At 32.1% G+C, this 60,948-nt stretch overlaps 2 protein-coding genes across 4 annotated transcripts; both read right to left on the bottom strand.

The window, feature by feature from the left end:
• Positions 1-702: 702 nt before the first annotated feature.
• LOC127719799 (uncharacterized) lies at positions 703-13,545 on the bottom strand. Its single transcript, XM_052226075.1, has 8 exons — positions 13,329-13,545; positions 10,153-11,197; positions 7,698-7,990; positions 6,415-6,552; positions 5,109-5,207; positions 4,025-4,116; positions 2,997-3,144; positions 703-2,094 (listed from the first exon to the last, which is right to left on the bottom strand). Exons 1-8 carry the CDS (start codon positions 13,492-13,494, stop codon positions 2,069-2,071), a joined length of 2,007 nt encoding a protein of 668 aa, XP_052082035.1. The 5' UTR covers positions 13,495-13,545; the 3' UTR covers positions 703-2,068.
• Positions 13,546-27,433: 13,888 nt separating this feature from the next.
• LOC127719800 (uncharacterized) lies at positions 27,434-39,848 on the bottom strand. 3 transcript variants are annotated; one of them, XM_052226076.1, is made up of 10 exons: positions 39,520-39,848; positions 38,572-38,639; positions 34,419-34,579; positions 33,123-34,167; positions 31,784-32,076; positions 30,924-31,061; positions 30,610-30,708; positions 29,659-29,750; positions 29,042-29,157; positions 27,434-27,661 (listed from the first exon to the last, which is right to left on the bottom strand). In XM_052226076.1, the coding sequence occupies exons 3-10, from the start codon at positions 34,564-34,566 to the stop codon at positions 27,646-27,648; spliced, it is 1,947 nt and encodes a 648-aa protein (XP_052082036.1). In that variant the 5' UTR covers positions 34,567-34,579; positions 38,572-38,639; positions 39,520-39,848; the 3' UTR covers positions 27,434-27,645. The 3 variants fall into 3 exon arrangements, with proteins under 3 accessions (XP_052082036.1, XP_052082037.1, XP_052082038.1); XM_052226077.1 differs by lacking the exons at positions 38,572-38,639; positions 39,520-39,848 and having other exon boundaries at positions 34,419-34,651; XM_052226078.1 differs by lacking the exons at positions 27,434-27,661; positions 29,042-29,157 and having other exon boundaries at positions 29,522-29,750.
• Between the last annotated feature and the right edge of the window lie 21,100 nt (positions 39,849-60,948).

Below are 60,948 nucleotides of genomic sequence, written 5' to 3'. Positions count from 1 at the left end.
ATTGGCTGCTGGATCCAATTATTGTCACATTAACCTAGTATTTACTATATATTATGTTCCAATTGTCGTAACTATTTTTCCTCCAATGTGACTTACAAAATTAGACTTAGAACCGGTTTGTAATTACATTAGCATCACGACGGATACCATTTGTCGATCAGACGTTTTTGGTAAGGTTCGTGTTGCTCCGTCTTTAGTTTTCTATGTTGAGGTTTGTGAAATGTTGTTGTCTTTTGGTTAATTTTTCGTTTGTTTTTTGGCATGTCATTGTCAATTTTTTTTCGAATGCAAGTTGAATATCCCTTTGGTGTCTTTCTTCCCTCTTCATTAATTAAGTTTTAAGCAAGAGTAGAATTTCCGTTCGTTTTTCTGTATTGAAATTCTTCCATTCTGTTCTAGGCATAGTATATTGACAATAAAATAACAAAAATACCGAACTCCAAGGAAAATTCAAACCGGAAAGTCCCTTCACAAATGACAAAATCTCGAACACATCAAACGAATTGAAAACAACTGTCATATTCCTGACTTGGCACGGGCATTATCTCATGTAGAAAATTGTGGATTAAACCTGGTTTTATAGCTAGCTGAACCTCTCACTTGTATGACAGTCGCGTAAAATTCCATTATATTGACAACAATGTGCGAGCAAAACAAATAGACATAATAGGTAAAAATGTCAAAAATAAGGGTCCAGCAGTCAACATTGTGTTATCATTTTAATCACTATAAAACAAACAACTAAGTCAACAAAGAAAAAAAACCAACATAGACTTTCTTAATGTTATATTTGACTACCTTTTTAATGGTTTGTGAAGTCATCCGATGATTCATTATTTTCCGATTTGCTGCTGCTCATTATGTGATTCTTTACAATGAATATGTATTAGCTACTCATAGTAATAAGCGAAATATTATTTCAGTCACATTTTAAATTCTAATCATAACAATTTAACTTCTATTTGTTTCATAAAATGAAGAAAATCATGAACAAAAGCTTTCTAAAATGTTTCATGAATAATATTTTAATAGACATGCAAATTATTTACAACAATCGAAATGATTCAAAATAAACATCAATGAATTAATGTTTGCAATCATGATAAGTAAAGAGGTACTTAGTAGAAATTAGATTCAAACATTACCAAAATACTCATGATAATTATAAAAATAGCAATCATAACAATCATATCGGTTTATCTGAATTATTTTAATAAGTGGATATATGTGTCAGCACCAGGAGAAAGAGTTACATTAAACATTAAACAAAATTTCCGACGTTCCAATTTAGAAATATAAACACTGAATTAAAGAAATATGAACAACATACCACATCGGAAAAGTTTTAAACAAGATCGTTTTTTAAATCAAGTTTGACTCGACTTTTGTAGAATGTTAAATCGAAGAATTTGTTTTCGTAAATCGAGCAATTTCAACAAAAAATTTAACAATATATGTGGAGCATTTTTATAACGACGATATATGTGGCAGCATCAAAAGACGCTTTCAGTAAACCGGGGAATACTTCTGACGCTCTATTTGAGAAATATAAACTTAATAAGAACACTAAATTAAACAGTTAGAACAATAAAACACATTTGGGAAAGTTTGAAACAAGATTGTTTTCGAAAACCGAGTTTGACTCGACTTTTGTAGAATGTTAAATAAAAGTTGGGTTTTTTTCGTACATCATGCAATTTTAAAAATTGTGTTAACAAAAGTCAGAAAAGTCTTAAGTCTTAAGACTGTGTTAAAACTGTTGGCTAATATGTACTGTATTTGCTATTATATTAACAGCCTGCTAATTTAGAAACATTTGTACCTATTACTTAATAAAATATTTTGTATCATGAAAACATTCTTAAACGAGGATCCAATTCCCGTATGAAAAAGTCTATAAATCAGGTGGAAATAGAGATCATAAAAATAGATCGAAAAAAAACATTACATTATAACACATAAATGAATATCATTATCACATTTGTGAAATTGACAGAATTCAATAAAACTTTCTTTGTACAAGGTTGTTGTTTTCCTCAATTTGTTGATCATTCAAAAGATAGCATCATTAGTGAGGTAAATACGACTTCAAACCTGAAATAGAAATATCAAGATTTGAATAGTTATCAACTTAGTCTTAAGATTTTTGTGTTGTATTTTGTAGACAGTAACAGTTATTTGTGTTTTCGACATGTTTTGTTTTTGCCATGATTGCCGTCTTCCGTCCACTTATCAGATTTCCCTTTGGTAGCTCTCGCCTCATTTTGTCTTTAGGATGCACAGGGTAGAGGTGGCATGTTCGATAAAGATAGTGGACTAAAGTCTGCCGAAATTAACTATACATCATTTTTTATAATTTTTACACAACCTACGATTAAAACCGTATTAGGCAAAGTTTAAATTAGTTATACGATTAGTAGACACTTCCCTTCTCGACAGCTCTTATGTTTGGCTCTGACAGTTCTTGGTATAGTTTTCCGGTCATAATCGGAAAACGAAGTATACTTGGTATCGTTTAATTTTATTCAAATGTGATTTGTTTCAATATTTTTTTATCATTGATATGGTCAATAATATTAGCATTAATGGTTCTTTAAAATTATCATCTCATACATACTCTTTGGATTTTTTTTATAGGTCAAAAATGTATTGTCGAGCACATCTTCCAATTATTACCATCGTCTTTATTTAGCTTTAACACTGATGTTTCCAAATCCATCAGCAACCAAAATCACTCACAATATGAGAATGCAATATACACTAAACAAAATAACTAAATAAATTATTTCTGTGTTCCATCTACAACAGTCGTGACGAAAATCAAGACCAGGGCCTTTTAGTGGGAAGCTGAGTTTAACTACAGCTTAATCTCTTCAGTATGAATATCCTAACTGTTCTTGATATACGGATATCACCATATTAGACGGATATATATTCTCTTATTACAACTACAGTTATTTAGAGTTTTATTTATCTTAAAAAGTAAACAGTCTTACCTCCGGACTTTTCAGTGTTTTGCATAGGACATTCTGGTGAAGATGATCTAGAGGAATCATTATCGTCATCGGACAAGAAACCATCACGGTGAAGCAACCAGTATGTACGAACGTAACCATGAAAAGCATTCAAGACATCTCGATCATGCTGCAATGTAATATGAATCCTTGCTGATAACTGTCGACTTTCAACCATAAAGAATATAGATACGTACATGTAAAAATAGAACTTATCAAACCAAGGGTTCCAAATTGGTAGGTTGAAGTCATCTCTTCGAAAATATAACGGAACGTCTTCGATTCATCTATTGAAACTTAGTTTCGATTTTATACTTACCATGCACAGCATGACGGATGCAATTTGTAGAGCAGGATCTGTTTACCATTCTGAAGAACCTGATATCACCCCAGATTTTGTGGGTTTGTATTGCTCTTAAGTTTTTTTTTATGTAGCATTTCGTGAACTACACTTTGGCGTCTTTTGGTAGATTTATTTTGTCAGGGTGTTGTCACTTTCATTTCGATTGATGAGCAATGATATGTGTATCATACGTTGCTACCATTTAGTTGTTTCTGTTTGTGGAATGTCTAGAAATAATTGAGTTGCCACTGGCACTTTTTAAATTATAAATGTGTATTCAAGTTTTTCAGTTTCATGAATGTGTTTGCCAAAAACATTTTGTCTGGAGAGTAATTGAGTTTCAGTGAACAAGATCAGAATTATACCTTTATAGTAACCTTTTCACTGCCATACACCAAGAACCTCCGTGGTTTTCTTTCATTTTTTTCATTTTATGAGGGAAGTCGTCTCTTCAAAATAATTTAGATCTTTCGAAAGGCATCCCAATGAAAGGATTGTTTTGGTTAATAATCATGTCAATCGCAACTTTCATATAGCTATTAATGAAATTTCTTTATGTAAAGATTGCAATTTAGGCCATTTTTGGACCGCCCTTAACTTCTTCAATCATACAAAAGGTTAATATATGAATTATTACATTAATAAAGTCATTATATTTAATACACACTTTCATTTCATCATCCCGTCTTTCTTCCATTACAAATCCACCAAAAACGTTTAACAAATCTCTAGTAGTAAGGCTTATTTGTATCTTGTTGCCTGCAAAAAAAACATTATTTACATTTCATATAAGATAAAGTATAAATATGATCTTTTGCATGGAACAAAGCCAAAAATAACTTTTCTTCTCCTTTGTTTTTTTACAAAGATGATCGATTCAATTGTAGATGTTGACAAAAACAAGAAGACGATAAAATGGGTCAAAGCGGTTGTTTTAAAAAAGATTAAGTTGAAGAAAGACAGACAAATTAAGGCGATAGTAGCTTACCGATGTTCATATCTCGTAAATCAATAAGGAACAGACAAACGTAAGGGAAACACATGAACTCCAAAATGAGTCGGACCAAGTGCGGCGACAGGGTGAAAGACTACTGTTATGCATGCGTTATCCGTCATGCGAATTCATACTCAGTCAAAATGTCACAATCGGTTAAATTACTGATCAGACGAAGAAACTATTGTTTAAAGATCAAGACCGCGAAAAAATATCGCTAGTAAATTGAGACACCTATACATCGTATCGGTCATCCAATTTGTGATAGGGATTGTATGAATTATGTTTTGTCGATTTCAGTCAAGCATACCCTTGCTAATATAGTCCGTATAGTGTAAACATGCACGAACGTAACGTAATAACTGAAATATGTAAACGTCATACGATGGAGGAGATAGACTGAGAAATGAAAAGAAAAGACTTTTATGGAGCATTATGCAGACCTTGCACTCTAAAGTTGTTTGTAAGGTTACATATGTATATTTTGTATGGTAAAGGAAGCAATTTACCTTTTAGGCTTAATCTCCAACCCAATATAAAACTACGATCCTACATCAGGATTTCTTACTTAGTAAATGTCGTTTGAAATATATGTTGGGTGTCCATGTTAATTGACAACACCTAAATCCCTTCTTAATAAGTTTGTAGCCGAACGGAAGTCTTCCGCATTTCACTAACACCAAACCTGTTAATGTGAATTAATATAAATGTGCATAATAATTTCATAATCGTCAATAGAAAATTGTATATACAATACCTCTACCCTGGGATTCCATTTTGGATGCAATGCTGACAGTTTCTCCAAATAAACAATACCGGGGCATTTTCGTTCCGACAACTCCGGCAAGGACTGGCCCTAAATTGAAAAAAAACACTAATACAACATTGTTCAAACTGTAAATAAGCAAGTTCATCTAAGACAAAATATTACCTAGTTCAAAATGGAACATCTATCCTACACATTCATTGGATATGTAAGTGTCAAAGCATTATATTTGTTGATTTTTTTCTTTGTTATACTGAAATAATTTTTGATGTATTTCAATTCATTATTGACATGAAATAAACACGTCATAAATTTCTTTCGTTATTCGACCATGTCAAGTAATTGTATGAAGGTGATGAAATAGTAATTTAGAAACTGCTTTATAATCCGTTTCACTCTAGCTTAAATATATGATATATACTAATATGTAATATCTACGTTATCACTTAAGAGACATTAATGCGCAATAAATTTGGTAGTGTGAATGTTATTTTCATTAAGTATACTGAATTTGCCTTTCTTTTCTCGCGTTTTAATTGGAAATTTATTGTAAGCGAGATCGAGACTAATAATCAGGCAGTTGCTAAATGACTATATCGTCACCTTCATATAATTACTTTGTATTGTCAAATGAAATTTTATTCATTTAAAACTGACCAATCAAAGATGTTATGAAAAATATTCTTATTTCTCTCTTAACAGCAACAAAATAGGTTGTGTATCATATAAGTTAACTAATGGTTACTAAAGGTGAAATAACATGAAATTTGATAACACAAATCCAAATTAAATATGCACATTATGTCACTTAACATTGTATGTATGGTCTATCATTGAAATCGGATAAATTTTGAAAAAGCAGATATTTTTGTTTTAATAGTGTTAATACAAAAGAAATAAAAATGAATGAATTATTGACTATTTAACGTAACTCTGATAAAATAAATTATCATGCTATATTTATTTTTTCCCTTACTTTTAATATTTATCATTTGTTATTGTGTCTCCGTAACTGTCTCAGTGTTTATTGTCTTAAGTTGTATTTGTTCCTTTTGTAACACGAATGTTATGACTGGGTGTACAATAAAATGTTGAAATCTTGTGTTTTGTATTAAAAGTGTACATGTATGTCAGTGATAACATGCATATAGAGACTTTACAGCAAAGAATAAAGCCTAAATGTATGTAGATATTAAGAGATAAACAATACTAATTTATTATGAGTTTATTTGGCAATGTCATTGAATAAGGTTCCTATAAAGCTAACTCATGTGTGAGTGTAATATAATATGCATACCTGAGTGTAATCCGATTCTGAGCTTGAATTTACTTCCAGGTAGGTGTGGTATTTCCAGCTTCTTGATATTATCCAGAAGATCAAGAGCCATTGTTGCTATTTCCGATGCATGTCTCCTTCCATTCCTCCTAGGAACACCTATTTAATTAAACACTTCTTATAAAAAATCATAGATCATTTTTTTCACTTACAAGGCTAAAGTACAAAAATATCGAATACAAGCTTTCGTTAAGCGAATTATAAGTTTAAAATTTTTTTATGTAATTGTTGTCAATGCTTATTCATATGGGTGACAAATTAACATGATTTGATTTGATGCAATTATACCAGCATCATTTACGCACTTAAAACAATACAACTGCTATTGATATTTAAATCATTGTGCAAAATCCTAAGGATTTGTAGTTTGATCTGCAAAGTTCATTAGACATATCTAATCTTTTCCTACAGTTTATTTGAATGCTAGAATAAAGTTTCATATATCCATTTTAATTTTAAATTGACTTTATGACATTGTAAACCAACTCATTATTGCTGATACTATTTCGCGTTTATATAACTTTAACGCCGATTATGCGACTATAAATTTACGATTGTCTAAAGTTTATGTCTCCGTCTAAACAAAGATTCACCGTTGACATACATTGGACATTATTTTCTACTCGCAAGAGTCTTGTAAATACATCACTCACGGAAATAAGTTGGTTTAAAGTCTTACAAGTTTCTGTACTGTTTTTTTGTTTGTTCTATTATATACGTTTTAATAATCTGTTGATCAAGATTGACAAAGTGAAAGACTGCGAACTCAATCAACAAGTTAAACCCCAAAACACATTATGTGGATGTCCCCAATCAGGATCCTCTTCAGTGCGTGTATGTTATATGTTAATTGTTAGTTTGGAAAATGGAGAATTGGATGTTGGTGATTATAATAATCTCATCATAGATCACAAGCTTAAGATTTTGTATGCCAGACGCGCGTTTCGTCTACAAGAGACTCATCAGTGATGCTTGAATAACAAAACGTCAAAAAGGCCAATTAAAGTACGAAGATGAAGAACATTGAGGACCAAAAATTCCGAAATGTTTTTCCAAATACAGACATATCTTTGATTGATTCTATTTAATTATTCACAGCGTTTACAGACTTGGGACGATAATAAGTTGACATCTTCCATAGACATTGCCCTCTAGTTATTTTTGATACTTGGATTGATTTCTCATGCACATATTACCCTCATCTCTTTTTATTCATTTTTGTATTCCTAAAATGTAGATCTCACCTGATACCACCATGTAAGCATCACCAATGGTCTCAACTTTATATACATCGTAAACCTCAATTCTGGCATCAAAGCTTAAATACAGTCCATTCAACATATCAACAACTTGAAGAGGTGAACTCTGTGCAGATATACTCGTGAACCCCACAATATCACTAAAGAAAATTGTGGAATCTCCATACTGCTCAGCATCTACTTCTTCACTTCTTTTCAGGCTTTCTGCTACACTCTTTGGTAACATCTGATACAACAAAATGTCAGTTCGTTTCTTCTCTTTGTTTAAGGCTTTTGTCCTAAGTAATAACAATGTTGCTACCATTAAGTTTAAAAAGTGCTCATTTAACAGTTCTCACAAAACTATTTCTTTAAATTGTATTTATTTTTGTAATTTTTTTTAGGGAATAATTGTCTAAAACAAAACATGTTTGGTTTATCGTATTAAGTAATAAGTACATTATACATCATCAAAAGCCGTGACCGTAGATATTGTCTTATTGTATAACACATATTGTGTAAACTGTATGTTGACATCTAGATGTATTTTGGCTATGTTTTAATTGGTTAGCTGTCTCATTGACAAATTCCCCACACCTCCTTTTACCTACATTGACTTAACTGATCTGAACCAAAATCATCGTCTCAATATATACAAACGACCAAATACATGTCGTTTCACTGTGAAAGGTTAACCCTTTTCTGTGAAGTATGGTTATATTTGTTTAACAGAAAAACAATTATGACGATGGCCATATGTGTACCATAATATGAAGTAGACTTTTTTGTTGAAACAAATGTAGCATCTGTCGATATTTGGTTTTGGGTAGGTATTGAGAATTAGTGAAAAGGAATTGTCAAGTTTATATTAAGTCAGATATCCGTAAAAAATCAAAGGTAGTTATACTACGTATGGAAATAAAATCCTTAAAGAATGACGTCAATTAGCACTGTGGGAGAGGGTCTAGTTGACATATGAATACAGCCTTTAAGAAATTATGCAACAAGAGACATACGCTGTTTCTGGTAACATCTAGAATAAACCATTTTGAACCGGTTCTACTGTCAATGAAATATGTATTATTTTACAAAAATATAAGGGAAAATGAAGATTGAATAAATTTTAAAACATCCTTGTGAAGTTGTTTCCACAGCTCCCTGTACTCATGCATAATCAAAAAAATTTGATGTGAGATGCTTGTAATTCATAATGTTTTATTCTAATATTGTATTGGAATAAACCTTGCATAGAAGGAAGACAAGGCTTTTCATTATTATCAAACCATATATGCAGATAAAAGCATGCCACTCAACAAAACGCAGAATACGAAATATTGAGCAGTAAAAACCCCACTTAAACGGTTTGAAAAAGGTCTCTGCTCAACTAATGTCTCATGGCAATTTTACAAAAATGATGATAAGTTTTTATGGTACATTGTTAGAACTACCTTAATAAAATATATCATAAACAATCCCTCGAATTTTTACATTTACTGAAATTATATATATATTGTAAATTAATATCTATGAACATATCATGACACCGTGATAGTAACGGTTCTTCATATCAAGAACAAGATTATTATGATAGCCACACTTTTAAGGTTAAATATATAGCCGACTACTTATACATATTGTTTTCATCACATCAACAAATTGAGGGCGCGTATGCGATTGAATCATACGTATCATTTTTTTTCATCAAATATGTTTGGATCCCATACAATGTTAAATAAGTATATAAAGATTCGTAAAAAACTAATTAACGAACGGCGTAGGGCGATATATTCATATACTTAAAACGTTTAATTTCAGTGTGCATGACACATTTCTCAACATTATTTACTGATCCAAGCCAGTAGATGATTTTTTGTATTGTCGACTGTTCAATATGCAAGGAATTTTCTGTCTTTATATTGTTTTATAGTTACACTTCTTACTTGGTATGGTGAAATTTGTATTGTAAAATTGTTATTATTGTCTTCAGGTATGTAAGAAAATACCCACATAATAGTCATAGAAAAACATGATATCGCTTATTCATTGTGTAAAACAAATAAAAGATAAACAATACAAAACATAACGTATATTAAATGTAAATTTAAGAAGTTGCTGAATACATGTCAATACGACATTGCCCAAATTTTGATGGTAGTTTTGAAATGAATTGTCGATTAAACTGTTTAATAGTATAAATATTAGTTACTAATACGTAAACAGTCATGATCAAGTGGTATCGTCAATGTACTTTTGAAAGTTATTGAAAAAAGCGCGCAATTTGATCCTAAGATGTTCTTTTCGTTATTCAAAATTATGCACTTTTTAACGAAAAAAAATGTAAATAAATCTTAAAGAAACTAATTAATGCTTTATCAACTCGTGCCTTTAGTTGATATCATATTTAAGTTTCCACTTTTTTGTTATTTATATCAAAGTGTAAAGTAAAAAAAAACAATCCTACCTGTTTGCGATGGAAATTGAATACTTTTGGATTTCAGATGTTAATGAGTACACTGCAAATACAATCAATGGGCATACAATAAGAATGACGCCAAACACAATGCATATAGTTATAACACTTTGAAGTTCCTCTTCAGATGCTTTGGCGAGACTTTCGTCAATGGTCAGAGCGAGCGCATTCTGAGTTCGTGTCAAAACTCCCTGATATATTGTCATGTTATCAAACCATCTTTCAGCCTCATGGATAGATGCTTGAGTACTTGTATAATTATTTGACTTGATTCTGTTTCTATAGTCTTCTATTGGAACAATAACCTCTGTGTTTTTAGCCAGTTCTATGTTATAAATATCAAATGCTATTTTAGAGTAAAATCTGGCCGATTCGAAAGTGACGTTTGCTCGATCCTGATTTTCCATGAACAAAAGATATTTTTCTCTTGTTTCAAAACCGCCAGTAGCGTAGAATGACACTCCAAGCGCTCTTTCTCGTCCAAACAGTTCGCTGGACACAATAATTTCTTGATATGCCACCACGTCTTTCCAAACTGATCCAGTACTTGATTCGCTAATTGCGTCGTATAACCATTTCAATAAAACCATTATGCTGTTGGAATAGAAATCTAATTCAGTTTCCACCGACTGATTATAAACGTCAAGCTGATATCGGTGTTTATTCAAATATGAGAGAAAACGTTCCCGTGTTTCCATTTCCATTACAATGTCATCTCCTCTCGGCCATTTTGATAAATTTTGAATAGCAAGATCAGTATCAGGATACCTCTGCAGTAGAAAATCTTTTGTCTCTGGCTTGATATTACTGACATAAAGGGCACTCATATCTCGTTCAAATTGGATGGTACGAAGCAGCGCTCCTAATTCTATGCTGAAGAAGAGGAGTTCTCGGACATTTGCAGAACTGATGTAGTTGTCAATGGCTATGGCAAAGGTGTTTGCTGTCATACCAGTAATTACTAATACTGGAATCATTACAACTGACAACATTTTGATCATTTGCTTGCGTTTCCCTGCATCTGTAATAGGGTTACCTTGAATATAAAATGTATACAATAACTTTGATATCAATTATATACGTACTTACGTTTTGAATCCCTTTCAGAACTAAATGAAAATATTCCTTTATAAATTTTGTGCGTTCGAAGCACTTTTCTGGATTTATCTTTATCATGGAAAACTTAAACCTAAACATTTGTAATCCAGGGATTAATTAATATGTAGAAACGTTAGGGGCTACATGACTAAAATAAAATAGCAAATTTATACAGGGTCAGCTATGAATGACAGTATGAAAGCACTGAATACTGAGCTGATGAACCTCTCGAGTATTAACATGAAGTAATTGTTATGTTATTAGACGGGTGGATCGATGAAAGTGTCCAGCGTCTAAACTTTATTCAGGACAATAACATATTAATTCAAAATAAATATATTCCTAGTTGTGTACAAGAACATCAACTATCATAAACTCATAGCTGAATTTGTTTATTTGCCAGTCATTACGATGACATTTTGCAGGTAGATGTAATAGCCCATCAGATAGTTTTACATTTTGTGTTTAATTTTATCCGACTAATCTTTATTTGAACACCTAACAATTTAATGTGATTGATAGTAAAGTAGCAATTACTAAGTTTCAAGAATTTGATTACTGGAACTCGAACCGAATACGTTATTACAACATCACACATGTTAAGACTAAAAAGCTATTTAGCATTGCTTCGGTATAGACATGTTTATCTAAAGCAAACAATGATCAATATAATTACATGTATTGATTTTGATTTTTGATTTTTGGTGTTTTAAGGCCACTTCTAAGCACCGCTTTTGGGCTATTTCGTGGCGGCCAGTTTTTTGTTTGGTGGAGGAAGCCGGAGTGCCTGGAGAAAACCACCGACCTTCGATAGGAAAACTGACAATCCTAGTCAATTAAGATTGGAGTCAAGTGCACCCGCACGAGCGGGGTTCGAACTCACAACCTCAGTGTTGACTGGCTAGTGATTACAGTAGTAACTACTTAGACCACTCGGCCACCGAGGCCCTTTAATTACAAGTATAATTGTTACACATTTTGTATATTCAATAAAATTTAGACGAATCCTCAAATAGTATGGCTATAGTTTGATTATGAGGACTTCATGGTGGGTGATATATGTATAACAGGAGACGCTTACCCTGTCGACGCACCCGATCTCGTTCCATTTGGTGTTCATGCGATTCCTTCTGCTTTTCTTTTTTTGCTTTATTATTGTGATTTATTAAATGTGATGTTTAACTACTGTTACCTCAATCAATTTGATGATTCACAACAAAACAGGAACAAGTGTGATAATAAATGTTTGCAATTGGTGGCCATTGGAATACATTCACCTTGTGGATGACCGTTTTTGTCGAACTGTTTATCATAGCGTCTATCAGTATGTAGTTTCGGAAGTCAATACATATTAGGGACTTTCAAATATTCTGAAGACTTGAAACTCAAGCAGACATTTCCGAATCAACGACCTTCAATCTTACATTTTCAATTTAATATATAAGTCTTTAAGTCGCTTCTCCGGAAATTTTAATGATCGTCGTATATGACACTATGCAAATAAAGCGATTGTTGCACTTTGTAGCGAAAATTACAAACTATTCCGTATGATTAAATATTATGTACATTCTTCGGAATTTTGTATTGGTTTGATCGAAGTTCTCTTTTATTTAAAAGTTTGTATCTTTATTGTTTTGATAGTCTTTGCCTCGATTTCATGTCCTGTGAATTTGCAACTTTTAAGATTTGCCTAACATTCTAGGACACCTGGTAACACTGCCGGTTTGCACAAGAGTTGTGTGGCCCAATGCTTATGAACTTAATTGATGTAGTTATATCTCTTTTCAATGATTTTATTCCTTGTCTCGGTGCTTTTATCGTTTAAGTGTCCTTCGGATATTCAATATATGATTTATTTGGTTCAAAATCTTTTAAATTTAACTCCGAACTGTTTACTGCTACGATTACCAGTTTTTACTTGTAATGCAATCGCATATGCTTTCTTCGAGCCGCTTCCTACAAGGTAGCAGTAAATACAGCATGCAACTTTGCTATCTCGTCTGTATGATAATGCAGGAAAAGCATCACCAAAATTATGTTGATATTGGTTATATTTGAAAAGTATTTACCTCTACAAACTGCGTCACATCTGGTAGCTGCTTGTCTCATACTCAACATTTCCATAATGGCTGTATTAAGCTGTGATGGTGTAAGGGAGAGCATCGAACTGGAGCTTGATGATCTCTTTGCAATATTCGACACCTGGTCAGAGGGTTTCACTTTCTTTCCAGGCATTTTGTCGGTGGTTGTTATTTAACTCACTCCTTTTTTTTCACTCGTTAAACCTGAATTTATTGGAGATTATTAATTTAAAACTGTATAAGTTTGGCAGTTAAAGTAAATAAAAAATATTGTTTTTCTTTAAAACTGTATTAATCATACAGAATAAAAAAAAGGAAGGGCTTCAAAATGACAAATTTCTCTGAGTTACCGAAATGTTCGTTCGAAATGTGATAAATAATCAAAATTATATTTTAGAAATTACGTTGTTTATTTTTTATATCTTTATGTATTTAACATACGAGTTGTGGCAATTGATTTCCAAACTTAAGCAAAGCAATTCGAAATGTTATGCCATAAGGTCTGAAGCTTAAATGATTCAACAAGGGGCAGAAACGGTAATGGAGCAAATGAATTGGACCTGGCAGCAACTGGGCTGGTCTTTTGTTAACAAGTCTTTAGATTATGATAATAATACCAATGGCGATATCTTTGTGAAATTTCTAATGGCATTTTAAATGTGAATTTAATAACTGTGTTGATAAGTTATCAACATGAAATAGATTATAACTGATGACTTTATCATATACAATGCATTAAAAAAAACCTTGATAAGCAAAAAATGATGCATATTATCAAGAAATATGATTTTTGTAAATTTTATCATTTTTAAAAAATCCGAATTGAAGTATATCAAAGTAGAGAATCACTAAAGGCCGGGCCTAAGAACAAACATGAAACAAATTATTTGTTCATACAAAGTTATTCTTCTATTTGGTTTATATTTGAATGTGATAGATACGTAAGCAACTTTGGTATCAAATAAGATTTGGAAATGTGCAGTTCATTTTGAAATACATCTTTTTGTGTGTTTAGATTTTATATCTTCTTGGCTTTCTAAATTTTGTGTTTGAGCGTTCCTGATGTAGGTAAATCCAGAGAAGTCCTACGAACGCACGAAATTGATAGGGTTATTTTCATTTAGTGAGCAAGTGAATGTGTATGTATAAATGCTGTCTAATATACCTCACATATCCTTTTTTTTAAACAATAACATTTTTATTTCATTTTATTTGATTAGAATAAAGAGGTCGATATGCAATTTTTACTGCAGGCTCAACATATTATTTACATGTATTTTTTTACGCTTGTACATCAATTCTTTAATAGTGGAACTCAAACGTCTTAAAATCAACACACATCAAAGCTGAGAGCACAAGAATTGTGAAAGATTTAACTGTGAAAAGGATGTATTTACTTTTCACATGCTTTTGAAGATAAACAGTCAAATAAAATTCAAGGAAACACTTGTGTTGGTTATTGTATGTAGGACATGAAAACATGAATAAATAGCTTTTATATACAGATTACAACATACATTTTTTGTGAGTCACAATAAGTCCTCCTGATGATCCTCAAGTAAAGGTACATTTAAATAAAGTACATTAAACAAAGAAGTAGGTTCAAGAAGGTTATTCAATGGCCCCTATTTGTGGCTAAAGTTTCTAATGAGGATGTATTGACCAATATTACAAGGAATCATAGTTAGAACAATGATTAGGCAGGATATATACCTTTTTGTTGAACATTAACGTATTGTCGTTTTTGTTTTTATATTTCTACCAAATTCAACAAAACAGGTAAAATTTTCATTGATTTTTTGAACTGGAAACATAGAGCGCAGACATCGACAAAAAAGATCTTTTAACAAAATGCTCGTTAAAACATTTTTATCTGATTTGAATATTAAGTTTGTCGAAGCCTGCGATCTATTTTGCCTGGCCTAAATTTGGTTGAAATCCATAAAATTTGTTCAATTTCACAAACATCTCTACTTTAGGCCTGTTTGTATTATATGTAGCTTATAATTCGGTTTAGAAATATCATAATTCAAAACTGACTGGAAAGAAAATCAAAATACCTACCTTACGTCAGCTAGTCATAGATAACAATAGTAAAGGTTACGTATCTTTACGTTTAAGATTATCCATGGTAACCATAAATGTTTTTAAAATGTGTTAATATTTCCTATCATATTTGCTGAATGTTTCCTTTTTAAATCAATAACTCAGTTCATAGCTCTAAAATTCACGAATGAAAACTTAAAGATGTAAACTTGTGACAACTTAACACTTATAGCCTTTCGGAAGCAATTATCAGTACGGACTTTTCACCATTCTGTCAAAACGTAATTTCTGTCACATTTCAATTAGTAATAACAATAATGTTTCGACCATTGCAAACAGTTGTCAGATTATCAAACAATTTATGAAATCCTTATAACCTTCACCTTCTCTGGCAAAATAATATCTGCAAATTAAATTCATTATAAGATATCAAAGACAAATTTTAATAAAATGTTGACATTAAAAAAAAAACAATTCCATAAAAATGATTCGACAACTTATATTTGAGAAAAAGTTTTTAATATAACTATGTATTTTGATAAAAAAAAAAAACGCTTCATAAATTTTGCAACAAACACCTTTAGTTAAAATCACTTAATACCTCCAGAAAAGGAGGTGGTATGATTAGAACCCTTAGTTGGCCATTGAAATTACAAAAATAGTAAAATTATTCACACTTTCAAAATAATGTTATTTTTTTTGATAGATAAAACTGCTGATATAAACTGGACACTTTAGTACAGAAATAAGTTACTTGTGATACCATTATGACGTCATAAGATTGTCGTAACTGTTATATTTTACCTAAAAAAACTTACCGTAAAAGATATTTTCTACACATTATCATCTTTCTTAAAATACATATAGTCAAGGTTTTAGCCAAATATATTTTTGAGTAAAGCTTTGATTCATATCTTATTATTAATGACAAGGTCTCAAAATGATGCTATTTTAGTAGCTTTTGATAGATTTTCACCGAATACATGTACTGAATGCAGTTTGAAGCTATAATGCAAAACTCGGACCGAATTCAAAAACATCAATAATAATCCTCGACAGCAGTCACATATCTTATGAAGATCTGAAGAGTGTTATTTGGCAGATTTATAATATTTGTTAATTTTCAATTCAAGGAACTAGAACGTTAACCTTATATCCTTTCAATCTGGTTTAGAAAATAAATGCATTTGTTTAAATCATTGAGGATTTCTTATTTATAAAAAAAAGGAGATGTGGTATGATTGCCAATGAGACAACTATCCACCAAAGTTCAAATGAAGTGGATGTAAGCAATTATATGCCACCGTACGGCCTTCAACAATGAGAATAACCCATACCGTATAGTCGGCTATAACAGGCAACGACATGACAAATATGAAACAATTCAATAGAGAAAACTAAACTTTGTTTTTTTTATAAATAATTATTTTTGAATACACTTGAAAAATTTGTAAAATTTTGTTTTTGGCGATTGAGAAAACCAATATTTGTTTTTTTGTTTTTGTATTCAAGTAAATAAAAAAAAACCATTATAATATATCTCCTTTAGTGTACACAGCATTTTATACAAACGCTCCGTATCACATTTTTCTTCAACAAAGTATAGTATTGCGTTCCTTATATGTATATAAAAATATCAATATGATATTCAAGGCTTTATAGTGCTACATTTGATACATGGTTAGCTAACACATATATTGTGAAACCTGTTATACTGGGGTTTTTTTCAGATAGATAATTTAAGAGGAAGAAGATAATACCAATATTATACTTCTGACGGAGACATGAAAACTGTCAATTAAAATTGCAATTAAGTAAAAATTATTTCAATAACTTCAGGTTAAAGTAGTGCAAAAACATTTGCCATAACCTTCTAAAGACTGCTTTATATTGGTTTGACTATCTATTAATAGAACGCTCGGTTTCCAAGTACATTCAATAAGATAATGTTGAACACCGACTAATTGAAAAAAATTGCAATAAAAAAGATAATATATAGTTGACTTAACTAACTTTTCACAGAGACCTATGTAGTGAATATGTAAATAACAAAGTACAGTTTTAATGAAATTTCTATTTTCAAACTTTCAATTGTCCTTTTTGCTTAGTGCTTGGTATATTTAATTTTAAGGCAAAGGATCAGGTATTTCGTGATTTTGTACAATTTTCAATTTTTATCAAGGCATGGATTTTAATGAGAATATTTGAGAACTTCAGGTTAAAGTGGTGCAAAAACATTTACAACGTCCAATGAAAGACTGCTTTAATTTGATTTGACCATCTATTAATAGAAAGCTCAGATTTCAATGCATTCAATACAAGTAATGTTATGCACAGACTAAACATGAGCGGCAATGTGCTTTTTTGAAGCAATTGCAAACAATAAAATTTATAAATAAACTATGCAGCTGTAAAACTTTTTGACACGGTCAAATTCAGTTGGGCTGGAATACATCTTAATTAATCATAAATTGTTAATAATTTAACCTGTGGTATAAGCGTTTGTTCAGTTGTTTTCATGTAAGCCTTCTCGATTTATTAACATTTAAATCGTAATTTTACCTACTAATCTCAGTTTCAATAACAAAAGCACCTGTTTTCACAGTTTTAATTTTTGTCCTTCCGAAATGATGGAGTTTTGTTTGAATGACAGAAGCATTTCGTTCGACATCCTTAGTTTACGTCAACCGTTTATCGTGAAATTTATTTTCAATTCAAGGATGAGTGATTGTTAGGTCCCTTTTAATTTTGATGATTTTATTTTTGTTTTACGTTTCTGATCTTTTTTGTATATTTTTTCATACAATAACTCCACTGTTATATATATATATATATATATATATATATATATATATATATATATATATATAATTATGTGAATTAGTTAGTTCAGTTAAGAAAGGTTTGTTGTACAATTGGAGGGTACAAACCTCAATTGTTCATTTAGCTTCAGAACAATCAGAGCAAAGTCGTTATAGAATAATTCAAATCATAAGAAACACAAAAATATACAAAAAGCATTAAGTATAAAAAACAATTGCAAAACCATTTCAAACTTTAAGGTAATGACTTTTGTGGAAATTAAATACAGCTTAGTTTTGTTGACTGCAGGACTAAAAACTAATTCGATTATGTTGATTTGCCGAATGATCCATAATACTACTTTCAAATGTTTTATGAGGAATGACATAGTGCAATAAATTAAATGGTAAATGTATCTATTTTTTTAAACTCATTATATCATTATATCAGATGTTATAAAAAAATATCTAAACAACTGTCAACAAAGTACTTATAAATTTAACATTTAAAATAGAGGCGATCCCGGGTGCTCCGGAAGGGTATGTGTGGAAGTCGCTTTCACTCTTATAGTAGCCGACACATATCTGCTTCTTATTCGTTATTTACATGAAGTTGAGCACGTATTACTTTATAAAGAATATAAAATTAGTACCTGTTGGTTCTTTTTAATATTAGATACGATAAAAATTGGAACTGACATTTCTTGAAAGTCTATGACACATACGTTATTGTGCTAATCATTCAAATCGATATGCATAGGAATAAGTTTGCGAATATTTTCACACTAATATAAAACATGAATTATTGTTTATGATAAGATCTTGTCACTGATTATAAATATTATGGACAATATAAAAAATTGTATCGATTATGGTTTGAAAGTATTCCTTTGAATTGAATAAATACTAACGTAATTTTGTATTTACAAATACGCAGCACTCAATGTGTTTTAAATTTAAAAAGTTTGATAAAGCTCTCAAAAAAAAACTACAACAAAATACCGAACTCAAAAAGGGGGATAGCCATAATAACTGACAAAATCAAACGCTTTCAATCAACGGAACAAGTGAAAAACAATTGCCATATTCCTGACTTATTACATGCAATTTCCGAAGAAAATGGTGGGTTAAGCCTGGTTTTATAGCCAGCTTAATCTCCCACTTGTAGGACAAATGTTTATAGTTCCGTTATATTGACAAACTTGGGTTAGAAACCGAAACAGACATTATAGGTTAGTTAAACAATAATTGGGGTCCAAAACTGTGTAAACATACATTACAGACATACAAGACAACTGACTAAAAAATTTAAACAAACATACAAATTAATCTAACAAAGACGACAACAAGAAAGGTGTAGTAGAAAGTAAATTTGACAATGACGTCAACAACAAAAAAGTTTATAGTTAATAGTACAAACCGTATATAGTACACACTTTTTCAATAACATAAAAATTAAGTAAATATAAATAGGAGGGTAAACAAAATAGAAACAAAACTGTAAAAACCATTTGGGTTTGCATCGCACCTCAGGACCCATCTGCACCAAGAACAATAGGCACTTGTTTATATTCATATATTCTCTATGAATCAATTCATTGAATACTTTCCTTTAACACTAAACAAATTTTATATCCCCTTTAGTGTTCTTCTTCATGGTAATCTTACTATTATTCACTTAACCAAAGTGTAAACTTGAACTCCTAACTTATCACTGTATTCAATTCCGGTTGGCATCGCAGTAAATATAACTTTGTTTCCATTAACTGAATGTTTCTCCCCCCATTATTGCTAAGTGTTTAAGGAAAATATTCAATAAATCGATTCATATAAGGTAGGGATTTTTTGCATTTAGTTAAAGGTAACAAAAAGTGTACGAAGCGGAAATGGTCGTGACTTTCGTTAGCCACCTTCTTCCATTACATATGGATAGACGACCTTTCCATGGATAGAAACAAGTGCCTGTGCTAGGAACGTCCAAATTTAAAAAGTCTAAAACCCGATCCCGTATGCATAAATACCAAGTCACGTCAAAAGTCATACGACCAACCGAAACATAATAGCACGAAGACAAATAATGGGGAAACTAAAGTGAAATAAAAAGATATAATACTTTATAGTACCAATAATCTATAACTCAAGACCATCTTGTATTATTTGTAAAGTAGACACTGATATATTGCTGATAAGGTGAGGAAAATATTTATTATGTCATAATTGATAAGGTGAGGAAAATTTGTAATTTCAAAATTGAAGTCGTCTCGTTTGTCGTAGATTCTTGTATTGAAATGACCAATATGTCATATATATGAATACATAGTTTGTTAATAAGCTACACATAAGGATATTTCTGGGGCCTAGTGTTGAAGAAAATTATAGGAAACACTGAAAAAACTAGTCGTAGCGTGTCATTGCTTTACTAAGGTACATTAGAAAAGGATATTTTGCAAATATTGCTAAATACAACTTAAAAAGAGAGGTGAAAGAAACCAAAGGGACATTCAAACTCAGCAGTCGAAAATAAACTTACAACGCCATGGCTAAAAAAGAAAAAGACCAAAAGACAAACAACAGTATACAAAACACAACATAGAAAACTAAAGACTATGCAACACGAACCCCATTTATAACAGGGTGGATCTCAGGTGCTCTGGAAATGTAAGCAGATCCTGCTCCACATGTGGCATCCGTAGTGTTGCCCGTGTTAGTACAAACCCGGAGATAAGTCTAATTTGTTAGGTCACATTCGGGGAAAATGAGGGAAAAGGTTTCGATGATTGGAACATATTCGTCGTCATCTGTAAAACAAATATTCCACAACGGTCAATAAACTCGTGACTGCGTCTGTTAAATTTTCGAAGGGATGATTTCAACTTCACCACTTGGAACTCTTGGTTTAATAGCTACTTTGTGAGTAGCAACCCTATATCAAGGAAATCATGATAGAAAACGCAAGCCCTGGAATATCGCGTCAACTGGGAGAAATATAATCCATATGTAAGCTCTGCTGGAATGTTGCTACATAGAAATGAAAAGTTCACAATTGGGAAGGTCTCAAATAAATCTCTATGTACTATTCAACTACATATCAATATATATTATCAAAAGCAATAATATAAGTTTTGCCCGCATAAAAAAACAGACCCAACCGATGCGTATTTCTTTTCAAAAGGCAGAAACAATGCTTTCCTTTTGGCTATAGTTCGTGTTGTGTTCGAGAAATTTAAGTCATTATCAAACTGGAAAATAAGATAAACGATTGAGAGCAGGAATTAGATATAAAAATGTATTATAAAATATCAGCTGAATTCATATATATATCAAGCTTTTTATTAATTGAATGAGCATACAAAAAAGAAACGAACGAAAGTCAATTCAGAAAAATCACAGTTAACTCCCTTTGCATGTGAGTTTTTGTTATTACGAACGGTTACCGTTATTATGTTACAGCTACGATTTCTATGTATTATCCTATTTTTATTAAAATCTAGATTGCTGCTTTATATTGAGTCAATATCTTTGTATTATTTGTGTAGTAGATGAACTCGATTGGACAATTTTCATTCGTATATCCGACATTTATATTTCCGATAGATATGCCTAATTCATGTATATTTTATATCCAAAATGTCATCGTGATTGCTTACATCCACTTCATTTGAACTTTGGTGGATAGTTGTCTCATTTGCAATCATACCATATCTCCTTGTTTTAATATCATGTATTGTTGCAAATACTTTAAACATTAAATATATATACGTTCAACTTTGCCATATAAGTAGTTGTGATTTATGTACTAATTGTTGTATTTGTTTTTGATTTTCTAATTTTTAGAAGTTGTTTTTGGGATCATTCTTGTGTATACATTACGTGGACGAATCATATTCTCATTAGACTTCTTTCTTGAGGTCTAAGCAGTTAAGCTTTGTTTATTTCTTATATGCGCATAATGACTGATTTGTAAAGATTCTATATATATATAAAGTTTATGTAAAAATCCACAATTCTTCATAAAATGCATTGATATTGAAAATACTTACTTTATATCAGCTCATCATATATAACCATAAGAGCAGCCGCAATATAGCAGTACAAATTGGAATTTAGTAGGATCCAGAATCCTCTTTGTACAATTTGGAATTCCGTTAGTAGAAATTAAAATTATGATTAATACTAATTACAATCCAGTACAAATCAGAATTCCTATATCTACTAGTTGAAATTAAGATATCCAGATTTGTACTAGGAGTTTTTCTGGATTTCCTTAATTTCTAAAAGGATCCAGAATATTATTCAAAAACTATGGTTAGTATGATGTAAAGGTTGTATTTTTTTTTATTTATTGGTTTACTGATGCATGCGATAAGTAGGAAATCGAAAGAAGTTATAATACAATGTCTGTATCGATCCTTAATTACATACATAATTTGGACAAGTACATAAACGTTCGTGAAATTTTCTTGAAATAGTTTATTTACAATAACATTGGCTAATATTTTGTTTATGACATTTTGGCTTTACAATATGAAAAAAAAATTGTGTAAATTAACATGATCATATATTATGACGTTATTGATCCTACCAGTATTTTTTTTTTATTTTGCATTAAAAGAGACATAAATGGAAACGTTAAAATAAAAGTTAAAATTTCAGTGACAATTTAGGCTGAAAAGGGGCCTTATTGCACCTCGTTCTTTTCTCTGTGTTTGTTTGTTTCACTCATAGCGTCAAAATCAGAGCTTTTAAAACTTTATGGAATTCAAAAATGAATATTCTGAATATAAAAAAGATCAATCATTTTACATATTTCCTTAGAATCAAAATTTATCTATTGTTGTTATAGAGAAGATTGTAAATTCTACATGTTTTTGTAAAGTAGTGCATCGAAGGACATCATTAACGTAAAGAATTGAATTTTTTTGAATGATAATATAATGAAACACAATTTGACTTTTTTTAAAGTCCTTTTAATATACGTTTTTATATAATTACCCAAAAATTTCACAATCTGTCAAAATTCAAGTTTTGAACCATCTATAGGTATCTATAATTTGATCAACTGTTCGAAAATACACTACAGTGTTGTTAAAACCTTAGCATATTTTGATTCGGGCAAATTTGTACTATATGGTTTTTCATTATTAGGTAAATCAAAATATTGTTATTATTGTGTCTGTTTGTGAAATCATCTAATACAATTCAGGATCCCCCTAAAAAAAATCTCGATATCCCAATTTCTACAAGTAGATATTGGAATACTAGTAGAAATTCTGGATCCTACAAATTCCAGCATATCTTTATGTAAATAGTTTCTGTCATGGTTACGAATAAAGTTTGTAAAATGCGTTAATTGTTCTTTCTGTTGCTTTTTTTTATACTACAAATCAATATACGAGTGTAAAATATTAACACGTGACAAAATATTAAAAGATACATTAAAAAATGAAAACTGTTAAAAAGGGTGACATTTAGTAAGAAAATTTAAATAGACGCGTATATTTATACTTAAGAGCTATATATTTTTAATAAACGCAAGTTGTTCGTACTTGTTTTTGTATGACCGTTAAAACGTCAAAATGCAGATTAAGTCAAATATATTTCAATTATCACAGACTAAAATCCTTACTTTTTGTAAAAAGTCATTCCATAATCAAACAACATATGAATAATGTTTTTTAACATTTTTCCAGCAAAACAGATTCTTTCTCCTTCTAAAACTTTTATGAAGTCCAGTAAAATTGCCGGCATGAGGGGTTGATAGATTTACTTTTGTTTACACTTTATAATACACACTACTTTAGCAAACAATTTGTTAGTTTTACAAAGAACCTTTCTATAATAAAGCAGGAATACTCTTTCAATCGGAACCTTCATTAAATTGTACGAAGGCATTAAGTTCTGTTGAATTATCGTACAAGGCAGACAACGAAAATATCGTCCCAAATGTTTTATCTGAATACTTTTCCCATATTTGTTTTACTATATCTAGTTTTCATTTCAACTGAATAAGTGTCGAACATTTAATTGCATTGTATATCAAAAGATGTCGTTCTTGAGGTCGTTTCTAGATATTAAATGAAAGAACCTTAGTGAGCGCGCTCACATACCCCACGTCCCCACATTGTCATTGGAGAAATAAAATAAGTGTAAGAAAAAAAAATTGTACCAGAAAAAAAAATTGAATCATAATTTCCTGTCAATATGCACATCTACGTAGTATGGCCTTATTATCTGAAAAGGTTTCATGAAATTCTGTTGTGTGGTTTGAGAGGAGTTGCAATGACAAACTGTTGCAGTAGTCCATTAAGTAAATAAGTTCAAAGGGGCGTAACTCCTAGAAAAAAAGAATTGAATCGTAATTTCCTGTCGATATGCACAACTACATAGTATGTCCTTATTATCTAAAAAGGTTTCGTGAAATTATGTTGCGTGGTTTTGAGAGGAGTTGCGATGACAAAAGGTTGCAGTAGTATATTGGGCAAATAAGTTCAAAGGGACGTAACTCCTGGAAAAAAAATTGAATCGTAATTTCCTGTCGATATGCACATCTACGTAGTATGTCCTTATTATCTGAAAAGGTTTCATGAAATTCTGTTGTATGGTTTGAGAGGAGTTGCGATGACAAAAGGTTGCAGTAGTATATTGGGCAAATAAGTTCAAAGGGGCGTAACTCCTTGAAAAAAAATTGAATCGTAATTTCCTGTCGATATGCACATCTACGTAGTATGTCCTTATTATCTGAAAAGGTTTCATGAAATTCTGTTGTATGGTTTGAGAGGAGTTGCGATGACAAAAGGTTGCAGTAGTATATTGGGCAAATAAGTTCAAAGGGGCGTAACTCCTTGAAAAAAAATTGAATCGTAATTTCCTGTCGATATGCACATCTACGTAGTATGTCCTTATTATCTGAAAAGGTTTCATGAAATTCTGTTGTGTGGTTTGAGAGGAGTTGCGATGACAAACTGTTGCAGTAGTCCATTAAAGTAAATAAGTTCAAAGGGGCGTAACTCCTAGAAAAGGAATTGAATCGTAATTTCCTGTAGATATGCACAACTACATATTATGTCCTTATTATCTGAAAAGGTTTCATGAAATTCTGTTGCGTGGTTTGAGAGGAGTTGCGATGACAAAAGGTTGCAGTAGTATATTGGGCAAATAAGTTCAAAGGGGCGTAACTCCTGGAAAAAAATTTGAATCGTAATTTCCTGTCGATATGCACATCTACGTAGTATGTCCTTATTATCTGAAAAGGTTTCATGAAATTCTGTTGTGTGGTTTGAGAGGAGTTGCAATGACAAACTGTTGCAGTAGTCCATTAAGTAAATAAGTTCAAAGGGGCGTAACTTCTAGAAAAAAAGAATTGAATCGTAATTTCCTGTCGATATGCACAACTACATAGTATGTCCTTATTATCTAAAAAGGTTTCGTGAAATTATGTTGCGTGGTTTGAGAGGAGTTGCGATGACAAGAAACAGGACTGACGGACGGACGGAAAGACGGACGGACAGACAGACGGACAGACGGACGGCCGGACGGGTCAAAACATTATACCCTCCGCAAATCGTTGCGTGGGGTATAAAAATGTATGTTTTGAACTTGAAACAAACGATACCACATTTACAGTAAATTCTGCTTCAAATCTTGAAATAGATATGGAAATTGACAATGATTGGCGTTGACACCTTAGTTACTTTATAATTTCTAATCAACTAAAGCATTATGAATCTTTAGTTCAATAACTATCAAATAATCGTGATTTGAAATATAAGCTTTGAAATATATAATCATCTGGGAGATATATACTCCATATGCAGATGTTGATTGAATGTTACTGTATAAAAATGAAAAGATCACAAAAGGAAAATTCAAATAATCTCTGTAGTCGTTAACACAAAAACCACAACCCCCCCCCCCCCCCCACCACCACCACCACCCCCGGTTTTTGGTGGGGTTCTTGTTGCTTAGACTTTAGTTTCCTTTGTTTGCTTTGCGTACTAGTTGCATGTCTTTTCGTCGTTTTCGTATTTAGTCATGGCATTGTCAATTTGTTTTCGACTGATGAATTTTAATATCCCTTTGGTATCTTTCGCCTCTCTTTAGTAAATCTAACTGTATTTGTGGTAGCTTTTATTCCAGTTTTAATAGGATAAATACGATAATGGTCATTAAATACTGAAGAGGAACGAACACATTTTATTTTCATAAATGCCGAGTGTGTTGAAAGACACATACCCCAAATAAAACAAATATGCTGTCAGTAAAACAATCTATTGTCCTGGTGATGTCAGTTTCAGAGCATTTTTTGTTTGCATCAAATAACATATATACATGTGTTTCTTCGTTAGGAGTATTTTCATGCATCTAAGTTTTAAACTTGTATTTAAGAACGAGAAAAAAAGAATTAACAAAAATATCGAACTCCAAGGTAAATTTAGAAAAGGTAAGTCCATACAAACTGACACAACTACATGCTCGACTATTTCAACAATGGAACGATTGGAAAACAGTTGTCATATTTTTGACTTGGTACAGGCATTTTCCGAATAAAATGGTGGGTTAAACCTGGTTTCATAGAATGAGAACAATTTTATAAAGAGATGTTAAAAGGATTCCCTTGTTAGTCGGCAATACATAATGCTATTATTAAACAGTTTATGTGGTTTTTTTTAACATACAGAAATATTTAATTTGGGTCTTCGTCAGCAGGTACAATAACTATATGTAATGTGGATAAGAAAGTTTTATGTCAATGTGCGTCTCTAAAGATAGATGTGCAATGAGTTTTTTTTCATCTCTTATTTGGCCATTACCTTGCATAATCTTAACAAGTGTTTTGCAGTTGTGGTCCAGTTAATGGATTAAGTATCACGGTTGTTCTGTCCTTCAGCTTACACATTTAGTTAGGAATGGTGTTCTTAATCACCGAAGCCGAATTAAACAATCGTTTCTATAAGCAAGATAAAAAAAGAACAATTAAGTGGTTGTCTAGGGTTCATGTTTGTCATATTTGTTTTTCGTAAATTGTTTTGTTATAAATTAGGCCGTAAGTTTTCTCAATTGAATTGTTTCATATTTTTCATGTCGCAGCCTTTTATAGCCGACTATACGATATGGGTTTTTCTCATTGTTGAAGGCCATACTGTTGCCTATAATTGCTTACATTCACTTCATTTGAACTTTGGTGGATAGTTGTCTCATTGGCAATCATATCACATCTCCTTATTTTTATAAAGCCATCAAAGAAAATTTTTCCCAGGGAGTTTTAATACAATTAAACAGACAATTCATAGTAACATGTATCACATAATATTCAACCACCTGTAAAATGGGTCCATGACAGACGCTAAAACAGAAATAAATGTCTTAACGTATTTTAAGAACGTTTTCTTGTTGATCACTTATTTGTTGAGGTATATTCGATGAAACATATAAAGGTTCTGTGTAACAGTTAGAACCTGTCAAACATTATGCTTTCTGAAAAATAAAAGTAAACATTCAGTTATGACAGTATGTATTTTGTGTAAAGAATTTGTACAAATGTCAACAACAATCATTGAAAATATTTCAAAAAATATAGGTGCAAATCTTTGGTAAAGTTATCCCCTTTGCAAATATCGCAATTATATATGTGAATAAATAATATTGGTGTAGAACGTCTATACTGAAAGATGTAGCAGCAAAAACCATTCACACAGGAAAGTATAGCTTTTGATAGATCTGTTTATACACTTGACGAACGTTTTCGGTTGTTTTTTTTTAAACAAAATTGTACATTTTTTGCCACAAAAGACACTTGTTACATTGATAGTCCAAACACCTCTTGATGTATCCTAGAAATATTTAACTTGACGATATTTTACTTGAACTACGAAATCAATTCTTATTTTTTAATTCTTTGATTAATATGATAATACTGAGATGTGGTTTCATTTCTAAAGAGAAAACTATCCTAAGTAATGGGTTAAAAAACTATCCGGTTTTTATAATTTTGTGTTACCTCAACTTTTAAACAAACAAAGATGTAAGTCTTAAATCAAAAGTTAAAATTCATGATGAATTTATTACAATCATAAAAATAATATCGCACCTTCTCTTGATTGTGAGAAACGAAACGGACTATGTTGAGTGATTTGTCGTCGGATCAAAATGTTTCAGTATTTAATTACGAATTGTTTTTTAACGCCTATAAAAGTCGGACAAAACATGCTGTGACAATGCTGTCTGAAACCTCACTATGGATAGGACTATTACAATATTAAATAAGTAATTATTTTGACATTTGCAATTCAATATTTCTTGTAAAACTTCATCCATTTTTTTAAAAACATAATAATTGTTTTGACTAATAACCATCAACAGAATGTCTCCTTAATGTCGGAAACTGTTACTGATTTTCACAGTGTTTATGAAGTGTTAATTGAAAAATAGAGATGTGTTAGGACATAAATCGATTAAACATACACTCACACAATATTATCAAAGATGTGATCAAAGTCATGACTCAACATTGGAACAAGCTGGAAATTGAATATTTCTCAATATATACCAATATTTTTTTTATCTGCTATTTGCTTTTCATGTGTTCCTGACCGATACGATACTAGCAGCAACTTGTTTTTTCATATATCTTCAGATACCACAGTAGTCGTAGGATCAGTAATTGTGTCCTATTGTGTCCTATTTTCCTATTGTGACATTTTGACTAAATGCTCTCAATATCGACGCATCCAGGCTCACATCTTCTTCGGAATTCATGTAATGCTCTCCGTTTTCGTTTTTTTTTTAACCTTGATTTATGTGTTTTGGTCGAATTCTGATGTTTGTACATCAGAAAACAACTTTTTACTAACTTACTTCTGTTTTGTCGTTTGTATCTCACATATTTTCTTCGCCGGCATGAAGTCGTCCGAATTATTCAACCAGTAGGTACGTAAAATTCCTTTGAAGATATCAGACACTTCCTTGTCCTTCTGAGTAAATGAGTAAAAAGAGAATAATTGCAAAATGTATCTTAAGGCATTGGTATACCCTTCCATTTCTGAGGTAATAACATATTAAAAATTCAAACTGATCACACTCTCTCATTTTGGTTTGTTTGCAAAAGAAATGCAAGGAACTTTTCAAATCAGTAATAGGTGTGACTTTAAAAACCTGGCAACTAATATTAATGAAATCTTGCTTTCCCTATATTTTAAGTTTTGATTGAAAATATCGCTCTGTTTCATTTCCTACATAAATATTTGTTTTAAATCCTTCTTAGAGTAAATAAAAAATCAATTGTGAAAATGAAAATGTTTTAAATTAAAAGATATGTTATCACGCACATTCGAATCTACAATCCTTAAATTGTACATATGTATATATGTCTTGTGTTCTTTGCTTTACTGTGGTGTAATATATTAAATCGCTATTTCATTGACGAATACGTTTCCTTGTTTTCAAACAAAGAGAATAATTAGAAAAAATCAAACCTTGACTACATCATCATCTCTTTCCTCCATATCATATCCATCAGTTGCCAAAAGATAGTCTCTTGTTGTCTGGCTTATGTGTATTTTGTTTACTGAATAAAATTTAAAACTATTTATATGTATTTTGTTTCAATTCTTTAATGATATAAAAGTGAGATGTGGTATGATTGACAATGAGACAACTATCCACCAGAGTTAAAATGAAGTGGTAGTAAGCAATTATAGGGCACCGTACGTCCTTCAACAATGAGAAAACTCACGCCGTATAGTCGGTTATAAAAGGCCCCGATATGAAAAATGTGAAGCAGTTCAAACGAAAAAATAACTGCATAATTTATAACAAAACAATTTACGAAAAACAAATATGAAAGACATGAACCAACGTCAAATACTGTACCAAAGGCTCCTGGCTCTGGACAGGCACATACATAACACGTCCGAGTTAAACATGTTTGTGAGCGCTCAACCCTTCTACCCTACTTAACGACATTCAATTGTCAGAAAATTTTAAAATTAATGTATATCTGTTAAGGCAGCAGCAGTTTACCCATGTTCAAATCTCATCAATTGATTAAGAAGACAAAGCAAGGTAACGAATAAAAACTGAGAGAATCCGAAAGGAGCGATACTGGATGCGGTGACAGTGTAACCATATCTTATTCAATCACAAATAACAAAATGTATTTTATACATTTAGTGTAGGCAACTAAATAAATTCATATTTTTTTCAGTAAATATTTCCTTTGTCAAATAAAATATCTAATGTCATACATCAAAACTGCTTATCTCTAACATAAATTGGTCATCGACTGCAAATTTAATGTCACATTAAAAAAAAGAGAAGTGAATATAAAGGCATTCGCTGTCGGTATATATTACTTATCCTTCTTGAAAGGTGTTTAAATGTTTTAGGATTCAAATACTTCATGTGAAATTGTTATATCTACTTACCAATTCCCATTTTTTCCATTTTTAATGCAACATTGACAGTGTCACCAAACAAACAATACCTTGGCATTTTTATTTCGAATATTCCAGCAATAACGGGTCCTGTATTAAGATAGACAATAATATACTTTATATACAAACATGTATGATATACTTTTAGTTATAATATTTGGGGCTGTATCTTTTGATTGTTTACCTTAATATGGATAGGTTAAAACATTATAGGATTAAAATAACAGCAATGATATTATAGATATTTGGTACTTTTAAAATAAAGATAAGATATATCACGAAGTGTCATCAACGTATTTACAAACCTGAGTGAATTCCAATCCTTATTTCCAATTTTACTCCTGGTAAATGCGGTACAACCCAGTTTTGAATATGGTCAAGAATGTCTAGTGCCATTGTACCTATCTGTGAAGCGTGTCGAATGCCATTCCTCTTGGGAATACCTATGGATTTTAAAATATGAAATTACATATAACTTTTTCGTTATGATTTTGTAGAGGTATTGGTTATTTATAGTACCAATAAATGTATACCCTTTTGAAAGTATTAAATCTGTGTCGTTAAACATCTTGTTTTTTTTAATTTTCCGATATTTTCCTTTATGTATCCTTGATGAAAAATCTAAGAAAAGTTCTTCGAATTCAATAAATATTTTTCATGACTACGATGATTGATCAATTATTAGAAAATTTTATTCAGGAACTTTCATGAGGACATTAACAGAATTTTGAAATGCATACGAGAGAATAAATTGTTGCTGGTTATATAGAAAACAACACAAGGTATACAAAATAACCCACAGCGTTAAATATAAACATCAGATCTCACAAAACTTTGTTTAACCCCGCCGCATTTTTGCGCCTGTCCCAAGTCATCTGGCCTTTGTTTCTCATGTATTTTTTTTTTAAATTTTGGTTCATTTATATGTTTCGGAGTTTAGTGTGACGTCATTTTTCGCTGAACAAGTATACATTATTGTTTAGGGGCCACCTCAAGCCAACCTCCGGGTGCTGGATTTTCTCGCTGTGTCGGGTTGTTGTCTCTATGACACATTCCCTGTTTCCATTCTCAATTGTATGACAGATATCTTAGAATGTATGCAACTAATCAATTTTGCTTTATATAACCATTCAAGACAAATTCGTTTCCAAAATTAATGCCATACCGGAAACTACCATATAAGCATCTGTAATAGTATCAACTTTGTAAACATCATACATGGCGATTCTATGATCAAAATCTTTGTACAGATCAGTCAAGGTTTTAACAACTTGAAGCGGTGAGCTATGCGATGAAATGTTTTCAAAGTCTACAATGCTACTGAAAAATATGGTGGAATCATAATACTTTTCTGGATCCACATTCTTATCTTGTCTCAGTTGTTCAGCCACTGACTTTGGCAGCATTTTATAGAGAAGCAGCTCTGTACGTTTCTTTTCTTTCTTCAATTTGTGAGTCCTGTAAAATATAATATATTAGAAACGTCTTTTGGACTATTGAAAAGGATTGAAATAAGTTTTTATTTTGATAAATGAAAAGTCAGACCTATCATGTATTCCTTGCCGTTTAGGTCCCCCCAAATAAAAACTTAGTAGAGTTCAAACGTATTTAATTCAAAACATGAGAAATGTCCAAAAATGTATATAAATCAGTTCATAAAATGTAATTAAACCACATACATGCTTGTTTATGAATTAGTTTTGGATTTTCGAATATTATGGCCTCGCACATGACTTAACAAACAGTAATTGTCGAAATGCGCATCTGGTGCAGGAAATTGGTACTGTTAATGTTATTAACTGTATGTTCATTCTAATGTATTAGTTATAAGGTACAGGGAATGTTAAAATTTTATAACTGAGAGGAAATGCAAAAGCAAAGTTCAATATGAAATTATACAATACAACAATATTGTCTTCACGGATAAAAACAATGAAATAATATGTAAAGTTCTGTTTAAAAGTTAATTTATTTTCACTTCAAGGTTGCACTTCTGTAAATATAGACAATGCAATTTCCCATAGGAACTCATTTTATGGCTAAAACTGTGCCACTTGTACTATGAAGTCAAAATATAGAACTGTGCGGCATTTATTCAACATTTATATGCCTCGAACTGCTAAGAGTTTAAACTTGGGTCTTTCACAGAATTTAATTTGGCCGCTATCCATGTGTATTTATACAGGTAACATTCCAAAGTTGTGTCTCTACGAGATTAAGCATAAACATCATATCTGGGAGCCATTAGGTAAACAAAACAAAACATGTATGAATATTACATTTCTCCCCGAAAGAGGCGTGGTTTGTGAAACAGCTGTATTTACAAAGTGCAACATCAAACATTTAAGACCATATTGTAAATGATTTGTGATTAGACAGTATTTCGAAAGCAATATGTAATTCTCTTTTTATCATTTGGCTTTGGCACTGTTATCTCTAGTAGCAGATTATCTCTGATATTGAAAATATATCAAATATTTGATAACTATGGATAAGTTAATTACCTGTCTGCTATCAAAATGGAATACTTCTGGATATCAGACGTCAGCGTGTAAACAGCAAACACAAGAAGTGGACATACAATAAGAATAAAGCCGAATATTACACAAATCGTTATTACACTTTCGAGTCCCTCTTGAGACGCTTTGACAAGATTGTCATCTATAGTCAGGGCAAGAGCTTTCTGAGTACGGGTTAGAACACCTTGGTAAATAGTCATGTTACCAAACCACATCTCTGCCTCAGCAATTGAGGCTGATTCTTTTGAATAATTGTTAGATTTTATTCTGTTTCGAAAGTCTTCTATACTTTCGCTCACGTTTGGATTTTTTGCTAATTCAACATTATATAGGTCAAATGCTATTTTTGAGTAAAATCTTGCGGATTCAAATGTAACATTAGCCCTGTTCTGTTTTTCAACAAACAGCAAGTATTCTTCGCGCGTCTCAAAACCGCCAGTTGCATAAAATGACACACCCAAAGCTCTTTCTCTACCAAATAATTCACTTGCTACAATAATTTCCTGATAGGCGACAACATCTTTCCAAATTGAACCTGTGCCCGTTTCACTTACACTGTCATACAACCATTTCAATAGAACATCAATACTACCAGAGTAAAAATTTAGTTCGCCTTCTACTGACTGGTCAAAGACATCAAGCTGATATCGATGTTTATTCAAATAAGATAAAAACTTTTCTCGAGTTTCCATTTCAGGGATGAGATTTTCCCCTTGAGGCCAGTATGATAGGTTTTGGATAGCTAGGTCAGTGTCAGGATAACGCTGTAGAAGGAAGTCTTTCGTTTCCGGTTTGATATTGCTTACATAAAGTGCACTCATATCACGTTCAAACTGGATTATGCGCAAAAGTGCTCCTAGTTCTATGCTAAAGTAGAGAACATCTCGAACACTTGCTGAACTGATGTAATTACCAATAGATGAAGCGAAATTATTTCCAGTCATTCCCGTTATTACAAGTACTGGAATCATAACGACAGACAACATCTTTACCAATTGTGTACGTTTTCCAGCGTCAGTTATAGGGTTACCTGTAAAATTATAACAAATATAACAAATATTAGTCATTGAAAAACACGCTTAAACTTTTTTACCCACGGAATTATTATTCTTATAGTTATTCATATCTAAAAATGATGTGCATTTCTAAGCCGTGTCTAAGCAATATGTTAAGTACATAAAAGATTTTTTCCAAAGAAATATCATTGACTAGAAAAGTAATAAAATTTTGAAAACTAGGCTTCATTTTAACATACTATACAGGGTAAAGAAACAAAGGTACCTCTACACAAAGTATCACATCTGTTGAACCGACGTCTGACATTGATCATATCAATGATATCCCGATCTAGAATGGGTGAAATCGTTCCTGCATTCTCTTGTACTTCTGATGAACCATGTCTGGGGTAAATTCTCGTTTTTTGTTTCATCTTGATCTAAAAGCTGTAATGCAACAATAAATCAGTTTGGATGGATGAATATTCTATTGTCACTAACCTTACTTCCCATTTTCCTCAACACCTTTTGTATTATCACAAATGGCGTTGTATGTCGATTTTGTTAACACGAATAACACCTTTTATTTCAAACTACCTGGAATAGCAGTCTAGGGCAGCTGACAAAGTGGGAAATCTAGTGAAAAAGAACAAAAGAAAATTACTTCTGCTTATGAAAGAGTCGAAAAAATCAATAATAAAACAATGCCGGTGACGACACTGATCAAAAGTTATTTCTAAATAACAATTGTACATTTTAAAGAAATTATTTGTTTAACTGTGTTATTAGAAATATACATGCAAATACACGATGTTTTATGTTCAGTATTTATCGAGATAATTGCATTAGAAGCTTGTGAAACTGAAATCTAAAAAATTCCAATCTTTGCTGCATATTGATGAAAAAAATTGGAAAAAATCATGTACATACAAAATCTAAAGATCTTTCGGGTCAACAATTTTTGGAGTGTTCCAAAAAGTCCTTAGCATGTTACAACTTCCCAAAATATACTTATTTTTCACATTCTAAGTTTCGAGTACACCGGTCTGCTCTTGTCACATGACAATTCAATATAGAAATATTGTCTTTTCATTAATATATCAATATAAAAGTTTGTCTATGCAGGTTAGAAAATTAAAGATAAATGTTCTTATAAATAAAGGCAACAGTAGTGTTTAAAAGTCATAAATCGATTGAGAGAAAACATAGTAGAAAGTAGGCATCTTTTAACTATTTTTCATACAATTTTAAGAAAAGTCGTCTCGATTTTTGTACGTGTATTTGCGGTCTTCTCGATCTATTCACATTCAATGGTTACATCGGGATGAGGTCCGTTTGAATTTGCTTAGTAACTTAATTTCAAAAGTGCCAATATGCTGCATATCAATCGATTCCTTTGGATTTTTTCTCCTGACTTTCTCTGATCTAGCTGCATATATATACGGATAATTAGTATGTTCCAGAGAGGTATACAGCCAGTAAAAAAATAAATTGAAATTGATACTTCAGGAATTTATTCACATATAAACTTTTTAAACCAATTTTACACCAAGCTCCTTTAGCCTGCTGTACTCGTCGTTTTTTTATATAAGGATGGAAATGATAGCATCAAATAGAAGTTTTGTTCTTATTTCAACTTATTTCTATTTCTATTATTTACCAGAACGTGAATTTATAAATGATAGCGTCCTTGCTACAATAGGACAAACATTTAAAAGATCTAGTTTTCAGTGTTTACAGGGGAGATGATATTGTGTCACTAGACTTCCCACTGGACAGAGGGATTCCTGCTTTTATTTTACATATCCCATTTGCCAGGGACATTTCAAATGGGTGAAAAAAATACTCCTTGCATAAAACATTCACATTCTATATAAAAAATACATCTGTTTTCAATTGATATTCTACAACCTTGAAATCTTGCATTTTCATATAAATTTATCCGTTTACTAACACATAAAACATTACGTATCTAAAAAATCATGTATCAACTTATGTGTATTTCTTCCTTTTTAACCATATACAACTAATTATGGATTTTTTGTTATTCGAATTGTGTTCCCTGTTAAATGGCTGTAACATATTTACATTGACACCACATGTGATCCAAAAGAGAGGCGATAGATACCAAAGGAACATTCAAACCCATAGGTCGAAAATAAACTAACAACGCGTAATCAAAAAAAGAAAAAGACTAAAAGACTTACAACAGTATAGAAAACACAACACAGAAAAATAAAGACTGAGCAACACGGTCCCACCAAAAACCGGTCTAACCTTGCACTTAATATGTAATATAAATATGTATATAATATAAACTATAAACTTAACTTATATACAGTCACTGCAGGCCATAATCTTGCCGGCGAAATGACGACTTAAGTCGCCAAAGAATTTTGAAAATCGCTAAATCTCGCCGGCCGACTGACTTCATGGCGAAGTCAAATCGCTATCAAAATCGGTAAAAGGGAGACAACTTGTGAATTACAAGTCTCCCAGGTAAAAACAAAATGGCGACTGACAAGGAAAATCGAGATTTTCGAAACGACCCAGGACTAATACTGTCGACGATGAAATTAGATAAATACAACGGCGACTTTGAACATCCTCGGATATAACATTCAAAACTATTCAAACGGAAAACTGACCGTCTGTTAAAGTTATCATTTTATGATGATTTTCATCTGAGGATGTTGCGTATAATACAGAATGAAGATTGTTTGTAAATTAATGTGTAACAATACACTTATTCGAAGTGTGCATTTTGTATTTCGATAATGTACAATACAGAGGCACAGTCGAATTCATAAAAACTACATAACTAGCAAAAAATTAGCAAATTCAACAATAAGAAGTAATAACAATCTAAATCAAGAAATTGTTAACTAGTGTAAACCTACAAAATGTTTCCTAGTTCGTCCTGCTCAGAAGAAAACGAGATAAACATTAGGGCAGAAAAGTAAATGATCGGAAAGAACATGCAGAAAAAAAGTCTTTAAATGAACAGCTTTTGTTTGTCATGATTACAAGAAGATTATTGATGAAGAAATAACAGGCTTAAAAATTGCAAATACAAAGCTGTATGGGCTGCATAGTTGGTTACTGTGTGCTGACATCATATGCTTCTACAAAACTAAAAACAAAATGCACACTTAGAACGCGTAAGTAGTGCCGATTTCCTCAAACAGAAATCAGCTTTTTCTTCTTTTTTATGGTAATTCTATGAATTTCATGTCAAAGTCTTACTAAATTTTATTTGTTAGTCTAGTTTATGATACTAAACGGAAAAATTAGATGTATAAATGTTGCTTCAACAGAGAGGTGGCAATATTTGATGTCAAATAAACATAGAGGCTGGAACCATTATCTTTATCAAGTCCTTATAACAAACTATATATCTTCACCGAAACAGAAAATCAAAAATAGTTCCCAAAAACAAAGGATGTGTTCGATAGAGAGTTAATAATGCATTCAAATTGAATTATTAACTTTGTATTAGTTATATATATTGTTGTGGTACGATTTGCATTTCAGTATAAACAATAGACGATGCTGGATATGCGAAAATACGACAGAAACCCAACGATACAAATAACCAAATGAAATCTTATACTATTCCTGTGCGACGGGTGCCAGATGTGGAACAGGATCTGCTTACCCTTTCGGAGCACCTGAGATCACCCCCAGTTTTTGGTGGGGTTCGTGTTGCTGTTTTACCCCTATTTGTGACATTTTTACCTATTGTGTTTGTTTTGTTCACACATCGTTGTCAATATAAAGGAATTTGTTGCGACTGTCATACAAGTGAGAGGTTTAGCTAGCTTTAAAACCAGGTGTAATCCACCATTTTCTACATAAGAAAATGCCTGTACCAAGTCAGGAATATGGCAGTTGTTTTCCATTCATTTGATGTGTTTGAGCTTTTGATTTTGCCATTTGATAAGGGACTTTCCTTTTTGAATTTTCCTCGGAGTTCAGTATTTTTGTGATTTTACTTTTTAATGTGGTGATCATAATTAAACGAAAGTACTAATTTCTGAGAACACAATTTTTTCTGTGATTTAGAAGAATTTTCTGTTTCTAACAGAGTGTTCCCGGGTTTTTTCATTGATTATTTATGGTTTCTAATATTTAAGAAAAATGTCAGTTTGAGTTTATTGTGCTTTGTTGACTGTTGTTTGTCTTTTCGTCGTTTTTCATTTTTCACCCTGGCGTTGTCAGTTCGTCTTCGACTGATGTGTTATAATATCCTTTGGAATCTCCTTTACTGTTGTATCAGTTTTATGTGTTTTATGCATATTTCTTATGATAAGCGAGTGGGGTTAACATTAAATAAGATTTTACTTAGAACATTATATATTGAAGATGTCCTGTCACTCAATAAACTACATTGTGATTGCTTGCATCTCATATATCTCAGTAAGATAAAGAATACCAACGAATCTAGGAGATCTCTTGATATATCTTGATCTTTTCCTCAATATTGACACAGATGGACGGCTTCAATCTAAAATCAATGACAAAAGTGATGGTTACAACTTTCCAATTGTCAACTTTTTATTTCTCAGCACTAACAAATAAACTCATCATAGATATCAGGATTAAAATTTTGTACGCCAGAAGCGCGTTTCGTGTACAAAAGACTCACCAGTGACGCTCGAATCAAAACAGTTATAAAAGTCAAATAAAGGAGGAAATGAAAAGCATTAAGGATCCATAATTCCGAAAGGAACAAACCATCTGTTCCATCGTAAAGCGTTTACATATATCAATTGATACGTTACGCTCGTGAATACACATGGTATACGGACTCTCGTCAGCAGGGGTTTGCTCTTTACATTAAACTACTGCTCCTACAGAGTTATGAGGTACAATGATTGCAATGGACACTACCCAAGTTTTACGTTCCCCATCTTGAAGTTGTTGACCGATACGATATATATCTGTGTCACAACTCGTAAGCGATATTTTTCACAGTCTTAGATCTTGAGATACCAAAATTATCGTCTGATCTGTCATTTAAACGATTATGTCCTATTCTCGATTATGTCATTATGAGTTTGGATTCGAATGAATCGATTTAGGAGATTTGAACATCGGTAAACTACGGTCTCCTTAATTCATAAAGCCGACCTTATGACTCGAAGATGTTTTTGAAGTCGATTTGGGAATTGACTTATAACAATGTAACATTTATCTGAAATCTTTATTAAAAATGTCACAACAGTGAAATATATTTTTGATAATTGACAATATAAACCGTATTTTAGATAGGATATTGTATTTGGTAGTAGGAATTCTTTTACAACTGATTACAGCGATTTTCAAAAGAAATTAAAACGTTATCATGCTTGATAAAATAATACAAAAAAGGTTAGAATACTTACGGAGCTTCCTCAAGTTGTTTTTTTAGTGATGTTTCCTCAATGAATACATGTTACCAGCAGAGTATTTTGTTTTCTGTAATGTGACGTCAATGTTAATATCAAGTCAGTTCAACTTCTTCTTAATGTGTGAAACAAATAATATAAAATCAATTAAATTTATGAGGTGTGAATAGAATTAAATACACTTGGTTGAAGATCGAGTTTTGAGAAATTATATGCGCGTGAAAAAACAAAAAAAGTCTGCGTGAATATTTCTATGTGAAAACTGTCGAATGATTGTACATTCATACTATAGTAATGATTGTGAGATAGTATAGCTACTTGCCGGAAATTACTAGCAACAAAGTAGTATCGTAATAGATAACTAGAACGCCCTTTGTGCTTCAATAATAACATTAAAATGATAAGCGATGGTTTAGCTCTTATCAACTCGGTCTCACGTAGCAACAACCAATGATGTCTATGGAAATGAACACATATAAATAAGCTCGAAGAACAGGTTTAATCCACCATTTTCTACATAAGGAAATGCCTGTATCAAGTCAAGAATATGACAGTTGTTTTCCATTCATTTTATATGTTTGAGCTTTTGATTTGCCATTTGTTAAGAGACTTTCAATTTTGAATTTTCCTTGGAGTTCGGTATTTTTGTTATTTTTCTTCTTTTTTTTTTTTTACTTATATACTGCATATTCAGATTAATATTGTTATTAACAAATTAATTATGAAGTAGGAAATATATTTTACGTTGCAAGTGTTTCTATCCCTACGAACTTATTTGATAAAATATAAAACTGCATCGTTCAGAAAACACATCATTTTCAAATGTAAATGGCACTTTAATGTGATCATAATGACCATATTTGGTTTGTTTTTCTTTTGATACGTATGTAATACATCTTTAAATATTCTTTTTTTTCTTAGAAAAAATAAAAAGAAGCTAGTACTTTCCCATAACTTCACGGTCCGCTTGAAAGATGTCATCTCACTTAATAATTTCATGTTTCGTGATATAACTCATCGAACCTGCAATTAAGGATTCCACAGATACACTTGAGTTGGTTTCATATCTTTTCTTACATCTAGAAATTGACAATGAGGGTAGGTAAAGAATACAATTTACTACAAAATAGATTATCTGAGCCTCCCAATTGTGAACTTTCAATCTCTAAGTAGCAGCATTCCGGCAGCGCCCAAATATGGAGTATATATCTCCTAGTTTATACGATATTACATAGCCTGCGTTTCTTATCATAATTGGCTTAATCGAGGGTTGCTGCTTACAAGGAAGCTGTTAAATTAATGTGGTAAAGTTTTTTGACCGTTATGGAATATCGGATAATAACAGATATGTTCCAATTGTCGTTACCACAATCCCGTCTTCTTTTCCGCGACTGTGACTAATCACTGAATTCGTACTTGCTTAAGCAAAACAACGTATGTCACGTGTGGAGCAGGATCTGCGTACCCTTCCGGGGCACATGAAATCAACACAGTTTTTTGTGGTGTTTGTGTTGCTCATTCTTTAATTTTCTATATTGTGTTTTGTAGACTGTTGTTTGTCTTTACGTCTATACATTTTTGTGTTATTCCTTAGTGTTGTAAGTTTGTCTTCGACTTAAGTGTTTGATTATACATTCGGTATCTCCCGCCTCTCTTTCATGTTATTTCGTATTGTTAGGTTACTGTGTTATTGTTGATTACTCACATCTTTTTTATCCATACTTGCTACAATGTACTGAAGAAAACAGAGTATTGCTTATTATAATTTTGTTCTCATTATTATTAGAATTAATTTATATAATGGACATTCTAGATACATTTATGGTAAATGATATGTTTTAAGAAGGGTATTTAACCATTTTCATTAAGATGACCCCGAAGACTGCTGACGGTCATATAACCCGATATAAACATAAATATAAATCGATAGCGACCACGTGCAATTGGATTTTCCTTGGTCTGTTTGATTTCATGTTATAGTTTTAAAACTATGTTAAATAATCGTTTTTACCTGCATAAAAATTATTTTTATAGATCGAATCCGTCAACGAAATGGTTCACTCTTGTTTCACTTTCAATGCTGACATTCTTTTTTCTTTTACTAGCTGAACTAGCCTCTTACATGCGCAACTCATCTCCAGCTAAGAGGTTAAATTTAAGTTTACATGAATATAAAAATACACATGAGGTTGACTTATTCACTTGCAAGTCAATAATACATCAGCGATGTTTTGAGCTTATTTTGACAAATTTGGGCCACACTGAATGCTTTTAACGAAATAGCATATCAAAATTCCGCTTTGATTGATACTTCAAACACAAAGAGTCGTATGTTAAATTTTTATCTAACTCGTAGCAGTTTTTGGTGGGGTTCGTGTTGCTTAGTCTTTAGTTTTCTATGTTGTGTCATCTGTACTATTATTTGTCTGTTTGTCTTTTTATTTTTGGCCATGGCGTTGTCAGTTTGCTTTCGATCTATGAGTTTGACTGTCCCTCTGGTATCTTTCGTCCCTCTTTTATACCTCTTTAAGCATTTAACACTTTTGATGAATAACGAAAGGTACGGAAATAAAGACAATATAAAGTGAGACATCGAACATTTATCTCTGGGTTTTATTTGTTGGGTTTTTATTTTGCTTTTTTGTTGTTTTCTTTTGGGGACAACGGTTTATTTCGACTTTTGTTCTTTGTGCTATATAAATTTGATTATAAGAATGCATATTTTTTTATCTAGGTTGCAATTCTGTAAATATAGACAATGCAATTTCCCATAGGAACTCCCTTTGCAGCTAAAACTGTGACACTTTTACTATGAAGTTTCGTGAAAAATAATATCCCAGAACGGAAAGTTTATATGCACTACTATTTTATTCAAAGGTCAAAATATAGGGCTGTGCGGCATATTTTCAACATTTATATGCCCTGAACTTCTAAGAGTTTAAACTTATACTAAAATTCTATACTACCCTTACCTTCATATTTGGACCTCCTAAGAATTAAAATTTAGGCGCTACCATGTTTTTCTATACTGGTTACATTCCCAAGTGATGTCTCTATGAGATGAAACACAGAGATCATAAATGGGAACCAGTACATTAACAAATTAACATATCTATGAATATTATATATCTCCCCAAAAGAGGCGTGGTTTGAGAAACAGCTGTATTTACAAAGTGCAACCTCTAGTTGTTTATTCATTATTGAATTTTTTCATTATAGTTTCAGAAGTTGTTTGCATTTTTGTTTAATCTATAAGACATGAATAATAACGTGGCTCAAATTGAACTTGCCTTAGCACAAAAAGTTCAATGAATAGAGAATGTCATGCCTACCATTACAATATCGGAGATTTTATATTTTATAACATGTTTCTTATTGGTTATGTTATCTGTATCATTAATTAATTATTCATAACGAACAACTTTACGGTTTACTGTGTATAATCTTGATCATTTTCCACAACACTATAATATGCTTGCCAATCACAGCATGATTCTAATACAATTCTCGAAAACATTCGTCATCAGCTCGTCCACATCTAACTGAATGTACGCGTAAAATTTCACATTCATAAAGCTGACATGTGTTTTCATTTATTTCCTTGAATGTTGATGCTAACTACGGCCAAAAGAAATGACAGCGAAAATAAGAGCAAAACTGGCGACAGGTATGTTTTGTGCATGATTAACAAACAAAGATTTATAATTGGGGCTGTACAATGAATTGACGCTTGTTGATATAACCGATACAAACACAAGAATTCATTCAATCGCATTCAGACATGCGTCCGTTAGAGGCTGTACTATAAGACATTAAATTTTATCTTTTGTGATTTAGAAGAAAATTAGTGTGTAGAGTCCTCGCAGAATAATGGATTAAGTGTAACACTTATGTTTGATATATACTAAATGCGTGTTTTAAAGTTAACATTTTGTATGTGATAGCTTATACATATGGTGTGAATATACACTGAGTTTATATGTATGTATTACCTCGAATGTTCTTTTCCTGATCAAAGTTAAACATAACTAGAATATGCAGATATATGTCAGGTTATCACGTAAATCAGACTTTAACATCAATCCAATAATACACACTTTTGTTTTTTGATGTAAAAACCATACAATTAGAATCCTTAAACATGCATTGTTTTTAATCTGTCGTGTAGCCACTTCTTGTTTTCCGATAGTTTGAAATTTTACAACACATTGTATAAGGAAAAAAAATCTTCGTTGAAGTTTTCTTGGCTTCTATGAAAGGGAATGATTAACAGTGTGTAATATATGGTCTGCAGCTTGATAATGTTGAATTGTAGTGAGTAAGCAACTTTTACTGCTGCCGTTTAACCACTTTTTGTTTGCCGATAGTTCGAATTTTACATCACTCATTGTACAATGGAACTTTCGTCAAAGTTTTCTTGGATCCTGTTGAAGTGAATGATTTTAATATTTGGTCTGGAAATGATTAGTTTTGCTCCAGTATCATGTGACATATTATATTAATCAATTACATGCAGCGACGAAGGTCCAAAAAAAGAAAAGAAAACAGAAATAATTGCACCCCTGCCGGTAAGAAAACCTAAATCATCCCATTGTAGTCTTACAACAGTTACTGAAGACCCCTTATTATTATTTTCATTAGTTTTCAAGTTGTGACCATTTGGAATTTTTTTTTCAATTTTCCCATAGACTTCTATAGTAAACCTCACCCCTTTTAATCCCCCAAAAAATACCTTCCCTTTCACATCTTTCAAAACTTGAACGCTAAGAATCATCTAGGAGCATTTGTCTACAATAACATGAAGGACCGTCGACTTGAAGCAAACGGTTTCCGAGATCCACTCCGTACAGGTTTAGCTGCGAGAAAGAAGCGGAAAAAAATTAATAATAATAATATAATAAGAAGAACAAGAACAAGAAGAACTGAGCAAAAGCAAAACCAATAATTCTCAAAACTGTGTTTGGGAGACTTATTATATCATTTTTTCCAGGCTAATTTTTTAATAGTATAATGTAAAAATAAGGAGATGTGGTATGATTGCCAATAAGACAACTAACCACCCAAGTTCTAATGAAGTGGATGTAAGCAATTATAGGCAACCGTACGGCCTTCAACAATGAGAAAACCCATACTGTATTATCGGCTATAAAAGGACCCGACATGAAAAATTTTACATAATTCAAAAGAGAAAACTAAACTTTGGTTTTTTTTATAAATAATTATTTTAGAATACATTTGAAAAATTTGTAAAATTTTGCTTTTGGCGCATTAGAAAAGAATCCATGCCTACAAAGTATATATTTGTATTTCAAAATTCCATAAATGTTTGCTTCGCATCACGGTGCGGAACTATTAGTTTCAGTCGATATACACGCCATCTTGAAATAATTACTTATCACATATAGATTCTGATTGGTTGTTTTATGATGGGGCTGAGATACAGCAACAGCTTTTGGCTTAAATGAGATAAAGAATTAAAGACTTTTCTCGTCACGTGATAAGACATCAAATGCCGGAAAATTAACTATGTGTATTTCAGTTCCGATCAACTGTCATTAATTGATATTCGTTTTATTATGCATATATTGTACACTGACACACTTATTTGCTTTGTTAATCTGCAAAATGCACGATTTGTTTTGCTAAACAATGTTCCTATACAATGTTTACAAAAATGCATTATCTGTATTTTATAATGTCTGCCAATCTAGGCACACCTCCTGAGTCGTGTCTATTTGTAAATGTTTTAATTTTCACGCACACTCTTAAAGAAGAACAACATCATTTTCACTGCAACTAAATATTTATTGCTGTTTACACTTTTATGTTATATTGCTTCGCATTGCAAGCTTTATGGTAAATCATAGATATAAAATGGCTATTATATCTATGGGTAAATCGTCGGTGATACGAATATCACGTGATAATTGTTTTTATGCAAAAATTGATATTCCAAGTCTAAGACATCCATTTTATATCAATCAATATCTAAAAATACCACATTTCCAATACTAAATCAACAACCACATGCACACATATTACCTTAAATTAGGATAGAGCGAAGCAGTCCATAGCTTTTTAGAAAGCTCAAACTTGTAAGCAATTAGTTTAAAACACATTGTTGATTAACAGTATGCACTTCCAGTTGATGTTAATGATGACATGAAATACAAAACTGTAACCTTCTATACTTCAAACCAATAATTTTGATCTTAAGTGTGGTATAAGTAACCATCCGGTTATCAGGTTTATCAAAACATTTGTACATGATTCCGGTCAAACTAGCTGGTTCTCGTATCTGTTTATTTTTCTATCACGATAATTTTCTCAATATGTGTCGTGTGTAGTGCTAATTTGAATTACAATGTCTACATATCTTAGATTACTTTGATCATGGAAGTACTATATTGACAAAAACTACAACGATTAATTAGCACTTTTTTATAACGCGGGGATACCTGCAGAAACGATATTGACACTGTCTAATTAGTACGCTATCGTTAATTTCCTTTTGTGACTACCTGCTATGCCGCGGTCATAAATTGACCAGAGATACTTCTAATCAGTTCTTATCAATCAATCGAGACAGGTTAACATCTATTCCTGTCGGAAAACACCTTTGCTTATTTCAATCGCGTCGGTTTACCTTTATTCATAAACCACTTATTTAAAAAAAATCGACTGATGCATAAAAAATGAAAATCGGCTAAGAATTAATTATACTACAACGTTTTAAAATAGTAAGTGACATTATCCGGTTACTGCCGAGTCAAGAAAATTTTCCTGATATAAATATACACTGTGATGAATCGATTAATATATATAGTAAAAATTTTCAGTTCTAAACGTGTACATTAATCGATCAAGGACTAAATAACACAGAAATTATATATAATGAATATATTAAAAAGGAAAAGACACACCTCGTTATTTATATATATTTGCGTTTTAATTTTTTGGCATTTGTGAAATTCAGACGTGTAACATATGATGGATGGTGGCTTACTGTTATCCTGTGTATATACAACCTCTTTCACAAAGTCATGATCATTTACCATTGACAAAATTTGTAGCACTTCATTGGCTATGTTGGCTTTGGCAGCATGGGAAACCTGTTTTTTGTTGTAATGTTTTTGTATGGACTTGTTGAAGATCTTTCGGTGCGTTATCAGTGTCTTTAAGAACCATGCCCTGATATATTTCGATGCAGGATTTCTTATTATTGAGTCCCTCGGTTATACGATTCATTACTGAAGGGTCTGTACGTATAAACTCATGTGAGACATGTTTGGCATTACCATGTGTTGTGTTGGTAGTTGGACATGAGCCTGTATACTCGACAACGGCTATATGTTAGCAATTCTGAAATGTTGATGGTAGTTTGTTAAATGCACTGACTCGTTTCTTGAAAGTTTTGTCCCTTTTATAGGGATGTAGTAACGGTTAAGTGTTTAAACAGAGTCTGGATCTGGTTGAGGATTGTAAGGCACGTATGTTTTTTTGCCTTTCACTTGTTTCTCGTAGCAGTATAGTCCCTCTTTAACAAAAGCAATGCGATGAGTGTTATTAGATTGCACAACAAAAGTATTGTTCACTGTATGACCACCATGACTGTCCCAGGCACCACAGTCGTCAGAGTACTGAGAAGGCTGACCATTTAATTTGCGTTTTACATTGTCTGAATTGCTACTTTTAGAACTACTGCCATACCGTTCCCTTTGGTGCCTTTAGATTCTTTCCGTCATAGCAATTCAAGATTCGTCAAGTAAGAAAATTTCGGTACATACTTTGTTTTTGTGCAGAATGAAATTTGATAAAACAAAGAATATATTGAAATTTCTGAAAAACGGATTACATTATTAAAATCACAATTTTTATTGAAATTGATTTTTTTTTTTTACATTTTTCTTCATGAATTATAATATTTTTTTGTTTTGAAATGAATTTCAGGTCCTTTGTGCTCATATCAAACTCCTTTGTGGTCCTTTGTGCTCCTTTGTGCACAAAGGAGGTCCTTTGCGGTGTTTTTAGAGACCGCGAATTTTGTCCGATGATATACAGCCGGTGTCAGTATTTTTATTTGTACATTTATGAATGTGCCAATCATGACTTATGATTTGATCCGTATTTACCAGTTTGAGAAAAAAAACACAAAGACATATAAAATGTTATGGAATGGCTAAACCATCTCTGTCCCATAAAATATTTTATCACATTCTCTCCAAATGATACTAGTAAATATTACTTTACAGTTACAGTATTTAAAAAAATTTCAACACACCAGGGCTCAGCGGAAACATTCGTATACCAACCGATGATCTTACTCTGCATTTAGAGCGAAGACTTATAATTCTTACATCTATTTAAAATCTCTTTGATTTTTTATTTTAACCAGAACAATGATTTTACAATGGTCTTAAATATGCATGAAATGTATGCCACTGGAGTTAAACACACAGTAATTAATCACAACTTGCAATATATACATAGTGCAATTTCTAACGAAAAATAAATCAATAGACATGGTGTATTTATTCAATTAATATGGTAAATCGTCAATGTGTTTTTCTAGAATTAATGATGTCTCGCACAAATCCATCAATCTATCAATCGGCACACATAGGCAGATATAGGGTAACGGAATCTGCCGAGGTTTGCCGATTGCTGTTTACTAAGAATTTATCCCAACTTTCGATTTCTTCGTTTATTTCGGTAATCGGTAAAGCAACCGAGAATGACAATATTGTAGGGCGCCACACGCTGGTGTGTAAATAACGTGGCATGTTTCAAGTTAATTAATGTGTCATTAAATTGCGCGCGGCATCGCAGATGAAACGTTTGAAGTCGGGTCGTAGTATTTCCTGTCAATATAGTACTTCCATGCTTTAATATACTTTGTATACTGAATAATTCAACATGTACGATATTAATAAAAAATACTTTAAATGGTGCATTTATATTGTTTAGTGGAGAATAGAAATGTCATGGTCACCCTGACTTCTACGCGCCTACAAAAAATCCATACTGACGTAGGGTGCGTGCGGGGTGTATAAATACGCAACCACTTTTGAAGTTTAGGCCTTTCATCTAGATCGACCTGTGGCTGAACCAAAGTACTACATTTTTTGGTAGTTGTCCTCACCCTCATTATGGTTGAAATATATTTGCCACAAGACGTTAGGCAAACAGTGATCACAATTTGCAGTTGAATAAAGCAATGCACGAACCCAACAATTATTTTAGTAGGACGATATTACAGTTAAAAACGGTGTGATTTCATATCAACAGGTGTAGTATATATTTTAAGCTCGCTTTGAGAAACTCCAAAAATGTCAATCTAAATCCCTGAGACGGCTCGACGGAATCACGCCAAGCTTGAATGTATTTTTCTGCCACAATGTAGAAATGAAGTTGTGCACATGCTTTATACATTTTTGATCTGATCAATTTTAAGGATTCCAACACCAAACATTGACTTCGGCATTTCAGCTAATAATATTTTTAGACGACTGGTGACACACATCTTCCTGTGAAGGATCGCCCATTTTTATTGTTTTGCTAGACCATTGTGTTGTAAAAATTCCGTATTATTGTAAGAAATATTTCCCCTATACTCCCACAACATGGTTGTGCGCTTGTCCTGTTAATATCTTCACTAATATCTTATAATTTATTTTACCATTTTGGTAATTTGGTCTTTTGTTATTTTAATATATATTCATCATTATTTTTTATTTAACGATTTGAATGTTGACACGTGTCTGTCGTTGAATACCGTTTGTTGACCTCTAAATGTTTCCTTCTGTGATTTTAGCTTCTACAAAACCGCCAAAAATGAACACATCTTTATATCATTATAGGTTTGTTAAAGATCCTTTTCAAAGATAGTATAAATCAACTTCTAGGCAGTAAGTGAAAGAAATCATAACATATTATGATGAATTGGATAAACGGATAAACTATTTAATAATAAAGCCTCGTCTTAATTTTTATGATAATCTATACAAAATTCTGTTTTGATCTCCTCAATGCTCCTTTCCTATGTACAGTGTGCCACCGATTAGTTCCAAATTATTTATGTTTATGCGTTACATAATATCTACAATCCATAGTTCACAGCTAGTTATTGAACGCGGAAACCACGTTAATAGATAATCACAGTTTATCGGTCGATCATTATAGATAGTCGGCTTAAAGTATACTTTACGGTCGACCATCATAGATGATCTAATTGATGTGACTCTCGCGCAGATAATGATAGTCACTTTTTTTATAATGCATTAACGGTCGAAAATGTGAATTGTTTCGATAATGATAGTTGACCTCGACCAAGTGAATTAAAACACGAGTTGTAAATTCGATAACTTGAATTAAAACCGGAAATACTTGCCGATTGTGGAAATACTTGCCGATTGTAAAATCGATTTTGATGGCGGTAAACCTTTTTTCTACTTTCGCTTTTGCGAATTGATGTAAGCAGCATGGATACAACAATCTATATGTTTTTTGAGGTGAGTTACAGCTGTAAATAATAAACTTATGTTATTTAAGGACATTAGTTACTGTAATTTGTAATACTGATTCTCATTACTCCTAAATATATAGGCCCGAATCAAGCGATATTCCTAAATTCCTTGACAGGTCAACGTAAAAAGACCAAGGTAGCCTGTTGTCACCTGGCATTTAGCTTTTGACCCCATGTGCCTATAAATTGCGTTTGTATTATGGGAAAAGGGGATTTTGAAATTGAAATATCGGTGCTGGCAAGTATCCGAGCACAGTAACAAGTCCCTGTGACAGGATGAAACAGTTTTAAAAAATCTACAGGACAAGAAAGGAAGTCTTACTAGACCCGGCCCTACTAACGGCAGTGGATAGTAAGGGCTGGTTCTAGTCACGCAATGTGGTTTTCAATTTTTAGTTCAAGTGCTTTAATCTTGCTTTTCCAAACAATTATGACATCTTGTGAGGATAGTTGTATGCTCCAAAAGAAGGGGTATTATATTTTTTGGTAAATGTATCACACACACTTGTGAGGATAGTTGTATGCTCCAAAAGAAGGGGTATTATATTTTTTGGTAAATGTATCTGTCCGTCTTCCTGTCTGTTTTTCAATCCGTTCCTAATAAGGTTATAGTCTTCAAAGTAGACTATGGTGAAGTTGTAGTCACTTCAACTTGAAAGTAACTAATAAATGTTCCTTATGATGTGTTCTTTTTAATTTGCAATTCACATTATGGCGTTGACTGCTTTTTTATGGTTCTGGTATGCAGAAACGATTGCAAAATAAGGAACAAGAAGTCATACCGGGACCAAAAAGCAAAAACAGCCCAAGGCCACCAAAGGGCCTTCTACACAGTCAGAAATCCAGTAGCCAGAGGCTGTCTTGAACAGCCCCCGAAACACTAATGTATACTAGTTCAGGAAAATGGACGCCACTCTACACTCCGAAACATAGATATGAACCAAAATGAAAAGAAATTCACGACTAACAAAGGCAAGAGGTTCCTGATTCAGGACTGGCGCAAAAATGCTGCCGGCTTAAAAATGTTTACTTATGTGAGATCTAAGCCTTCCCCCTATAAGTACATTTAAATAAACTTTAAAAAAATAAATAAACCTTTATATATCCCTTATGAATTGAAAAAAACCCTATACTTATAAAAAAGGTTAATGTTTCAAAACATTCAAATTTATCAAGAGTAGACCGAACGGAAAACTATATTTTTTTAAAAGGAGAATGAATTGTTAGACCACTTGCGATCTGTGAGTAGATCAAATGGGAGTAGACCAACTGGGATGTTACCATTTTCAGTACCTGCTGATACATAAAGTTATCTAATCAACATAAATAGAATTTTATGGTACATGTACTGTATTGTACTGTAAACTAAATTGTTTAAAGCCATGGGATATGAAGTAATAAAAATCTTCAGAAAAACAAGTAGGAGGTAAACAAGTAAATTGAATGCTATTATTAACATAAAATCTTCAAAACTGTGTGAACCAAGTATAATGAAGAGTTCTTGTAGTATAAGCAGTATCACTGTTCACTATGTATAAACATCACTTATATTACATAAATGTGCCCATTCAATTATTTACATTTTTTAAAATTTAAATATGCTTTAATGTGACTTTTTCAGATATGCATTAAAAATCTACCATTTTTTCTGTGCACTGTGCATTCAAACACTTATTTGATTAATATATTTCATACATGTATATTATGACTTTTTCTGGACATGCTCCATTTAGAAAACTTTACTCTGTCATATATTGCTATTTTAATCTTGTGACATTTTTCCTAGTGACTTTTCCCTATAGTTTTTGTGACTTTCTTGCTTATGACTTATCATTTTAACAAAATCAGAAATCATATCAAATTAAATGCCTTTTCCTTTAGTTTAATTCAACTTAAGAATTTTATTGTATGCACAAATTGAAATGTAATTTTTAACTCACCTAACTCCAAAGGGTCAAGTGACCCTATATTGACCCCTTAAGGAGTTTATTGTCAATTTTTAACAATCTTTCGTAAATTTTTGTTATCTTTTACTGGGCCAAATAGAATTAAACATAGCCAAAATTTTCAATAGGGTATCGTGATTGAAAAATATATCCGATGATCATGCTCTCCAATCAACATTGCCGCCATGACTTAAAACAGAACTATTGAAGTCTATGGGACAATTGTAAAAAAAAAAACAGTTTCAAATGGTCACAACTTGAAAACCAATTTAAATATTGATAAGGGGTCTTCAGTAACTATTGTAAGACTACAATGGGATGACTTGATTTTTTTCCAGGGGGTTGCTTATTATTTCTGCTTGATATTTTCCATTTTCAGTATTTATTATTTGTTATGTTTATTACTGATTATTGTAGTCTCTATTGATCTTTCCTTAAGTTCCTCATTAAAGTAAAATTTCTATTTGTTATTTATATAAATTTTGTAGTCAATATTGCTGCAAAATTGTCTGGGTATTTAATGTTTGTTTGTCCAATATATATCTGTTTTAAAAGCATTTTCCAAATGAAATGTTTTTTTAAGATATTAATTTAGCTTTAGAAATATAATCAAGTGTCTTTATTTTTCTTTGGCCATTTATCTCTTATCATGGTTTAAACAATTGGACTGAATGTTAGTAAGGAATTAAATATAAATATAAAAAATAATATTGTATGTTATTTTTAGCTAGTTATATCATTTCTATTTGTATGAAGCATTTTAAAGACTCTTTCTTATCATTTTGACTTCTATTTCTGAAATACTTGTACCTTGCCTTGATTTTAAATTATTTCATTTTCTTTAAATAGTTATCTTAAAACATGTATATTGACATTTCATGAAATGTTAGTCTATATGCTTTTTGTTGATTTCTTTTTTATTTTATATGAATAAGGGTAAATAATCAAAAACATCTTTATGATTCTGAAGTTAACATGATTGTTTAACCTAATATTCGTTGGATTTCACATGACAAATTGTTGTCATTTGCACCTTTTCTCTCTTTTGGATAAATCAATATACACATTGACAATTCTTTTGTTTTATAGTTAAGGTAAATATACGGCGTTCATCAATAATGATCCAGTGATTATCTCATGTATGTGGTTCCCGCGTGCCATAGGTATTGAATTAATGCAAGGTGAGTCATGAATGTCCCTTCTGTTAAAATTTTTTTTTAACGTTCAAAAAGTGTGGACACAGACGTGTGCTGTCTGATAAACGATTTAAATAATAACATGAGCAAGTGCGCATTCTGGTGGGTGCTAGAAGGCGCATAAGCAACTTGAAAATCTTAAATTCTGTTGTGGTGTCTAGTGAGTGAATATGAATACTACTTTTTTAAATTGAAAAATGATACATATTGTGCCGAAAGTACCAACAAACTAACAATGAAGGACGTGTGACTCTCAGTAGAAAGAGACGACAATTTGCATGTCGGATGTAGTTCTGCAAATATGTTGCATATTTGATATTTTCATGTCTAAACTAAACATTTAAGGAATTTCAATTTCACAGAAATGTTCGAGTCTTATGAATTTAATGCAAGATGAAACCAGTACTTTAGAAATCATTGAAACATATTGATGATACCGAGATACAATCAATGGATTTGACTTCTGTTTGAATATGCGAGTTTTGTCCCATTTACAATGTTTACGATGCGATCATTTGCAATGAAATACATTAGAAGGCTTTGTATTTGACTTGGAAGGCCAAACTGAAATTTACAGGATTTAAGTAAAAATAAAAGTTGATTGAATATTTTAAAATTTGAAATGAGTGCAAAATATGAATAACAGTGCTTTAATACTTCAGGAAATCAGATGGAATTAAAGTAATGATACCAAGAATACATTGAATACATATAATTGCGTCTGTTTGGGGTAATGAGTTTCGTCCCGTTTACACTTGTTGAAATGTGATCGTTTGCAATGGGCATCATCAGTAGGCTTCGCATATGAGGAGGTGACATACCGAAACTTTATTCGAATAGAAAAGAGCAAGCATCAATGTTTCATATAGTTAGGTGTATAGGCATACATTTTTAAACGAAGGACATAACATTGAATGAAAGATTTTAGAACTAAAGAAGTCAAATTGTAAAGATAGCTATCGAGGGACCAGCAATTAAAATGTTACATGTAGGTAAAAACAATTTGATGTAATACATTAATATAACATACACCTTTGGTTTTAACATTTTGTACTTTCAATTTTTATGATTACTACTCTGAAATCATAAATGTTGCATACATACTGCATAGTAAAAGCACCAACATAAAAAAAAAATAATTGGGATTCAACCTAAAGATATGCAAAAGCATGAATAAAAGTATCATTCATTACAGTAGATTTAAAAATGTTGTATTCCAACATATATGTAAAGAGATCATCTTATCGCATCAGAGGCGTAAAGAGGTCATTATATCGCATCCGAGGCGTGAAGATATCATCATTTCGCATCCGAGGCGTAGAGAGATCATCGTGTCGCATCCAAATTCACTTAAACAGGTTTGCAGAAAATTATACGCCAATGAGCTCCCTTTAGAGTGAGATCCATGCTGTTGACATGGACGGCATCAACTTCTGTTGATCAGTACCAGTAAAGATTTACTGCGATGGAAATCAAAATCTCCTCTTTTGTACAACTATCACCCTATCGTTACTCCCTGTCATCATTAGAGTTGATTTTATAGTATTTATTGAATGATTTGCACTGTACAATCCTTATTTACATTGTAAAAAGACATCCAAGGCCAGCAAAAATGACAGTCTTAATTATTGATTCCATATACCCAGTAGATGATTAAATTAAATATCGGTGTGCTCAAATGTTAAATACTCATAAGGTTTTGGCACTCCGATTCTTTTGTGGTAGTAGTGTTTGACAAAACATAGACCATTATAGCTTCTGAGATATAATCAGCAACTTCATCAAATATTTAATCTTACTTTCTCAATTATATATTATGTTTCTAATGACAATAGTGATATATTACAGTGGCTCACCCCTGACACTCATTTCAAAGGAAGTCCCTCAACCTCCGAGACTTTTACTTTAATGTAAGACTTTGAAGGGAAAAGGGTCGTCACGCATAACTTACACCTTTGTACATGTTGTAGCTCAAAAAGCTTAGCAGGTATGATACATGTATAACTGTATCTTTTTCAAGTACATCCTCCAGCTACCACATATTATACAATCATGTTTATCAACGTGTATAGATGACCTCAGTTGCTTAGTCATCTAAGTGCTCCAACTGCAATGATCAATTAGTATAGCCTGTCAACCAAGTTTATGAGTTTAAATCCTCCCCTTGGTAGGTGCATGGTACCCAAAAGTCGTTGGTTGTCTCTATGTACTCTAGGTTCTTCCAACAAAACAATATGAATAAGAAGATGTGGTATGATTGCCAATGAGACAACTCTCCATCGAAGTCACAATGTATAAAAAGTTAACATTTATAGGTCAAAGTACGGCCTTCAATACGGATACTTGGCTCACAACGAACAGCAAGCTATAAAGGGCCCCAACATTGATATAGGCAATTTAAAGTGTTAAAGGTGGTGTTAGACAACATAAATCAACCAACCATCAATGTACACAATCATTGTATATCGTCTTACGTGTATTAATGTGCAGATGTCAATTCCATGGAATTATGTGGGAAATAGCAAATTACAGATATGTCTCAAAATTCAAATATATACTACTTGTACTAATTTAAGACAAATTTGCGACATTTCCATTGTGATTACTGAGGTCCAAATTTGAGGGCTCTTGCATGTGTAAAAGAAATGCTCAAAATGATCTGAAATTAACAGCATTTCTGTTTCAAAGGATGTTGAACTCATTAAAGAAGAAAAATAAAAAGATATGATAGAAAAATTGATTGTAAAAAGTGCCCCTCCCAATGTATTGTTTCATTTTCATTTTTTTACCAGACTTATAAGTTTACTTCGTCAGACGCACGTTCAGTTTACAGTCGAGCTTGAATCAAAACGATCAGAAGTAGTAATCCCTTCTTTGAGATTTGTTGGGATATAAATCATGTCTTCTAGTTTTGAATATGATAGTGTTGCATGTTATTTGCTCTTGGAAGTGTTATGATGAATTTTGTACTACATATTGATATAATATTTATAAAGAATCTTCTATGTATCTGTTTTGGGATCATACGTCATGTATTATTCTTAGTTTTTGGTGGATTGGATTTTATACAGTCATATTGCTTTCTTGTAATCTCTAGCGGATACATGTTTTTCCATCGAATTCTAAGTTCATATAGTGTTATAAACTTTCGAGTTCTTAACATTCGGTTTGTCAATGAGATTAAGGAATAGTCATAATTTTTATAAAGAAATTGTAAGGACACCTGTCTAGTCTTGAAAATTAACCAATGTTCTGTTGATTAGTATTTGTAAATTATATTGTTAGATTGCTGTCTAATTGAATATATGACGTGTTTATGTATTTTGTGGTACTTTTGTCTGCTTTTGATTTTAATTTAACATTTACGTATCGGACGTTTATCTTATAGTCTGCTAGTATTATGTTAAGGGGTATGTAAAATTGGCTTTTTACTCTATGCTCTTCTACCATTCAAATAAGAGTTTTTACAGTTGCATTATCTAGTTTATTTAAGAGAAAACATCTCTAACACGAAGCTCGTTTTACTACTCTGGTTATGTAACCAACTATGACAAATGCAAATTTTGTAGAAAGATACAAGCAGATTTATCTCCGTTTAAAGAGTTTTGAAGAAGAATAATGGTACGTTTGGTATTCATTTTTACCATTTTACATTAAAAAAGGAGTTGTATTCATAACTAAAACCAAATGCATATTATGATTGCTGTATTTAAAGCATGCATGACACGGGTTATGTTCTTCTCATATATTTTATGACGGTATAATACTGAACCCCTAACAGGAGGGATTGTGCCTGATATTCATATAATGAAGACATAATCTTTCAATCAGTTTAATTGAGGTCTGGAGCTGGCATGTCAGTAACTGCTAGTAGTCTGTTGTTATTTATGTATTATTGTCATTTTGTTTATTTTCTTTTGTTTCCTATTCTGACATCGGACTCGGACTTCTCTTATACTGAGTTTTACTGTGCGTACTGTTGTGCGTTTGTTTTTTCTACATTGGCTAGAGGTATAGGGGGAGGGTTGAGATATCAAAAAAACATGTTTAACCCCGCCGCATTTTTGCGCCTGTCCCAAGTCAGGAGCCTCTGGCCTTTGTTAGTCTTGTATCATTGTTAATTTTAGTTTCCTGTGTATAATTTGGAGTTTAGTATGACGTCCATTATCACTGAACTAGTCATATTTGTTTAGGGGCCAGCTGAAGGACGTCTCCGGGTGCGAGAGTTTCTCGCTGCATTGAAGACCCATTGGTGGCCTTCGGCTTTTGTCTGCTCTATGGTCGGGTTGTTGTCTCTTTGACACATTCCCCATTTCCATTCTCAATTTTATGACCTGCCATTTCTCTTCTGATACAAATGCACAATTTGTTTGCAGAGTGTAAATGGCCAAATTAGGAGACGCTTTGATATTACTTCACTTATGATCACGAGGAAAAAGACTGATCGCATCAAATAACGTAGATTTAAATTTTTAAGTTCATTGTGTCATTTTGTTCATTTTCTTTTGTTTCCTATTCTGACATCGGACTCGGACTTCTCTTATACTGAGTTTTACTGTGCGTACTGTTGTGCGTTTGTTTTTTCTACATTGACAAAATGTTCACTGTTCATTGTGTTTTAAACAGAAATATTTGATATTACTTTTTACAAAGTGATATGACCCATCCAAATCTCATGTTCGTTAATGTAATGACACATTTATTCAATTACAGACAAATGCCACAAGAACAAAATTAGAGCTAAATAGTTATTGAAATCTTTGTTTGCACATTATCGGTAATATTTGTAATTTTCTACATGCACAAAATGTATGCTTGTATTTTTAAAGTTACATAAAAAAAGAGAGAAAAAAATATCACATCTTTTCTATCATTTCATTAAGATTGCTTTTCTGATGCTGATGTTTGGTTTGATATCTTCTACATGTTATCAGAACTCTTCAAAGAAACAATACTCATATTTAATACTCCAGACGTGCATTTCTTCTACAGAAAACTCCAAAGTAGCGCCTAAAACTAATCAGTTGTAAGACCAAATCATTAACGACGATAAATACCTAATCATTAACGACGAAAAATACCTAATCATTAATGACGATAAATATCAAATCATTAACGACGATAGATACCTAATTATTAACGACGATTAAAACCTAATCATTAACGACGATACATACCAAACGACGATAAATACCAAATCATTAACGACGATTAATACCAAATCATTAACGATGATAAAAATCAAATCATTAACGACAATAAATACCAGACAACAATAACTATCTAATAATTAACGACGATAAATACCAAATCATTAACGACGATCAACACCAAATCATTAACGACGTTAAAACCAAGTCATTTAAACTTCATGATAAAATTTTTAATTTCCCAGCAGTAACATACCCTCTGCTCACGTGTTGCAGGATCTCACTATTGACGACTTCAAGTCTAAACCTCCTGACTGCACATGTGCTAGTTCCTCTTTCATATATAATCAGGCTGGCCACGTTATTACCGGTGACCTAAAAATTGTCAATAACTCTTATCTGCGAAATGTGTTATCCAAAGGCCCTAAATATCGTGAGCCTAAATCCATCAATTGGAAACACAATTTCAAAATACTGATGGATTCTGTCAAGGATTATGCCAGGCAATGGGCTAAACGCGAGAAAGAAAACAGATACTCTTTCTGAACGGATTAAGGCTGCGATGTCGTTAATACAAATCAGAATAAAGAAACTGAATGGGTCTATTAATACCCATGCTACATCAATCTTTAAAGACCCAAATGTTGCAAAACACTTGTCCTATCTTCATGACAAATATGTTGTTGTCCCTGCAGATAAAGCCCCAAACCACATTGTTTTTGTGTGTAAAATACATTACATAAACTGCTTGATAAATGAACTAGGTATTGACAATTTACTTGGAAACTCAACATATACACCCACGACACTTACTAAAGAGGAAATCCTGATAATCATGGGTTCTTTTCTATGTTCCTTTGCAATTTCGACCAAAGATGAAGAACTGGATCTTCAATCACTGTATTGGATGCCTAAACTAAAAAAACAAGGGTATATTGCTGGGTCTTCCAAGTGCTCCACGAAACCTATTTCTAAATTATTAACATCAATTTTATCAACAATCAAAGCCGGGCTTCAAAGTTATTGTGAAACTGCCTATTCTAGAGGTGGCGTGAATCAGATGTCGATACTAAAAAATTCAAAAGATCTTTTAGAATACATACAATCTAAGTCTCTTTCATCTTGCAATAATATTAAAAAATTTGGCTTTTCTACACTTTTCACAAGTATTCCCCATTCCAAACTAAAGACAAATTGAAAGAGTTGGTCCTGCTTTGTTTCATGAAAAGAATGGCCAACGTAGATACAAGTATCTTGTCTTAGGGAGGGAAAAATCCTTCTTTGTAAAAAATCACTCTGATTCTGACAACAAATTTTCTAAAACTGACATTATCAAGATGCTTGAATTCTTGATTGACAACATACTTGTTATGTTTTGAGGACGTGTTTTTCAACAAACAATCGGCATTCCCATGGGAACAAACTATGCCCACTTCTTCTTGCCGACTTGTTCTTTTATTCATATGAGGCTGACTTCATTCAGGAACTTCATAGGAAGAAAGAAAAGAAGCTATCAGTTTCCTTTAACTTTACTTTCCGCTATGTAGATGATGTTCTCTCATAAAATAATTCAAAATTTGGTGACTATGTTGAACGAATCTATCCCATCGAACTTGAGATAAATGATACAACAGATGCAATTAAGTCTGCCTCATATCTTGACTTACATCTAAAAATTGACAATGAGGGTCAGTTGAAAACAAAACTTTACGACAAAAGAGATGATTTTAGCTTCCCAATTGTGAACTTTTCATTTCTATATAGCAACCTTCCAGCAGCGCCTGCATACGGAGTATATATCTCCCAGTTGATACGATATTCCAGGGCTTGTATTTCCTATCATGATTTCATAGAACGCGTTTTCCTAGATAGAGGGTTGCTGCTCACATGGAAGTTATTAAACCAAGAGGTGCAAGTGGTAAAGTTTATGTCATTCCTTCGTAAGTTTTACGGACTCCATCACGAGCTGGTTGACCGTTATGGAATATCCGTTTCACAGATGGTAACGGATATGTTCCTAATGTCGTAACTACAATCCCGTACCCTTTTCCCGCATGTGACCTACCGAATTAGACTTATTACCGGGTTTGTAATAACATGAGCAACACGACGGGTGCCACATGTGGAGCAGGATCTGCTTACCCTTCCGGAGCACCCGAGATCACCCCCGGATTTTGGTAGGACTCGTGTTGCTCAGTCTTTAGTTTTCTATGTTGTGTTTTATGTACTATTGTTTGTCTATTGGTCTTTTTCTTTTTTAGCCATGGCGTTGTCTGTTTATTTTCGACATATGAGTTTGAATGTCCCTCTTGTATCTTTCGCCCCTCTTCATCGTATGGCGTTTGCATATCTCAGTTAACACGTTAATCTCGTTCATTTTAATACTATACCTCATTAATGAGTTTGTACTTCTTTTCGAGGGGTAACAATCTGCTCTATCACCCTCTCAGATATGTGTTATTTAATTTATTATACTGAATGTTCTGTTATTACTGTCGATTAAATTTCAAATTCAAAGTAATAAACTATGACGTCTTGTACATAACAATCATCCGTATTTAATAAAGCGCATTTGATCAAGCGTCTACGTGAAGGGTAATAGAGTATTT

The sequence above is a fragment of the Mytilus californianus genome, unplaced genomic scaffold, assembly GCF_021869535.1.
Source record: "Mytilus californianus isolate M0D057914Y unplaced genomic scaffold, xbMytCali1.0.p SCAF_11, whole genome shotgun sequence".
NCBI lineage: Eukaryota > Metazoa > Mollusca > Bivalvia > Mytilida > Mytilidae > Mytilus > Mytilus californianus.
The sequence above is the reverse complement of the archived record's forward strand: the minus strand, read 5'-3'. Positions and strand labels throughout refer to the sequence as shown.

Excerpts from the sequence above, each read along its gene's own strand:
- LOC127719799 (XM_052226075.1), bottom strand. The coding sequence starts at position 13,494 with ATGCCTGGAAAGAAAGTGAAACCCTCTGACCAGGTGTCGAATATTGCA. Across the intron at positions 11,198-13,328 it reads ATGTGACGCAGTTTGTAGAG|GTAACCCTATTACAGATGCA; the intron begins GTAAATACTTTT and ends TTTATATTCAAG. Across the intron at positions 6,553-7,697 it reads TGCTTACATGGTGGTATCAG|GTGTTCCTAGGAGGAATGGA; the intron begins GTGAGATCTACA and ends TTAATTAAATAG.
- LOC127719800 (XM_052226076.1), bottom strand. The coding sequence starts at position 34,566 with ATGAAACAAAAAACGAGAATTTACCCCAGACATGGTTCATCAGAAGTA. Across the intron at positions 29,751-30,609 it reads AATGGAAAAAATGGGAATTG|TAAACAAAATACACATAAGC; the intron begins GTAAGTAGATAT and ends AATTTTATTCAG. Across the intron at positions 29,158-29,658 it reads GAGATGATGATGTAGTCAAG|AAGGACAAGGAAGTGTCTGA; the intron begins GTTTGATTTTTT and ends TCATTTACTCAG.